Source organism: Papaver somniferum, chromosome 4 (genome assembly GCF_003573695.1).
Source record: "Papaver somniferum cultivar HN1 chromosome 4, ASM357369v1, whole genome shotgun sequence".
NCBI lineage: Eukaryota > Viridiplantae > Streptophyta > Magnoliopsida > Ranunculales > Papaveraceae > Papaver > Papaver somniferum.
This window is the reverse complement of record NC_039361.1, coordinates 151,302,416-151,374,504: the sequence shown is the minus strand read 5'-3', so window position 1 is coordinate 151,374,504 and position 72,089 is coordinate 151,302,416. Positions and strand designations below refer to the sequence as shown.

General features: G+C 37.0%; 2 protein-coding genes across 2 annotated transcripts; one reads left to right on the top strand and one right to left on the bottom strand.

Annotated features, from left to right (window-relative positions):
• Positions 1–17,128: 17,128 nt before the first annotated feature.
• On the top strand, positions 17,129–19,768 carry LOC113271580. Its single transcript, XM_026521478.1, has 2 exons — positions 17,129–17,476; positions 17,594–19,768. Exons 1-2 carry the CDS (start codon positions 17,159–17,161, stop codon positions 18,263–18,265), a joined length of 990 nt encoding a protein of 329 aa, XP_026377263.1. The 5' UTR covers positions 17,129–17,158; the 3' UTR covers positions 18,266–19,768.
• Positions 19,769–33,731: 13,963 nt separating this feature from the next.
• Positions 33,732–41,667, bottom strand: LOC113271578 (ADP-ribosylation factor GTPase-activating protein AGD3-like). The gene is made up of 19 exons (XM_026521476.1): positions 41,067–41,667; positions 40,302–40,378; positions 39,532–39,632; positions 39,368–39,438; positions 39,199–39,261; positions 38,869–38,913; positions 38,723–38,788; positions 38,563–38,610; positions 38,340–38,435; positions 38,212–38,253; positions 37,391–37,606; positions 37,136–37,267; positions 36,759–36,986; positions 36,585–36,668; positions 36,084–36,425; positions 35,854–35,999; positions 35,674–35,767; positions 34,832–35,328; positions 33,732–34,691 (listed from the first exon to the last, which is right to left on the bottom strand). The coding sequence occupies exons 1-19, from the start codon at positions 41,109–41,111 to the stop codon at positions 34,577–34,579; spliced, it is 2,508 nt and encodes an 835-aa protein (XP_026377261.1). The 5' UTR covers positions 41,112–41,667; the 3' UTR covers positions 33,732–34,576.
• Positions 41,668–72,089: the final 30,422 nt, after the last annotated feature.

Below are 72,089 nucleotides of genomic sequence, written 5' to 3'. Positions count from 1 at the left end.
GTGGGTTTTTGTTTGAGATTTTTCATATTTAATTATATGATCTATTATTTACCTATGTTCTTTGTATCCCGTCATAATTTACATGATTCAGCTGACTTAAGATTGATTTGGTCGAACCAGATAATGGATGTGAAGGTACTTGATTACAACTTCCGTATTAATCAAAGAACATAAATAAATAAGAAATCATATCATGGGTCGTATAAATTTTGATACGGAGGTTAAGGTACATGTTGGATGATTTTTGGTTATTTTTAATCTAGATGTTTGACTATAAGTTGAAATTTCAATAGTACTACAACTACTACATGAAAATGTCTATGTCCAATATTTGTATATGTCGACTTTTTGATTTTAGAGAATTGGGCTTTAGATCTTAGAAACTACTAGATCCTTAAGTTTTATTTTCCTTGGTGGAATACCGAGACATTGGGTACGTGTTCTTCATGTATAAATCAAGTTTTCTTGCCTTTTATCAATCATTTTCAGGTGTTGATTTGAAAATGGAGATGTTCACAAGTGGTTGAAAGAAGCTCAAGCTAACAACTTGGCGTTTTGGACAAGAGGAGAAAAACATATCTAATGATAATCGTAATCAGTACAACGTTTGTCTCGGTAAGGTTTGATTTGAGTAATAACCCTAATTTCTTAATGCACTTTTATTAATAAAATTTTACACAACCTTTGTATTTGTTTCGAGCTCCAAGATCTAGACTTTCAAACTTTGTTCATAGACTGTTTTTGTTTGGCAGGGATGAATTTAAGCTATATAATGACATGGTTTTTTCATGATTGGAGTCAAGCATCCCTCCACATCTACAAAACAAATTTGAAGAGTTCAAGATACAAAATATAGATTTTAGGGTAAGAAATTGCTCTTAATTTGTATTTCAGGTCACCATTTAAAAAAAATTACTTTCCTTTTATACAGAGGAGGCGTGAATGAGAAGCTAGGGAGCGTATGCACGCGTCACAACAAAATGGTTGACAGTTAATGGTTCAACATTTTGTGGAAGGCGAGCATGGTCTACATCAAAACAATGCAATCACTTATCAATAAAATCAATATGAACAAGAAATACAACTCCATTCGGCACAAACCATAAGAGTTCAACAGATGCACCAACTTTTTGGTTTTGTTTGGCCAGAGAGGAAACATTAAACAATCGAGGAGGCGCCGAACGATAAGCAGGAGATCGTGCAGAATCATCTTTATGAAGTTTACGCCAAAAAGGAAGGCGGGCAACTAATGTTTACGAATCATATATTTTCTTTTATGATGATACAATTCAAGGTATGTTTAGATGTACAAATGTCGTTTTCTCGTATGGTTTATTCTTTCGTTCAGTTTATGACTGTCATGCATTGAGCGCAATCTGTTACGATTTTTTTTTTAATCACTGACACATTTTAGTTAAGTCATGGCAACGAGAGAGGAGGATGTACTGCGGAGTATTCCACTCGACCTTCATTTTGCTAACAATAGTTAGTTGTTTGCTTGGTTTGGTACTGTTTCTCTGTGTGCTTTTTTCTGCTTTGCATTGTACCTTTATTATTGGCTACAAATATTGAATTTTTATTTTTTTTTCTTAGTAGACTTAATTGTGTTGTCTTATTAGAGTTCAAGCCGAAAATGAATTGAAATCCGAGGCGGAAGCCATGGGCATATTGGACACAAGAATTTGGTCACATTGCATTGGTACTGTTAGATTATATAAAAAAATATTAGATTATATTCATTTATTTATTTTAATAAAGAGAAGTTTCATTAACAACTAACAACTGTACAACAAGATATTATGCCGATTTACAATACCATTTAGGATTTTGTTCTTAAGAACCAAAATATTGGAGTTATCTGCAGCATAAGATTTTTGATTTTTTCTATTCCATCTAGCTAGTTTGTCCGCTTTTCCGTTGTACCTTCTATTTACATAGCTAATATCAACATGTTCAAAATTACCCAACAAAATCTGGATATCCTTTAAAATAGTTGTTGATTTCCAATCACATGTTGATGCCCTGTTGTTCAAAAAATTAACTGCATCCACACAATCTGCTTTGATCCTGAAATTTGTTATCTTTAGCTCCTTTCCCCATCTAACTGTCTGTTGTAGTGCTAATGCTTCTGCGGATGCTGGTCCTGTTGTTGTTCCTGATAAGAAATTGATGTCAGCCACTTTATTGTTTAACCAAAAAATAATTTCAATTCCAAAAGATCCATCTTGTTCATTATAAGAGGCATCCACATAGAATATATTATTTTTTTAAAGATTAGAATCCTCCCTGTATTTCTGCAGACTACATTTTGTTCTCATTTTTTTGGCGCCCGCTGTTTCAGAATAGAATCACACTGCTTCAGAAAATCGCTAATTTTTTTTATACAGTCTGAAGGATTAGGATCTACTTTTTTGAAATTTACATCATTTCTATATCTCCAAATTTTCCAACAGATAATGCTAAAAGCTCATTTGTAATCCCATACTGCCGTCGAAAACCAAGATTTAACCTAATTTAAGAAATTTCCATCATATGCTTGAATTTGTAAACCAAGAACAAACCATACAGCTCTTGTAAAATTACAAGAAGTGAACAAATGCGCAGAGGTTTCCAGTCGGTTCTCTTTACATAGTAAGCAAAAAGGCTCTGTGTGCTTAAGAACAACGTTCATTTTTTCTCTCATTGGTAGAACATCTGCTACCATCTTCCATGTAAAAATAGAAACCCTAGGAATCAATTTGATATGCCAAATTTTGTTCCAAAATTTATCATTAGCAATATGATCTTCTCTAGAAATGATCTTATAAGCTGATTTTGTTGAGAATTCAGCATTCATGTTTCCTAGCCATCTCAATTTATCTTGATTCTGTGTGTTTATATAAATCTCCTTAATTCTAGAGGCCACAGTCTCAGGAAAAACAGAGTCAATTAATTCCTTATTCCATTGTCCATCAGTATCAATCAAATCTGAAACATAAACCAAATCTTCATGCTGCCAGTTATTTAGTATATCTATTTTCGGAATCCAATTATCCTTAGCTATTTGAACATTTGTGCCACTGCCTATTTCCCAAATAATGTTCTCTTTTATAATTTCTATACCTTTCCTAATACTTGTCCAGATCCAAGAAGCATTATAGAAAGAGTATTTGTGGAAAGGGTGGTCTCGTGGAAAATATTTCCCCTTAAGTAGTCTAACCCAAAGATCATTTGGGTTATTTAAAAAAGGGTATTTACAAAAACAGTCACACTTTGCTATTTCGGTTCACAAAATGATCCCACTGTTACAAACTATTAGCAAAGTGGTCACTCGACATGTAACTGCGGAGTTATGTCACTTGTCAGACGTTTGTCGGGTTGTTAACTTACCTAAATACCCCTAAACCGTGGAAGTGGCACGTGTGTGGTCGAGTGGGATCGATTAAACCAATCTCGAAAAAATGTGGTATGTTGGATCAAAACAAACTAAAACTCTTGCACAAATACGATTGTACTGCTTCCTACCTCATTTCTTGCCTCTATTCCGTAGCTTCTTCTCTGAAGAAATGGAGAAGATGACGGCGATTCCATGGAGCAGTTACAGATCGATCTGTTTCTTCACATATTTCTTCAATATCTTTACCTCTTCATCTCGATCTACTAGAGTTGTGAAGAGAAATACGAGTTTACAGAGTTGTGTGAATCGTCAGTTATCGAACTGTGAAGATAATCAGTGTTAATTTTCGCCATCAATATGTTTACAAACATCACCAGGTAAATACCCTCCTCGTTATACTGCTTTTGTAGATTATCAACTCCATTCAGAAACCCTAATTTTCTAAATTTTATTTTTTTACTGATAAACCCTAAATTTCTGAAATTGGGGATTTGGGATTTTGTTCATAAAATACGTGTTAAGGTTTGATTAATATGTTAGTAAATGGTAATCATTGTCAGTTCAATTTTGTGCAGGAAGTATGTGAAGTACCCAACTAGGAATTTTAGGGTAGAATGGTTTTGGACAAATAAGGTTCAGTATTTTGATAATGTGGATGTTAATTCTGGTGGGTTGAAGGCATTTTGTGATAAAGTTCATGATTCTTTTAAGTTAGCACCAAATAAGAAGGTTGAAGTTATTTGGATTGGTAATGATAAACCAGAATATATGGTTAATGATTCACATTGGTATGAGATGTGGGACAAGGCTGTTGAGGAGGAAGGGTATGTAAATTTGTGGTGCAATGTCAGTGACAAGATTGTGCCTCCTGGTGATGGATGTGCTGAATCTTCTGGGATATCAAACAAGAGGGACTCAACACCATCCAAGGTTACAAGCAGTTCAATAACATGTATTAACTATGCTTGTTCACCAGTCAGACTTGATCCAGAGATGTTTGCCACACCTAAGAAGAAGTTAACATGCTTTACATCACCACATCAGGTCAGAAGGAGTCCAAGGATAATTAAGAGATCTGTTGATGCAGTTACTGGATGTAAAGGCAATAGCAAGAGGTTATTTGAGAATGTGGATGAGTATGTGAATGTTGATGATGATGATTATGGGAATGTTGTTTTAAGTGCTGAAACAATCCAAGCTGAAAGGGAGTATGAGAACATTCAACTACCTAATGATGCTGAAGATTTTTATCATCCCAATGATGATCCTAGTAGTCCAGTTTCTGATACTGATGAAATGGGCCTTGGTGTTTACTGTGACTTTGTCAACAATTACTTTGAGGACCACAACTGGGTTGACTCTGTACATCCAAAACAGTATATGGAAGCAGTCAATGAAGTACAGGAAAGTGGTGTGGAGCAGGAAGGTGAGCAGGAGGATCCTAAAGGAAAAACAATTGTTCATTACGATGCTGTGGGTAATGAGGAGTACAATAGTGGTGAGGACAGTTCAAGCTCTGAAGGTAATTATCTAACTTATTGGGTTTTATTTTGGTATTTTTTATTTTAATCATGGCATTAGTCTGTTTTGCTTCCATATGAAAGAACTGAAAAACCAAGTCCTTATGTGTATGTAGGTGTAACAGAAGTACAAGGACCCAATGAGTGTGGTAATGAGCCAACTCATCATAAACCTAATCCATGGTACAACCAGTTTGAGCAAATACATGGTCCAGATATTGATGCAGATGGCAATGGAGATTTGTTTCCTGATGCTGATGGGAATACATTACTCATGGTTAATGTTGACACAATGTTTGTGGGAAAGCAGTTTATGGACAAAGATGACTTCAAGAAGCACCTAAGGGGTTATGCCATTAAGAAGAGATTCCAGTACAAGCTTAAGCCTAATGACAATGATAGGATTAAAGTAATATGCAGGTTCAAAAAATCTCAAGACTGCAAGTTCTTTATCTGGGCAAGTGTTACCAGGGGTGAACCAACTTTTACTGTGAGGAGGTTCAACTTAAAGCATACATGTAACACTCAACTGAAGACCAGGAATAGAGCAGCTAATTCAGAATTTGTTGCTGAGTATTTGTATGACAAGATAAAGAGAGGAGATGCAATGCCACTGCCATATGCACTGAAAGATCAATTTTTTACTACTCACAACACCAATGTTTTTTTTTTCATATCATGTTGCTTGGAGAGCAAGAACTATGACTTTAGAAAGACTCAATGGGAGCTATGATGAATCTTATAAGCTGATTCCAGCCTTTTGTGACATGGTAAAAGCAACTAATCCTGGATCTGTTGCAAATTACTCTTTTGGAAGGTGAGTTTCAATCTAACTTTAATAAGTTAGTTTATTTGTTATAGTAACAATACTATAATTTGCTTATGTAATATGTATAACCACATAAAATACTATGCTAACTTATGTCTTATGATTATGTTTGTTTCAGTGAGGACAAATGTTTTGAGTCCATGATGATTGCATTTGCAGCACCAATTCAAGGATGGAAGGATGGTGGTAGACCATTCGTTGGTTTTGATGACTGCCACTTGACTGGAAAACATGGTGGATGTCTAATGGCAGCTACAGGTTTAGATGGACAGAATGAGATTGTTACTCTAGCCATAAAGGTGGTGAGGAATGAATGTGGTGAAAACTGGCACTTATTTATGAAAGAGCTGAAGCCACTTATTGAAGACCATCCAGCTGGGAAGATAACCTTTATCTCAGACAGACAAAAAGGTCTCCAAGAGTCATTGGATGAGGTTTTCAAAGAACATTTCAAAAGATACTGCATTCGGTGAGTCTTACAATATTTTATTATTTAAAGGAAACCTTGTTATTCTTTAAACATTTTATATTTAAGAACTCTAACTGAAATGATATTTTACAACCAGTAATATGTTCAAGAACTTTAAAACTCACTTCAAAGGATCAAAGCTGCACTACCTTGTATACAATGCTGCAAAATGCTACAAGGAGAGACCCTGGAAGGTAATATTTCTTCCTAATTCACTGTTGTCAGTTCTTTTTAGTCATGTTAATTATGGATTTGCATTTAATTAATCTTGTTTATGGTATGTGTAGGCCAATATGGATGATCTGATCAAGTTGTCACCAGCTGCTGCAGCTTACATGATGAAGGAAAAACCAGAACAATGGTCTAGGGCTTTCTTTGACCCATCTGCATGTTGTGAGCACCTTAACAACAATTTCTCAGAGTCCTTTAACAACTTGTCTAAACCCATGAGAGACAAGCCTATTTGTACCCTTGGAATGATGTATGGCCAGATAGTTATGGGTATTATGTACAAAATAAGAAATGTGAGTGAAAATTGGGAAGATGGTAAGTTGGTGCCAACTGCTCAAGACTTGATTGATGAGATGCAGAAATGCTGTGGAGCATTCAGGGTTAATGGAGCTATTATTGATAAGTTAGATGAAGTGACTTCAAAGACCAATGCTATATTTCAAGTTGATGTGGTTGAGAAGACTTGTTCCTGCTTTCAATGGCAACTTAGAGGCTTTGTATGTCAACATGCAGTGTGTGTGCTCATGGACATGAGAATCAATTGGGCAGAGTGAGATTTCTAACCTATTACACTTATTATTGCACTGGTTTAATGCATCTGTTTTAGTTGGTGTGAATTTATTTTTGGGTTGTTAGTTGTAATGGTTACCTATTTCTCACTTATTATTGCTCTGGTTATTTATGCAGTTGCAGCAAGTACTATCATGTGGAATCTTACAAGGCAATTTATGCACCTGAGATGGGGTTATTGATTGGAAGAGAAGAGTGGCCTGAGGTATGATGTTTCTTTTTTAACTTTTCACATTTTGTCCTTTTTCCCTTTGTCCTTTAATGTATTTTGATGTCATTTAACAATATTATTGTAGGGAATCTTCTGCTTTTTGGAAAACAGTATTTTAAGTTTAGGGTTTTCATTTTGTTTCATATATACTTTACTTATAGATACTTATCTTCCTTCTCATTTCATTTTGCATCCATTGGTAGAAATCTACCCACCCATAGATATGAGGAAACCAGGGAGGCCTTACAAGAAAAGAAAGAGAGCACATGATGAACCTCACAGCGAGAAGGTGGTCAGAACTTGTAAGAGATGCAAGATGCCTGGTCACAACAGGAGGACATGTGCTGGTACACCAGTTGGATCCAATCCAAAAACAAAAAGACAGAGAACCATGGTGGAAGGAGGAAGTCACAAGACTACTTACCCAGATCTTGCAGAGCTTAATACCAGTAGAAGGGAAAGTAAGAGGGGAAGAGCAAAAGGATATGCATCATCTTCTCAGCCTACCACTGCATCATCTTCTCAGCCTAGCACTGGATCATCTTCTCAGCCAACAACTGCATCATCTTCTCAGCCTACTGATGAGTGCTAAAAAGTGCATATTTCTATATATTTTTCTTGGCATTTAACTCATCTTTTGTGCATTAATTCTACATTTTATCCCATATTCTGTATTTTCCTTGTTTTCGAGAATAAATATTTTTATTAACTAATTCTGCATTTTTAGGTACCAAATAAAGTTTGGATGACTTGCGGAGCGGAAAAGAGCAGAAAAGTAGTGAAAAGCCGGGAGGAACTTCACAAGGAAGCCGCGAAGAATGTTGTGCACAAGACCAAAGGCTAGAAGTGGGCTTGAAGAGGAAGAATTGTTCTTAAAGAAGATATGGGCTTGGCATACCCAAGGCCCAAAACCCTCACCCAAATCCAATTCCTATATCCATACCCGTTTCCCTTTCTAGCCGTCAGATTGGATCATCTCAGAATCCTACGGTCGCTTCATCGTCGTGCATCAAAATCTGAAGATTCTGCTTCACACTACAGCACCTAACTCCATCTTGAGCCGTCAGTTTCATTGTATTTTTGCATCCAACGGTCGCTCAAGATCTGCCTCCATCTAGCCGTTAGATCCAACTCATCTCATATCATCCAACGATCCCGGTTTGCAAAACATCAAGACTCGATGGATCCGCTCAACACTCTAGAACCCTAACCTATTTACCCTAAACCAAACAATTCCTAAGAGAAACTCTATCGAGTTCTCTTCCTCCTTCCCCTCTTCTTCACAACGCCATACCACCACCATTTCCACCACCTGCTCCGCCACCAACTCTCTGTCACCACCTCAACCATCATCATAACCACCACGTCCATCAAAGTAACCTAATCCCATCATTTTCCCTTCTCCTTAGCCACCTATTTTCTCAATTTCTGCACGTTTTCTATCAGAAACCCTAGCGTGTAAAATTGGGAAATTAGGTCGAAATTGAGAAGCAATTGGAGGCGTGGGGAGCATGAGAATACGAATAATAAGCATGGGTAGACGATTGATTCGTCTCATCACAGTTGGTGAGTAAAAAAATCAAAACCCTAATTTTACTGTTAATTTGGGGATTTTTGGGATTGAGCTTGCATGTAAAAATTGAAGGCATGGGTTGCATCAGGAGAAGAATAAGAGGCATGGGTCGACGTATTAGGGCTGTTATCAGTAGGTTAGGTGAGTCAATTTCACTTTTTGGTGAAACCCTAATTCTCTGATATTTTGGGGATTTTTAGGTTTTTGCTTGCTTGTATAAATAGAAGGTGTTGGGTGTGAAATTGGCTCATGCTGGGTTAGCAGCCAGTGTCCAGAACTGTTATGTTCTGTTAATGTTTTTTTGAGTCTCTTCAATTTGTGCTGTTTCATGCACTGTTCCTGTTTAATCATGTATGTGTTCTGTTCAATTTGTTGTTCATGTTAAGCTGCTGTTAATGTGATGTTTGTTCCTTCATTGTTCATCTTTTGTTCATTATTTATGTTTTCCTGTTCTCTAATGTTCTTGTTATGTATGTTCTAAACCTCAAATGCTAGGACTAGATGAAACCATGAATCAATAAGATAGTCTTCATCATGTGCAGCTCATGTTCAGTGTTGCTAAGCCCTTAGACTAGTTGTGCTTTAATCAGACAATTAGCACTTTAGTAATTTTCTTAGTTGTGAGTAGAATATCCCTTAGGTTAATGGTGGATTCAACATCCTAGTGTTCTTTCATCACTCTTGTTTACTGTTTTGTGTGAATGTTAGGCTAAAGCTTTAGAGCATTGAGTTGATTGAGCAGTGGGGAGAAACTAGTGCTCACTAGTGACTGTGAGCAAGCTGGTTCTCTTCCCACTCTAGATGAATGCCTAAAGCCATTGCCTTGGCTTTGCTTTTTTTTTCCTTCCTTTTTTTTTTACTTCACTGTCTTCTTCACACCCCTGCCCTTGGCTTTGGCCTTGGTTCCATTGTTCTTGTTTAGTTTCATTGTTCTGTCACTGTTACCTTTGCTTCACTGCTTTTACTACTTGCTACTGCCTTGTTTTCTTCCCCTTGGCTTGCTGCCTTTTCCTTGCTGCTGCTGCTGCTTTCTTTCCCCTGCTGTGCAGTACTGCTGCTGCTGCTGCTTTCTTTTCCTTGCTGCTGCTGCAACCTGGTTTCCACTGCTGCTGCTGCAACTGAGCTTGGCTCACAACATAAGCCCAGTCCAGGTTAAAAGGCCAAGAGCCCATTGATTGTTCAAGGACCATAAGGCCAGTTAACTGCTTGGCCAAAGGCCCAATTCACTCTTGGAGCAGAGGCCCAGCCAATTAAACCACAAGCCTAGATCATTTCAGCACCTAGCCAACTGAGCCCAAGGCTCAGTTCATTTCAGGCTCAGCTCAGTTCATTTCAAGTACCAAGCCCACTTCACTGTTAGGGTGAAGTTGAGCCCAAAGCTTAATCAAAGCCCAAAGCTAAATCAAGGCCAAGTTACTCTGATTCCAAGTAAGCCCATAATTCATTGGTACCCATATCCCTTTTGGTATTCAAAAGTCATTGACCATTCAAAACCCAACAACAATTTAGGAGCCCAAAATAGCTAGAAAACTCCAAAACACACCCAGTCTCTGTGAATCGACCCGTACTTGCACGAGCTACAACTGACGACCGTGCACTTGCGGTATTACTGTAGGCCCGTTTTCATTTCGCTTCAATTTTCACGTTTTCATTAACAACAATTTCTCAGAGTCCTTTAAGAACTTGTCTAAACCCATGAGAGACAAGCCTATTTGTACCCTTGGAATGATGTATGGCCAGATAGTTATGGGTATTATGTACAAAATAAGAAATGTGAGTGAAAATTGGGAAGATGGTAAGTTGGTGCCAACTTCTCAAGACTTGATTGATGAGATGCAGAAATGCTGTGGAGCATTCAGGGTTAATGGAGCTATTATTGATAAGTTAGATGAAGTGACTTCAAAGACCAATGCTATATTTCAAGTTGATGTGGTTGAGAAGACTTGTTCCTGCTTTCAATGGCAACTTAGAGGCTTTGTATGTCAACATGCAGTGTGTGTGCTCATGGACATGAGAATCAATTGGGCAGAGTGAGATTTCTAACCTATTACACTTATTATTGCACTGGTTTAATGCATCTGTTTTAGTTGGTGTGAATTTATTTTTGGGTTGTTAGTTGTAATGGTTACCTATTTCTCATTTATTATTGCTCTGGTTATTTATGCAGTTGCAGCAAGTACTATCATGTGGAATCTTACAAGGCAATTTATGCACCTGAGATGGGGTTATTGATTGGAAGAGAAGAGTGGCCTGAGGTATGATGTTTCTTTTTTAACTTTTCACATTTTGTCCTTTTTCCCTTTGTCCTTTAATGTATTTTGATGTCATGTAACAATATTATTGTAGGGAATCTTCTGCTTTTTGGAAAACAGTATTTTAAGTTTAGGGTTTTCATTTTGTTTCATATATACTTTACTTATAGATACTTATCTTCCTTCTCATTTCATTTTGCATCCATTGGTAGAAATCTACCCACCCATAGATATGAGGAAACCAGGGAGGCCTTACAAGAAAAGAAAGAGAGCACATGATGAACCTCACAGTGAGAAGGTGGTCAGAACTTGTAAGAGATGCAAGATGCCTGGTCACAACAGGAGGACATGTGCTGGTACACCAGTTGGATCCAATCCAAAAACAAAAAAACAGAGAACCATGGTGGAAGGAGGAAGTCACAAGACTACTTACCCAGATCTTGCAGAGCTTAATACCAGTAGAAGGGCAAGTAAGAGGGGAAGATCAAAAGGATATGCATCATCTTCTCAGCCTACCACTGCATCATCTTCTCAGCCTAGCACTGGATCATCTTCTCAGCCAACAACTGCATCATCTTCTCAGCCTACCACTGCATCTTATGGATCTAGAGGTGGAAGGGGTTCAAGAGGTGGGAGAGGATCTAGGGGAGGTAGGTATGGTGGTATATCTGTACAACAAACATTGAGCCAGACCATTAGTGGTGTTGTTGGGTTGTCTCAGACTCTTTCTCAAACATTCACAGTCCCTAAACCAAAGACAAAGAAGGTCACCTTCTCTGCTACTCAATGATGCTGTGTTGGGTTTAGCTCAGTTTAACTACCTTGTTGTTTTCTTGCTTGTTTCAATGGATGTTTGAATGGATTTCACTGCATATGTTTGCAGTAACTTAACTTAAACATACTTATATTAATTATTAATGCGTAATATATGTAATTAAATTAATTTTATGTCTTTATTGATTGTTCATGGGTCATTGCCACCGATTACATTTTACATACTCAGATTGCCTATCTGCTTGCATAGTTCTGCCATTTTCAGGGTTGCAGCTTTGGTTTCATGGAAAAGAGCATCAGAAAGCCATTGAAACTCCAGACAGTTGGTACATTTGAGGTAAGTTATTCCAGAGTTATATTAATTATTACATATTTTTAATGTTACTGTGCCCTTACATTTCTTATTTTTGCAGGGTTGATTAGCCCATGGACAGTTGATTTTTGTATGGCTTTTGTCACCACAAGCAAAGCAGGAAAGTTGATTTTTGCATTGCTTTTCCAGGTGTTGTAGCATCTGCAAACCACTCAAAGTATGGGCATATGGAGCAGCTGAAGAACTTCTCACCAGGATGATCATCAGTTTGGGCTTTCAACATCTTCCTCAAACCATTGCAAGGTACCATTTTTGCATCTAGAATATATCCATGGACAGTCTATTGCCTCATGCATACCTTTTTCACACATAAAACAGTAGTTTTTGATGTTGCTGATCTTGTACTTGCTACTTGAAGTCTCCCCCGAACTGCTGCTGTAATATTCTTCGATCTTGCCACCACCCATTCTAAACATGTTAGTATATGAGGATTGTGAATGATAATGAATGAGTGTTAGTTCTGTCTGCAGGTGTGTGTGGTTTTATATTGAAGGGAAAGGCAGATCAAGCCGTTGGGAACGGTCACATTTTCAACCACATAGAAAATGCCATGTGTAACAGTGCCAGGTGATTGCCACGTCTTCAAGCTATCAGGTGGCGTGTCAGTGCCACGGATGCATAGATCTGCCACATAGACGTATGTTAACCATGGTTCAACTACCACGGTTACAAGAGACTTAGGGGTATATTAGGCAGATAGTTTACCGTTTTTTCAACTTCTGTGTGTCGGATGGAGAAATACCAGTTTGTAATCACTAATTTAAAATATGATCAATTTGTAAAACGATTAAGGACAATGTGACCATTTTGTAAAACACCCTTTAAAATATTAGATTATATAAAAAAATATTGTTTTAACCCATTTTATCCATATAATGCAACTCTTCCTGTTTCACCAGACACCAGACCTTGCCGGTTGGTTTTTAATGTTTAGTTCCCAGAACGCTACTTTATATTAACACTATCATTTTTAATTTGTTCTTATTCTTCCTTAAATTTCTGTTTTTGATAGACATTTATTAAACTCCACGTTGTACAACCTCATGTAATACCGTGCCGTTACGACACGGGTTATTTCTAGAACCGAAACAAAACAAGATTGCTAATAGGGGGTGCCAGATTAAGTGGGGGTGTACCGAAATCAAGATAAGACAAAATAGGTTTTTCATATAAGACAAAATAATTTTTGTCTTGGCTTGGTACACCCCCACTTAACCTGGCACCCCCCATTAGCAGCCTTGAAACAAAAACTCATCTCCATTTCTTCCCATTTTTGATGGTACTGACGCAGTAGAGTGGTTATTTGATGTGAAATCATGTTTTGAGTCTAATAACATTGCACCACATGGTAAAACTATAATAGCCGTTTCACATCTCGAACGGAATGCACTAAAATGGTACAAGTGGGAAACTCTTTATATGGAATCTTGGTATAATTTATTGTGTGGCATATTGTCTAAGTTTGGAGAGATGATTTACGACGAGTATCAAGCGGCTAAAGTAGCTAAATACGAGCAAATTGACGCAATTGATGATTGTAACACTATTTCATCACACATATTTGTCGAGGTTGTTAAAGATGTTTTTTCCACTAATACTACCGAAGCAACATGTGTCAGGTCGAAGATAGAAGAAAAACAAGTTGTAGATGTATCGAGATCAGGATGGAATGATAAGACCATGTACAGAGCCTATTTGTGCATATAAGGTGGACTTTTAAGGCAAAATCTCATTTAAGAAAGGTGGAATGATAAGACCACGTCTTATCGGCTATATCGATGTTGCTGATCCGATACGTCAGTTAAGCATATTTGTTCTTCTTGGGTCAAGTCTAGCAAAATTATGGAAGTCGCCTTAGCTAATGACTGCAGAACGTGAGAATATGGATTTTATGGAGAACTCGATAATTTTCTTGTTATTATTAGCTTGTGGATAGGCTACCAACTAACTATGTGTAAAATACTATTGTTCTTTTAATAAATGCCCCAGACAGCCTCTTATTAAGAGTTTATTATTAATTAAAATAAGTAATTTATTATTATTATGATTTCTCATGGGATTTGTTTTACGATTTGTTTTCTTATTTTACAAGTATTGTAACCTATAAATAGGTTTTTTTCCACTCTATAATAATAACAAGAAAATTATTAAGCAAATTACTACTTTTTGGTTTGTGGATTTCTTTGAATCATGACATTTGCTTGAGTTGCTCGATGTTGAATGAGAATCAGATTCCTTGTCATATTTTTACTTGGCATATTCAGGCAAAACGAGTGTCAGAAAGAGTCTTCAATGTTGCAATTCCTATGATTATGGTGTCATAAAGCTCTTGAAATTTCCACAATTCTTCACGTAACAATTTCCGCGGTGCACCAACATGAATAATATAGTATTAGTTGGTATAAATCCTCTTTCAAGAATTAGAAGCACAAAAACTGTAAATTTAAAGAAATGACGCCTGCAACGGCAAGTTTGAGAAAATTACCTCCTTGACCAGATTTATTTACATCATGTTTATTGGTTCAGGGAATCACCCAAAAAATTACTGCACTAGTTTCTTCTTTTTCCCGATATGGGACATGTCCTTCTTAATTTCATTTCTTTGTCCCTGTTCAGTCAACGTGTTTCGGCAAGTGTCGATAACTCCATATCGGTTGGATAAAAACTCGGAGAGCGGATAAACATGAGAAAAGTCACGCAAAAAGTCAACCTTAGTCAACCCTTAATTCCAGTGCTTCTATAATCGATTTTCATCATAAAATCTTCTTTGTATCAATTTTTGTTTTCTCTGTTCCTTAATTTCTTCTTTGATGTGTTAATCGATTAATTTCTGTCCTATATCTGTATAGTAGTTCTAGGCCGTCCTTTTCCTTTTAATTCATCCTAATCTGGTATTTTTGAATCTTCATGATGATTGTATAGTTGAAATCCATCTCTGTATTGCGTATTAAATCACGACCTTCTTTTTGTAACCCTTTCCATCGATTACCCTTTTCTTTTTGATGTTTATATACTATTAATCTTCATCCTCTGGTCATTTTGCCTTGTGTAAGGCCTTTCAATGTCTCAAATTACACGTTTGTTTAACATCTACTTACATGTATTGTCGTCATCACTTGTTTGCAGGTTGTCTCTTCAATGCTCTCAATGGATCTTCTCTATTGTCAGTGTTATTGCGATAAATGGTCCATGTTTTACTCAAATATTGGAGCAAGCTGCAGTGATGAGTGCTATAAATTGGTGGTGGCTTCATCGTAAGAATACAGGTTGTGTTCCTTTTCTCCCTGCAATCTCATTTACATTAAACATGGCATCATCTCGTCAAAACATGGAAGGAATGAATCGTTCTCTTAATGCTACTTCTGATCATCACTCTGACGATATTAGGCAAGTTATACAACACCCAAACCCTGATATAGAACAACAAGTTGAAGCCTGTGAGAAATCGATCATTGGTAAAGTGTTATCTGAGAAGAGAATGTCTCCTTATCAAGCAGAGGATGCAACTCATCTTATTTGGCCTGATCTTATAGGAAATTTTTATTTGAGATGTCCTGCTCCAAATATTTTTGTTATCAAATTTGATGAACGGGATGATCTGAACTTTGTCTTAGTCGGCACTCCCTGGTCTTTGGATGGTAAACTCTTTATCATTCATGCTTGGAACCCAACTATAAACTATCGAGAACTAGATTTTCAAAACCAAACCTTTTGGACTGCACTTAAAAATCTTCCTCTAGAATTTATGAATTCAGTGGTTCCACGGCAAATGGGTTCTCTTATTGGAAATGTGCTAAAAGTTGATCCTTGAGATGGCTTTCCTTCTGATGGGGGAGATGTCTATGTGTTTGTCAATGTTAACACTTCTCATCCAATGATAAGGGGAATAATGACAGAAAATGCTGCAGGAGTATCTCAATGGGTTGGTTTCTTTTATCGCAAACAGCCTCACAAAATATGTCATGAATGTTTCACTTTGGATCATACTAAACAAGATTGTGCTAGAAGAGCTAACAGAGTTAGAGAAATGAAATCTTTTCTTCACAACTACAGACATCTTCAAAATTGAGCTACTCCTCGTCTAAGCAGAAATCCAAGATTTCCTACTGGTTTAGTTGAAATACCTTCTCCTCGAGCTGCAAGACAAGCTAGAACTACTTATACAAGGCCTGAAGATGGTTTCTATGTTGCTGACTATTTCACAGCAGACTCGAATTCAGCAGCTACTATCTCTCGATCTAGATCTGCACGTCGGTTTAAAAGGAACAGGCCAGCTTTAGAGTCCGGAGAAGGTAGCTCTTCCTCCACTATGGCTAGGGCATCTACTGCTATGGAGGGATCTTCAATGATTGAGCTTCGAGCACCAGCTAGCTACAATGTCCAGATGATACAGAACAGAGCCAACAATCTCGCTAATTTTGATAGAGGACAACCATCTTATGCTCAGCAAGATGACCAGGTTACTTCCCACTCATATTCCTTTTTCGTTATCTCTTATTTTAACTTTTTGTCTATTAATCCATGTTTTTTTGTTAAGTTGCTTCGACTTGTTTTCCTGCATTTCATCATCTACTGCATCATCATGCATATTTTAGCCTGGAATTGTCAGGGTTTAGGAAATCCCACAACTAGAAACCATTTAAATCACACTATTAGAAATTATGATCCTGACATAATTTTTTTGTCAGAAACCAAAACCCATCCTCTAAAAACTAATAGTTACTTATGTCGTATGAATTATCCGAACTATTGGTCTGTTCCTCCAATTGGTCGAAAGGGCGGATTGGCTTTACTATGGAAAATTAATAGTTACTTATGTCGTATGAATTATCCGAACTATTGGTCTGACAAATTAATAGTTACTTATGTCGTATGAATTATCCGAACTATTGGTCTGTTCCTCCAATTGGTTGAAAGGGCGGATTGGCTTTACTATGGAAAGATGGTTTTTTGTTTAACATTCAAGATAATATTTCTTACATGTTTAATATTCTGGTCAAGTCCAACACTGAACAAGACTATTGGATGCTTACGTGTATGTATGGATCACCTTACACTGCTCTTCGACAAGCACAATGGGACTATCTTGCTCAGCAAAGTTGCAATGTCTGTATACCATGGGTTATAGTGGGGGATCTGAACATCACTTTACACACCTCAGAGAAGCAGTCATTTTCAACTCACACAGCTCCTTCACACTCTTCAATTGTTCAGGCTATTGATCAAATGGGTCTGATGGATGTACCTTTCTCTGGAAGTCCATTCACTTGGTGTAATAATCGACAACAATCTGCACAAGTAAGAGTTCGTCTAGACAGGGCATTAGCTACTCCTAATTGGTTGCTCAATTTTAAAAATGCCTTGGTTTATCATCTACTGCCTGTGGGGTCAGATCATTCACCGATATTATTGCAGACTGATTCAACAATTCCCCTACTACGAAGGCCTTTTCGGTGTTACGAGTTCTGGTTTAAATATCCTCAATGCAGAGAAATCATTGAATCCAGCTGGAACATTAATGTGCAAGGTTCTCATGCTTATAAACTTGCTACTAGCCTTAAATCCACAAAATTTGCTCTGATACAATGGGCAGTTGTAAGTTTTGGAGAAATCACAGCCAAGATAAATCATACTCAATCAAGATTGCAGACAGCTCTGGATTCTCACGAAGATCAGCACCATATTCAGGAGTTGAAGGAGCAATTGACTGAGTTATATGAGGTTTATAACAACATTCTCTTCCAGCAATCAAGAGAACATATTTTAAAGTCTGCATATCGAAACACCAAATATTTTCACTCAAAAGCAAATTATAGACGAAGACGTAATCATATTGATTCACTTCAAGATGAGGAAGGCAATTGGTGTTCAAGTCGGGAAGATATCACTAAACTTCTAACTCAACATTTTCAGTCAATATGTACTTCTTCTAATCCCCTATTGGATGCAGATTTATTATCACTTATCCCCAAATGTGTTACAGAAGAAGACAACTCAAATTTGACGGCTATTCCTTCTGCAGAAGAGGTCAAGGATATGGCCTTTCACATTAAACCTTGGGCGGCACCAAGACCGGATGGCTTTTAAGCCAGTTTTTATCAAAAAGCTTGGGATATTGTGGGTACTGCAGTCAGGAAAATGATACAATCCTTTTGCTATTCTGGTTATTTATTAAAACAATCGAACCATACTTTTCAAGTACTTATACCCAAATCTCAATCAGCTCATAAACCTACAGATTTTCGACCTATAAGCTTATGTAACATATCATATAAAATTATCTCAAAGCTCCTCACTAACCGATTAAAACCCATAATTACCAAAATAATTTCTCCCTGGCAAGCTGCCTTTGTACCTGGTAGAAATATTGCAGACAATACAATCATTGCGCATGAAGTTATTGCATACATGAAGCGCACAAAAAGGTGTTCGGGTGTTTTTAGAATCAAGCTAGATATGTCCAAAGCATTCGATCGTATGGAGTGGTCTTTCTTATTACAAGTTATGCAGAAAATGGATTTTTTTCCTCACTGGTGTCAGCTCATTCAACAATGTATAAGTACTGTATCTATTTCCCTCTTGGTGAATGGATCTCCTACTCCAACCTTCTTCCCAACTCGAGGACTGCGGCAAGGTGATTCCTTATCATCTTGCCTGTTCATTATATGCATGGAAGGATTTAGTCAATTAATACAACATGCAGAATCAGCAGGACTCATCAAAGGTGTGAAACCAACTATGCAAAGCCCAACAATTACTCACCTGTTTTTCGAAGATGACTGCCTCTTATTTAGCTTGGCTAAAGGTAACTATATTCAGAACTTAATGGATGTGGTTCACAAATTCAGCTTACTTTATGGCCAGCTAATCAACTACTCAAAATCAAGTGTATGTTTTAGCTCTAATCTATGTCCAACAGCTTGTGAGGATATTCTGCACATGCTTCATATGCAACAGATGACACTCAATGAAAAGTACCTAGGCATCAACTTATTCACTTCAAGAAACAAGATACAATGCTTTGTTGGTACCATTGACAAGATGCAATCTCGATTACCAGGCTGGCAAGGAAAGATTATTAATCAGGAGGGAAGGTCTACTCAAATACAAGCAGTTCTCAGCTCAATGGCCACCTTCCATATGAACTACTTTAGGATGCCTAAGAAAACAATTCAAGCTCTGAATCGAATACAGCGGCAATATTGGTGGAATAAGTCCACATCTAAAGGTATTTCTAAATCCTGGAACTTTATATCCTTGCCTAAAAGATTTGGTGGACTTGGATTTAAGAATCCTCAGCTATTTAATTTGGCAATGTTAACCAAATTGGCATGGAGACTAGTTGCATAACCAGATGCCCCATGGGCTCAAGTTCTAAGAGGTAGATATTATAAAGATAAAGATCTACTTTATGATGAATTACCCACTAGAGGTACTTGGATATGGCAGAGTCTTCTTCAGGGGCTACAAATTGTAAGAAAGTACTATATATGGATTGTTGGTGATGGTTGTTCTATTAATCCATGGAAACATAAGTGGTTATATAACTTTTCTATTGATCCAATTATATGAGATGTGGTCATTCTATTACCACTTTACAACATTTTATTGATAACCAGCAGTGGAACATGGATCAGCTTCAATAATTTTTCACGCAAGAGAAAATCAAGCACGTTCAGCAAATCAGGTTATTTCCCAACACTACTGATGTAGTTAAGTGGTCTCTCACCAAGTCTGGAAAATTCACTATAAGTTCCACTTATCACCAACTCATATTGCAACAACAACAATCACAACATTCCATTACACCATTTACTGAAACCTTTTGGCTTAAATTGTGGCATTTAAAACTACCATATAAACTGTTGATTTTCTTATGGAAGTTATGCCATAATATCCTCCCAGTATCTGCAGTGGTGTTCAAATATTCAAAAGATAAAAGTATGTTATGTCCTCTATGTGGTGAAACTACAAAAACTACGCTACACCTCTTCATCCAGTGTACATTTGCTCGAGCGGTTTGGTTTGCGATCTCAGAGTATATCCTTCATCATTTACTGTCTATCAGCAATATGCAAGAGTGGTTACAGTCGTGGACTAATGGGCAGAGTCTTATCTCCTTCAAACAGTCTTCACTGGTTCATTTGATTGTGGTCACTTTCTGGCAGATATGGAAAACTCGTTGTTCCTTTGTCTTTCAACACATTAAACCTAATCCCACTAGTACTGTACATTGCATATATTACTTCTACACCTCATATCATATCGACATTGCATTAGATCATGCTGTACATACTCCTAGGTCAACTTTTCAGCATTTGCATTGGTCGCCTCCTCCTGTAGGATGGTTATGCGTTTCTGTGGATGCTTCTATAGGTAACACTAATAATTCTTCTGGTTTGGGTCTGGTTATTCGCAATGATGCAGGAGAGTTTTTAGCTGCCAAAGCTATCTCAATCACAACTAGAGATATTGATCAAGCAGAAGCATTAGCAGTGTTAGAAGGTCTGCAGTGGGCTCAACAACTGAACTGTAATAAAGTTATTGTACAAACAGATAACAAAGGTGTGGATGAAGCTGTTTCCCTGTATAATAGTTGTCGCAAAGAAGATTCCAATCTCTTCACTCACATTAGAGCTATGGTATCTTCCTTTCCTTCGTGTGTGGTTGTTTTTGTACATAGGGTGTGTAATAAACCAGCAGATCAGCTGGCAAAGTTTGCTTGTAAGCATATGTATACAGGTGTGTGGTTTGAAAATCCTCCTAATTTAATTAGGAGGCAGCTTCTGCTTGACAGAAGCTAGCTTGTAACTGCTCTTATATCAAATAAAACTTCCTTTTCTTAAAAAAAAAAAAGAAAAAAGAAAATCGTTTCTTTTTCCTACAGATGGTACATATGACGTTTTTCGTTAGCCTCCAACCACTAAAAAGAACGTCTGCACCAAGGATGCTAAAGGAGATATCAGTTTGTTTAAGGGTGTATCAATATCTTATATTAATATAGATGTTTTGTCTTATATAAAATTTAAGTCCCCCAAATAAATTAGTATCCCCACGGTGTGTAAACATCTTATGAAGACCAAGTCCAAGTGTGTGGATAGGTCATAGGTGTAAAAGTTGCTACTAATATGTTACAACTGCTTTATATGCTTTGATAGGGAGCATCGCAAATACTTATCTCCAGATGCTGATAAGGGTGTCCGCAATCTTTACACGCTTTTTGCTGTTTTAGTTCACAGTGGTGAAGTACACCTTGGACACTACTATGCTTTTATAAGACCCATGGGCTCAGATCAATGGTTCGAGTTCAATGATAAACAGGTAAGAAGAGTAGGAGCACTACGTTGGGGTACCAGAATCTACAAATGCGTATATGCTTGTGTATATTCGTGATAGCGACAGAGATGAAATCCTTTGTGGTGTGGAGAAAGAGGACATTCCCGAGGAAGTGATTCTTAGAGTGAATAAAGAACAAGAAGAGAAGGAGAATAAGAAGAAGAAGATGTTGGAGTCTTGCAACAATAGAAGAAACGTCAGATGTATCAAACAATAAATATAAAGAACCGTATCAAACAACTCTACCACGAACAAATTGATGAGGGCAGAATCACAGGTTCAACAAGCTGGCCTTAACACATTAGTTCGCGGGTACACTCTAAAGTAATGCTAAACCCCAACGTGCGAAGATGTGTCCAGGATAAGACTGCCCGATATAACTTGTATTAGCACAATACAAGTTACCCACTCTTAAACTCAGCAACGTGGATGGAAGTAAAACGCCGCACGAAAATAAAAGCAAGAAGATGAAGAAAAGTAGACCTAGAGATGGTCGCTGCTTGTGTGTTTTGAAAAGAGATTTTCGAGTTGTATTTATTGGAAAATTAACTTGCAAATCAAGTTAGGTTTAGGTTTTTTTCTTATAAAACGAGTTTTGTTTCTTGTAAAACAATTAAACACAAAAAAGGAATTTTTTCCATAAATAAAACTCTTAAATAAATTATTTATCAAGTTAAAAACTTGCAAAAAATAATTTCAAGTAGACACGGACTTGGTGCTTGGTACACGCGCATGTGCATGGGTCGAAACGTGTATTTTTCTCCCCACCCGCTCCACCCACATTGTTCTAAAAATATCCATGAGAACATGGTAATATAGTGGAGCACCTCTTTAGTTTTCCACCTTGGACACTACTATGCTTTTATAAGACCCATGGGCTCATATCAATGGTTCGAGTTCAATGATAAACAGGTAAGAAGAGTACATATTGACAGGGTGAAGGAGCACTACGGTGGGGTACCAGAATCTGCAAATGCGTATATGCTTGTGTATATTCGTGATAGCGACAGAGATGAAATCCTTTGTGGTGTGGAGAAAGAGGACATTCCCGAGGAAGTGATTCTTAGAGTGAATAAAGAACAAGAAGAGAAGGAGAATAAGAAGAAGAAGATGTTGGAGTCTTGCAACAATAGAAGAAACGTCAGATGTATCAAACAATAAATATAAAGAACCGTATCAAACAACTCTACCACGAACAAATTGATGAGGGCAGAATCACAGGTTCAACAAGCTGGCCTTAACACATTAGTTCGCGGGTACACTCTAAAGTAATGCTAAACCCCAACGTGTGAAGATGTGTCCAGGATAAGACTGCCCGATATAACTTGTATTAGCACAATACAAGTTACCCACTCTTAAACTCAGCAACGGGGATGGAAGTAAAACTCCGCACGAAAATAAAAGCAAGAAGATAAAGAAAAGTAGACCTAGAGATGGTCGCTGCTTGTGTGTTTTGAAAAGAGATTTTCGAGTTGTATTTATAGGAAAATTAACTTGCAAATCAAGTTAGGTTTAGGTTTTTTTCTTATAAAACGAGTTTTGTTTCTTGTAAAACAATTAAACACAAAAAAGGAATTTTTTCCATAAATAAAACTCTTAAATAAATTCTTTATCAAGTTAAAAAAACTTGCAAAAAATAATTTCAAGTAGACACGGACTTGGTGCTTGGTACACGCGCATGGGCATGGGTCGAAACATGTATTTTTCGCCCCACCCGCTCCACCCACATTGTTCTAAAACATATCCATGAGAACATGGTAATATAGTGGAGCACCTCTTTAGTTTTCCACCTTGGACACTACTATGCTTTTATAAGACCCATGGGCTCAGATCAATGGTTCGAGTTCAATGATAAACAGGTAAGAAGAGTACATATCGACAGGGTGAAGGAGCACTACGGTGGGGTACCAGAATCTGCAAATGCGTATATGCTTGTGTATATTCGTGATAGCGACAGAGATGAAATCCTTTGTGGTGTGGAGAAAGAGGACATTCCCGAGGAAGTGATTCTTAGAGTGAATAAAGAACAAGAAGAGAAGGAGAATAAGAAGAAGAAGATGTTGGAGTCTTGCAACAATAGAAGAAACGTCAGATGTATCAAACAATAAATATAAAGAACCGTATCAAACAACTCTACCACGAACAAATTGATGAGGGCAGAATCACAGGTTCAACAAGCTGGCCTTAACACATTAGTTCGCGGGTACACTCTAAAGTAATGCTAAACCCCAACGTGCGAAGATGTGTCCAGGATAAGACTGCCCGATATAACTTGTATTAGCACAATACAAGTTACCCACTCTTAAACTCAGCAACGGGGATGGAAGTAAAACGCCGCACGAAAATAAAAGAAAGAAGATGAAGAAAAGTAGACCTAGAGATGGTCGCTGCTTGTGTGTTTTGAAAAGAGATTTTCGAGTTGTATTTATATGAAAATTAACTTGCAAATCAAGTTAGGTTTAGGTTTTTTTCTTATAAAACGAGTTTTGTTTCTTGTAAAACAATCAAACACAAAAAAGGAATTTTTTCCATAAATAAAACTCTTAAATAAATTATTTATCAAGTTAAAAACTTGCAAAAAATAATTTCAAGTAGACACAGACTTGGTGCTTGGTACACGCGCATGGGCATGGGTCGAAACATGTATTTTTCGCCCCACCCGCTCCACCCACATTGTTCTACAACATATCCATGAGAACATGGTAATATAGTGGAGCACCTCTTTAGTTTTCCACCTTGGACACTACTATGCTTTTATAAGACCCATGGGCTCATATCAATGGTTCGAGTTCAATGATAAACAGGTAAGAAGAGTACATATTGACAGGGTGAAGGAGCACTACGGTGGGGTACCAGAATCTGCAAATGCGTATATGCTTGTGTATATTCGTGATAGCGACAGAGATGAAATCCTTTGTGGTGTGGAGAAAGAGGACATTCCCGAGGAAGTGATTCTTAGAGTGAATAAAGAACAAGAAGAGAAGGAGAATAAGAAGAAGAAGATGTTGGAGTCTTGCAACAATAGAAGAAACGTCAGATGTATCAAACAATAAATATAAAGAACCGTATCAAACAACTCTACCACGAACAAATTGATGAGGGCAGAATCACAGGTTCAACAAGCTGGCCTTAACACATTAGTTCGCGGGTACACTCTAAAGTAATGCTAAACCCCAACGTGCGAAGATGTGTCCAGGATAAGACTGCCCGATATAACTTGTATTAGCACAATACAAGTTACCCACTCTTAAACTCAGCAACGTGGATGGAAGTAAAACGCCGCACGAAAATAAAAGCAAGAAGATGAAGAAAAGTAGACCTAGAGATGGTCGCTGCTTGTGTGTTTTGAAAAGAGATTTTCGAGTTGTATTTATTGGAAAATTAACTTGCAAATCAAGTTAGGTTTAGGTTTTTTTCTTATAAAACGAGTTTTGTTTCTTGTAAAACAATTAAACACAAAAAAGGAATTTTTTCCATAAATAAAACTCTTAAATAAATTATTTATCAAGTTAAAAACTTGCAAAAAATAATTTCAAGTAGACACGGACTTGGTGCTTGGTACACGCGCATGTGCATGGGTCGAAACGTGTGTCAAGGATAAGACTGCCCGATATAACTTGTATTAGAACAATACAAGTTACCCACTCTTAAACTCAGCAACGGGGATGGAAGTAAAACGCCGCACAAAAATAAAAGCAAGAAGATGAAGAAAAGTAGACCTAGAAATGGTCGCTGCTTGTGTGTTTTGAAAAGAGATTTTTGAGTTGTATTTATAGGAAAATTTACATGCAAATCAAGTTAGGTTTAGGTTTTTTCTTATAAAACGAGTTTTGTTTCTTGTAAAACAATTAAACACAAAAAAGGAATTTTTTCCATAAATAAAACTCTTAAATAAATTATTTATCAAGTTAAAAACTTGCAAAAAATAATTTCAAGTAGACACGGACTTGGTGCTTGGTCCACGCGCATGGGCATGGGTCGAAACATGTGTCCAGGATAAGACTGTCCGATATAACTTGTATTAGCACAATACAAGTTACCCACTCTTAAACTCAGCAACGGGTATGGAAGTAAAACGCCGCACGAAAATAAAAGCAAGAAGATGAAGAAAAGTAGACCTAGAGATGGTCGCTGCTTGTGTGTTTTGAAAAGAGATTTTCGAGTTGTATTTATAGGAAAATTAACTTGCAAATCAAGTTAGGTTTAGGTTTTTTTCTTATAAAACGAGTTTTGTTTCTTGTAAAACAATTAAACACAAAAAAGGAATTTTTTCCATAAATAAAACTCTTAAATAAATTATTTATCAAGTTAAAAAAACTTGCAAAAAATAATTTCAAGTAGACACGGACTTGGTGCTTGGTACACGCGCATGGGCATGGGTCGAAACATGTATTTTTCTCCCCACCCGCTCCACCCACATTGTTCTAAAACATATCCATGAGAACATGGTAATATAGTGGAGCACCTCTTTAGTTTTCCACCTTGGACACTACTATGCTTTTATAAGACCCATGGGCTCATATCAATGGTTCGAGTTCAATGATAAACAGGTAAGAAGAGTACATATTGACAGGGTGAAGGAGCACTACGGTGGGGTACCAGAATCTGCAAATGCGTATATGCTTGTGTATATTCGTGATAGCGACAGAGATGAAATCCTTTGTGGTGTGGAGAAAGAGGACATTCCCGAGGAAGTGATTCTTAGAGTGAATAAAGAACAAGAAGAGAAGGAGAATAAGAAGAAGAAGATGTTGGAGTCTTGCAACAATAGAAGAAACGTCAGATGTATCAAACAATAAATATAAAGAACCGTATCAAACAACTCTACCACGAACAAATTGATGAGGGCAGAATCACAGGTTCAACAAGCTGGCCTTAACACATTAGTTCGCGGGTACACTCTAAAGTAATGCTAAACCCCAACGTGTGAAGATGTGTCCAGGATAAGACTGCCCGATATAACTTGTATTAGCACAATACAAGTTACCCACTCTTAAACTCAGCAACGGGGATGGAAGTAAAACTCCGCACGAAAATAAAAGCAAGAAGATAAAGAAAAGTAGACCTAGAGATGGTCGCTGCTTGTGTGTTTTGAAAAGAGATTTTCGAGTTGTATTTATAGGAAAATTAACTTGCAAATCAAGTTAGGTTTAGGTTTTTTTCTTATAAAACGAGTTTTGTTTCTTGTAAAACAATTAAACACAAAAAAGGAATTTTTTCCATAAATAAAACTCTTAAATAAATTCTTTATCAAGTTAAAAAAACTTGCAAAAAATAATTTCAAGTAGACACGGACTTGGTGCTTGGTACACGCGCATGGGCATGGGTCGAAACATGTATTTTTCGCCCCACCCGCTCCACCCACATTGTTCTAAAACATATCCATGAGAACATGGTAATATAGTGGAGCACCTCTTTAGTTTTCCACCTTGGACACTACTATGCTTTTATAAGACCCATGGGCTCAGATCAATGGTTCGAGTTCAATGATAAACAGGTAAGAAGAGTACATATCGACAGGGTGAAGGAGCACTACGGTGGGGTACCAGAATCTGCAAATGCGTATATGCTTGTGTATATTCGTGATAGCGACAGAGATGAAATCCTTTGTGGTGTGGAGAAAGAGGACATTCCCGAGGAAGTGATTCTTAGAGTGAATAAAGAACAAGAAGAGAAGGAGAATAAGAAGAAGAAGATGTTGGATTCTTGCAACAATAGAAGAAACGTCAGATGTATCAAACAATAAATATAAAGAACCGTATCAAACAACTCTACCACGAACAAATTGATGAGGGCAGAATCACAGGTTCAACAAGCTGGCCTTAACACATTAGTTCGCGGGTACACTCTAAAGTAATGCTAAACCCCAACGTGCGAAGATGTGTCCAGGATAAGACTGCCCGATATAACTTGTATTAGCACAATACAAGTTACCCACTCTTAAACTCAGCAACGGGGATGGAAGTAAAACGCCGCACGAAAATAAAAGAAAGAAGATGAAGAAAAGTAGACCTAGAGATGGTCGCTGCTTGTGTGTTTTGAAAAGAGATTTTCGAGTTGTATTTATTGGAAAATTAACTTGCAAATCAAGTTAGGTTTAGGTTTTTTTCTTATAAAACGAGTTTTGTTTCTTGTAAAACAATTAAACACAAAAAAGGAATTTTTTCCATAAATAAAACTCTTAAATAAATTATTTATCAAGTTAAAAAAACTTGCAAAAAATAATTTCAAGTAGACACGGACTTGGTGCTTGGTACACGCGCATGGGCATGGGTCGAAACATGTATTTTTCTCCCCACCCGCTCCACCCACATTGTTCTAAAACATATCCATGAGAACATGGTAATATAGTGGAGCACCTCTTTAGTTTTCCACCTTGGACACTACTATGCTTTTATAAGACCCATGGGCTCATATCAATGGTTCGAGTTCAATGATAAACAGGTAAGAAGAGTACATATTGACAGGGTGAAGGAGCACTACGGTGGGGTACCAGAATCTGCAAATGCGTATATGCTTGTGTATATTCGTGATAGCGACAGAGATGAAATCCTTTGTGGTGTGGAGAAAGAGGACATTCCCGAGGAAGTGATTCTTAGAGTGAATAAAGAACAAGAAGAGAAGGAGAATAAGAAGAAGAAGATGTTGGAGTCTTGCAACAATAGAAGAAACGTCAGATGTATCAAACAATAAATATAAAGAACCGTATCAAACAACTCTACCACGAACAAATTGATGAGGGCAGAATCACAGGTTCAACAAGCTGGCCTTAACACATTAGTTCGCGGGTACACTCTAAAGTAATGCTAAACCCCAACGTGCGAAGATGTGTCCAGGATAAGACTGCCCGATATAACTTGTATTAGCACAATACAAGTTACCCACTCTTAAACTCAGCAACGGGGATGGAAGTAAAACGCCGCACGAAAATAAAAGAAAGAAGATGAAGAAAAGTAGACCTAGAGATGGTCGCTGCTTGTGTGTTTTGAAAAGAGATTTTCGAGTTGTATTTATATGAAAATTAACTTGCAAATCAAGTTAGGTTTAGGTTTTTTTCTTATAAAACGAGTTTTGTTTCTTGTAAAACAATCAAACACAAAAAAGGAATTTTTTCCATAAATAAAACTCTTAAATAAATTATTTATCAAGTTAAAAACTTGCAAAAAATAATTTCAAGTAGACACAGACTTGGTGCTTGGTACACGCGCATGGGCATGGGTCGAAACATGTATTTTTCGCCCCACCCGCTCCACCCACATTGTTCTACAACATATCCATGAGAACATGGTAATATAGTGGAGCACCTCTTTAGTTTTCCACCTTGGACACTACTATGCTTTTATAAGACCCATGGGCTCATATCAATGGTTCGAGTTCAATGATAAACAGGTAAGAAGAGTACATATCGACAGGGTGAAGGAGCACTACGGTGGGGTACCAGAATCTGCAAATGCGTATATGCTTGTGTATATTCGTGATAGCGACAGAGATGAAATCCTTTGTGGTGTGGAGAAAGAGGACATTCCCGAGGAAGTGATTCTTAGAGTGAATAAGGAACAAGAAGAGAAGGAGAATAAGAAGAATAAGATGTTGGAGTCTTGCAACAATAGAAGAAACGTCAGATGTATCAAACAATAAATATAAAGAAACGTATCAAACAACTCTACCACGAACAAATTGATGAGGGCAGAATCACAGGTTCAACAAGCTGGCCTTAACACATTAGTTCGCGGGTATACTCTAAAGTAATGCTAAACCCCAACGTGCGAAGATGTGTCCAGGATAAGACTGCCCGATATAACTTGTATTAGCACAATACAAGTTACCCACTCTTAAACTCAGCAACGGGGATGGAAGTAAAACGCCGCACGAATATAAAAGCAAGAAGATGAAGAAAAGTAGACCTAGAGATGGTCGCTGCTTGTGTATTTTGAAAAGAGATTTTTCGAGTTGTATTTGTAGGAAAATTAACTTGCAAATCAAGTTAGGTTTAGGTTTTTTTTCTTATAAAACGAGTTTTGTTTCTTGTAAAACAATTAAACACAAAAAAGGATTTTTTTCCATAAATAAAACTCTTAAATAAATTATTTATCAAGTTAAAAACTTGGAAAATATAATTTCAAGTAGACACGGACTTGGTGCTTGGTACACGCGCATGGGCATGGGTCGAAACATGTATTTTTCTCCCCACCCGCTCCACCCACATTGTTTTACAACATATCCATGAGAACATGGTAATATAGTGGAGCACCTCTTTAGTTTTCCACCTTGGACACTACTATGCTTTTATAAGACCCATGGGCTCAGATCAATGGTTCGAGTTCAATGATAAACAAGTAAGAATAGTACATATCGACAGGGTGAAGGAGCACTACGGTGGGGTACCAGAATCTGCAAATGCGTATATGCTTGTGTATATTCGTGATAGCGACAGAGATGAAATCCTTTATGGTGTGGAGAAAGAGGACATTCCCGAGGAAGTGATTCTTAGAGTGAATAAGGAACAAGAAGAGAAGGAGAATAAGAAGAAGAAGATGTTGGAGTCTTGCAACAATAGAAGAAACGTCAGATGTATCAAACAATAAATATAAAGAACCGTATCAAACAACTCTACCACGAACAAATTGATGAGGGCAGAATCACAGGTTCAACAAGCTGTCCTTAACACATTAGTTCGCACGTATACTCTAAAGTAATGTTAAACCCCAACTTGCGAAGATGTGTCCAGGATAAGACTGCCCGATATAACTTGTATTAGCACAATACAAGTTACCCTTTTTTAAACTCAGCAACGGGGATGGAAGTAAAACGCCGCACGAAAATAAAAGCAAGAAGATGAAGAAAAGTAGACCTAGAGATGGTCGTTGCTTGTGTGTTTTGAAAATAGATTTTCGAGTTGTATTTATAGGAAAATTAACTTGCAAATCAAGTTAGGTTTAGGTTTTTTTTCTTATAAAACGAGTTTTGTTTCTTGTAAAACAATTAAACACAAAAAAAGAATTTTTTCCATTAATAAAACTCTTAAATAAATTATTTATCAAGTTAAAAACTTGCAAAAAATAATTTCAAGTAGACACGGACTTGGTGCTTGGTACACGCGCATGGACATGGGTCGAAACATGTATTTTCGCCCCACCCACATTGTTTTACAACATATCCATGAGAAATGCTAATATAGTGGAGCACCTCTTTAGTTTTCCACAACTTAGGGACTAAAGGTTCCATTTCATTCACTCAAAAATGAGTGAGTATCCTTAGACCCTTAGGTCATGAGATCAAACCACACCAAGACCAAAAAATCATTTATTAAATAACTCATTTTCTCCAACAATCCCCCACATGAATGAAATCTCGGTAAAAAACGAAAAATCAGAGTACGGAAAATACCATTTAGGCATAGATGTACATGAGGTCTTTAACCTTGCTTAGAGAGAAGTTACCGGAACTACTAGCTAGACAGTGAACTATTTCTTGAACTGCTAGCGTTTGGTGTAATTCTAGCTGGAATTGTCAGATCTTCTGTCAGAACTCGTAGAACAGCTATGGAGTTATCACCCGAATATTACGACGGCGATTTCATTTCATTGTAATGAATATGGAAAATCCAGCTACATTTATCAAGGATGGAAGTGTGATACCAGACAGACAAGGTTTTGAACCACCCAAAGATCCTAAATTTTTCTGTAGCTACAGTCGACGCAAGCGGGATAGGTTCATCCTTTGATTTTACTGTTGGTTTCGCTATAAGAGACAAAGATGGTCTTAATCCTAAGGTTGGTCTCCCCGGTGCAAGATTTCCAGACCATAAAGAAGGGGAAAGGTCTGATCAGATGGATTTTTGCGAAGATGTAGAGTGGGAAGATGAATTGGATTCTTGGAAGAACCCGCTTACAACTTTTATATACGGAGCTGACAGCCGCGGACATCTTATTATGGGCGGTTGATCCTGAAGATTTTCCATGTTTAATTGTTAGATGTGATAATAAGAAGGCCATTGAGGTCCTTGAAAGGATCATTGGGGATGACACATTCGAAGTGATTCTGCATGCAAGGCGCAGAACTAATGACAGAGAACAACTTCTAGACCTGATGGCCTCTATTAGAAAAAACATGGAGAAGTATCGTCGCCCAAGTACTTTTTGAGTGGATAGTCCGTGAGGCAAACTATGTTGCTGACAGACTGTCACATATTGCCCGTTCTCTAGCTCCTCGGGTCGTACTGTTTCCTGTAGCTTTAAAAGATTGGACACTGGATCAATTCTTGCTTAGAGCTGTAGCAATAGGGTTCTGTTTTTCAGTAAGCCACCTGGGATTTGCTTTCGTTGTCGAAAACCCGGTCATATAATCCTATTCTGTCCATACAATGAGCAGGTAACTTTGAAAGTCTGTTTGTGTGTTAACTTTTGTCTGCACTTAAACTGTTGTGTATTATGGACATATTTCCGTTACCGATTTGTTTCACATGCTCTTGAGATTCAAATTTGACATGGTGGCCGCCCTGCCGTTGGAAGAGGCGAGAGAGGTCATGGTGGCTCCATTGTCGGGCTTCTTCAAGATGATGTTGATCCCGTGGTGTCTGTTAAGAAGGTGGAGAAGGCACCACTGGAATCATATGCAGAGATTGGTGGACTAGATGCTCGAGCTGTGAAAATTAAAGAAGCAGTTGAACTTCCAATCGCTCATCTTTGTGCTGGTAACAGGTGAGACAATTAGAGCTTGCTTCAGCAAGTGATATCCTTTTGCATATATTTCTTAGAAGGTCTACCAGGTAGAAGCTGTTGATAATAATTTGTTTTAGTACAACTACTCATGGAAGAAATCTTCATATACTTGTTGCAGAGGTCATGGTGGCCATGGTGCCGACGGAATAGCTGGTGCTACTCCGGTGCAATCTGCATTAAATCCTACAGCAACGGCATACCAACCACTAAATCCTACAGCCATGCCATATGAGTCATCTGTTTACTACTACCCTGCTCCACCAGCCACCTATCCTCCCATGCGAAATGGCTACCCTCCGCAGGCATACCACCCTGCACTCGATCCTCAACAACCACCTCCACCACATGCTTCCCTTTATCCTCCCCCACGACAGGCATAACCACCTGCACGCTATCCTCAACAGGGTTATCCACCACCACAGGCCGCCCCTTATTATCCACCATATCCTTGGCGGCACAGATATTGATATGCAGTGCTTTCTCCGGTGGTTTTGATCACTGTATATTGTTTTTGATGCTTCCTCCTCTACCATAAATTTTGTAGAGTTGGGTGTAATAAGAGGTGTATTTTTGTCTGCTTATAGATGGATTGTGAGATTCCAACAGGTATTATTAACATCATTCATCTTGGCAAAGATTTCTTCCTTTTAAAATTTAATGTTTAATGAGAAGCATGCCTTATTAGATGGTCCATGGTTCATTTCTGGGCATACAGTCACCAGAATTTAAACCATCTCAAGCTGATTTTGTGCATACTGTTGTCTGGATAAGGTTGCTTGAATTACCAGTTTGATAAAGAAATTCATGGTTGGTAGGAGTAATAAAATTAAACACGGATATTGTTACTACAGCAAGTATGACAAGAGGTTGGTTCGCTCGTATTCGTGTGCAGATTTTTCTTAAGAAACCTCTTATTCCTAAGACTAAGATTGTGAACATCACTCAAGTGATCGAGTATGAAGGTCTTACTTCAATTTGTTTTGAATGTGGACGAGCTAATCATCGTGCTCAAACTTGTCCATCTACCCAACATCCACTTGAACATGTCCCCAAGGACATGGAGAATTTACATTGTCAATCGAATACTGAATCTCATGATCAAACCATGCAAACTATGGTCCTTGGATGCTTGTGACAAAGAAAGCTGACTGGACTTTTCCTCCAGGCGGTAACCAAAGCTTCATCTAAAATGGGACAGGGAGTAAAAAATACCACCCATAATGTCAAGATTGCTAAAAGGAGTACCGATTTATTTGGGAGTACCAAATTTCGTATAAGACAAAAAATCATTTGCCTTTGGAATGGTACACCCCCAAGCAAGTCGTTGCCTCTATTAGAAGCCATTCATACTGTGATGCTAAAGATGCACCTACTACATTCATGATCACCAGAAATGCGAAACACCAATGGACCATTCCATGGGATTTTCACTTGCAATTATGCTCTAGGCATGGTAAGAAAGAAACACAGATAACAAGCTTTTTCTACAATGCAGATGAGGCAAACAACAACACATTACAAAAAAAAGCATTCTGAACATTTACAAATCCCCCCATCTAATAATGGATTAAGGGGGAAAAAGTGTTGGTAACTTCAGCAAAAGAAGTTCTACATATAAAAGGTTACAAAACTTTATATACAACATAGAAGAAGACAACTTCCTACCACCACCTCCACGGTCCATACCCCAAAAAACCAATGTTCCAGGTATGGCAAATCTCCCCAGATTCCAAACTAAGAACAAATAAGAAGTCGTACAGAATTATCCACTTAGGGATAGTAAGGAAAGCTTTTCTATCCTATCATGAGTGCTGAGCTAATCTTAATAGTGTAACAAAGGCTGCGCCATACTAAAAGGTCAACGATCAACTACAACCAAACTAAAGCACAAACCAAACCACCAAACAAATCCATGCGCTTGTAAAACCGCCAAAACCGTTGCTCCAAAGAAAGATAACAGCAAGAACAACAACAACAAACAGATAGATAAGAGACAACGACAGTTTACATGTCAGAAACCCCCAACAAAGAGAATCCAGCTCTTGATCTCTTCAGATAACTTCGGATGATTATTCTTCAACTTTCAGGGTCAGTTGAGCAATGTGTTACTCATAGGCCAAAAACTCCCTGAACCTGCACACCTGGCCGTTCAATTCCTCCTTTTAAGCCGCTACCCTTCTCAGAGCGACCCTTGGTGAACGTTTCCCTTCAGTGGGAAAGTTACCCCTCATATCTTATATTATACATATGATGAACTGTGTACAGAAACATACCTTTCAGGACATAATTAGGACTGCCTAAATTTGTATGTCATTGGCTTTTAGATTCATACACGGCAATGCTATCTGTTGGTCTCAGCTAAGAGCGCAAGAACCTCTTCATCATTAAACGATGTTTCCGCTGCAAGTTGTAATGAGGTTTTACCATCCATGTCCATGGCTTGAGGGTCGGCACCTCTGAAACCATATTCAGAATCCATTAGGTCAAAATGGCCAGGTTACTACAAGTGAGATAGGAAATTATGCGTAGATCTTTTTTCGCGTTTCGCTTTCTATACATAGCAACTTAAAAAGGGGACAGAGCCACAAAATATTACCTTGAAACTAGCAGCTTCGCATATGCAACTCTGCCTCTGAGGATGCTTTGGTGGAGTGGCGTTCGACCTCTTGAATCAGAAGCATTTATATTGGCTCCGTACTGTAAAAGAAGCTCTATCATGCCTATGTCACCGGTTTGGCATGCAAGGTGGAGCAAGGAGCAGCCCTCAAGAGGTTCTTCTGCATCCTTATAGTCACTCGACCTTTCAGAGTTCATAGAGCTGGCTCTAGAGGTTTTTTGTGCAGCATCAAATTCGAGGCTTTCAGAGTTGCGTGTAAGGCTTGGCTGCTCTTGCAATTTCATTACTTTAGCAAGAGTTAAAGACGTGCTAAATGACGCTTGGCCGTGCACCATGTTAACATCTGCATCAGAGTTAACAATTTGGCGGTACACAGCTTTCTTGTCATTTGTGCGAACACTGTCCCACATATTATAAGCGGTCGAAAGAAGATGCTGGTCCTCTTTTGGCTTGCGAACAAAAAGCTTATCTGCATACTGTGAAACAGAAGACAATAAATTTACTTTTAGGTCCCTGAGCTAAACAAGACCACGTATATTTCGAGTAGACTTCATGTAAAAGAGGATTTCATCTAAAAGACGAAACCCATAACGAATGACAAATGACAAATAAGATTGAAATAGCCACAATGTTTGTATGGCATATCAAAGAAATAGTGTTCCCAAGCTATATTTCCGGGTAGGAAAAGGAGCCTTTCATGATAAGTGTTTAACTAAAGGCAAATAATCTGGACATATATATGATTTAGTAAGCCACAAAACATCAACTTTAGGCTCCAATCTAGATACAGCGAAAATAGATAAACTGGTTTTGAGCAATACCTTTGCATTTATAAACTTCTCTTTTTTTGAAATAGGATCAGAATGATTAGGTTTACTAACTGGAAGTAGCTGGAGCTTTTCAGATTTACTAGTTCTGCATAACAAGAGGAAACCCTATGAACATACATATGACAATGAATCTGAAAACTGAACATACTTTATGTATTATGAGTAGTTTACCTCATTGAGATGTCAGCACCAGCAAAAGTACTTCCTGTGTGCAATAATTCCTCCCAGACTGAGTTAGCAAAGGTGTTGCCCAGAGACTGAAATAAGGTTATAACTGAAGGTTCCCAGACTTTCACGTCAAGTGTCAGTGACCTCACCTACAAGTCATGATGCATCCTATTATCTTGCAAATTTAAAGTTAAGCCTACTACAGAGAAAGATTGATCACAATTTTATATTACCTTTGATATGTGTACACCAAGATTACGATGAACACCTGAACATTCTATGCAAACAAGAACACCAAGGTTTAATGATGCCCAATCTGGCTCAGGAGCACCACAATCAGCACATTTATCATTTCCAATAACTTTTCTCAGCACATCTATCGGTTTCTCTTTTTCAGTTTTGCCACTAGAACGATGTAGAAGTGAACTTCTTGATGAGCGCTCACGATGGCCGGTGGTATTCCTCTCAGACGTGTATTCCTCCATAGCTGTTTGATCAAAATCAGAGGTCTCTACAGAACTAGTTTCACTAGTAGAGTGATGATGACCACTGCCCATTGGACTTGACAAGAGACCCTGAAATGCAAAACAGTATGGTAAGACAATCAGTTAAAAGAATCGAGAATAGGGTGTCAGATACAAACTAAACCTATATACTGAAGTATAACCATATTGCATTACAGAGAATTCACTTGACATGTAAAGGTACAAGTATTCATAGAATTTAGTATTTACTCGCTCAGGTTGAGAACTCAGCAAAGAAGCAATAACACCAGTTATCTTTTCAATCCAGTCCATCTGATCCATTGCGCTCTCAGCCTGGACATATAAAGAAAAACACCAAAGCACTTTAGAAACTATTATTAAAATTGACGTCAGATGAAACCATGAATACATTTCTGAGCTAACCTGCAAAGTGTAGTTCTTTGATGGTGAAATAATCCTGAAGCAGAATCTCAGATCTGACTGGTCAGCATCAACTTTAATTGTGGATGTAAGCAGGTTCACAGTGTGATGAGCAGCTGATTTTTCATCGTGAACACCACCATGATAATGATTAGAAAGCCAACGACTCAGCAGTCCGGAACCAAGTTCAGAGGGATTATTTCTCTGGCTGGAAAGTTGGCCAGAGGATCCCTAAAATAAAACAGACGGCCTTTTAAATGACAGAAAATCAAGAGTGGATTTTTATAGAAACGACAAATGAGTGCAGCGTGCTAAAGCACTTCATACAACATAATATATATTTATTTTTAATATGATTTTCTTTCACATAAACGACTTACAGATGGTCTGCTCACTTGCTTCCTGTAATAGTACAGCATTCCTCGACTATCAAGAACAAAAAACCTTCTCTTCCAGTCACCTCTCAAATTTGAGGAACGCTTTGAAAGGTAACCTTGCCGAATGGTTTGAACCTGGCATAAGCATTTCATAGAGGTAAAGACATGAGACATATGTAGCTTCTGAAAGCAAATTTATGTAGCAAAACTGAAACTAGCTATAAGAGTTCTAGTAGTCAAAAAGTTTTACGAAGATACCTTCCCCTTTGCGGCATTTTGCATAACTGCTTCTATCATCTTATGTGAACTTCTACCAATGGATTGCACACCATGCCCATTAGGAGAACTATTTATGCCATTCGCGGACCACCTACTTTCTCGATCTACCTGTCTTTTGTATTCCTGCATCCTTTCAGAAAGAGCTGCCTGCTCATAGTTGGACCTTTCTCTTGATTGTTGTGCATAAGTTAAGACCTTCAGAAATTTAAGTCCAGGTGTCACTTTTTTTTTTAAAACATAAACAAATAGTTTAAGTGAAAAGACAAGCCCACTCGCTCTAATAGATGCACACAAACTAATTCCAGGAAGTTCAGGAACTTCAAGGGTTCTCATATATGAAAAGGTAAACATCTTTATGATATAACAAGGCGGTTCTGGGTTTGCTATCAAGGTTTGGAAATAAAATTTCTCTCTAGCAAATTCCCATCTATCCATTCCCTCCGGCATCAAATGGATGAGGTTGTCACAGTGAACACTGGAGTCAATAAAAGCACCGATAAAAGTTTATAACTACATAAATGATATAACGGAGGAATATGTCCCAAGGGAACACTCAAAATGGGCATACATCAAAGGTATGACACCCTCCAAAAATAAGGAAGTTTGAGTTAGTTAGGTGTGAAGTTTATAATCATCAGTGCATTGACTAATATCATTCCCAGTTTTTTTTTTTTTTGGGTATAACATTTCCCAGTTATGTATCTAAGAAGTTACATGCTGAAAGTCAAACTCGCAAGGCAACTAAGCAAGGGAAATGACCACAGCTTTTTACGAAGCAATAGCCTGCTAAGGAAACAAACCTGGTTGATATATGGCTCCATCTGATGCAATAGCTCATAACCCTGCAGCCAAATCAACGATATAAAGTCAGTAGCGGCATACAAGGACAGATGCAAACAATAAACTAAAAGTTCCCTGTCAAACCAACCTGTTTGAAATAACGAAGATGAGCATCCATGGTCCCACTAACAGACTCCAAAAATTCAAACCTCTTTTTAGCTTCCACGTTAGAAAGAGCAGTGACCTGGACAAAGAAAAAACTTCCAACATTAATGGGCAATACTACCACTATCATAGAACCATAATATGAACCTGACACCTCAAAAAAGATGGTTTCAAATAGACAAAATGGTCTTGAGTGTTTTAAATACCAAATTGAAGCGTGCTTGTTCAAAGGTAGATCTTGCATTGTGGAGTTCCTGAAATTTGTTTGAACTTAGATTAGAATGTAGTTAAGATTATACTACTATCTATAATTAAACAAGGGGGTGAAATTTCTTCATTCTTAGAGAAATCAGAGTCATGCAATACCTCCTCTACTACAGTAGCTACATCCGTCCTTGTGCCTTTCCTCAGAGACAAAAACTTCTCGCGAGCCTGTCAAACAGAACGGCCATTGCTTTCATGGAATTCTTTAAAATGAAATCTGGTGAATAATCTTAGCAAACAATAAATACCTGATCATAGAGAAGGCTAGCCTTATCAAAACGCTTCCGTGCTTCCTGCAGCAAGTAAATGTTGATTGTTACTGTACAAACTTCAGTATAGCAGAAGATTACAAACAAAACAAGGGCATCAGAGAGTGAATGCGTATGTAGTACTAAAAGTACTCAGATTCACCCAGCTTTGGGTGACCATTTTATTCACTAATACTAATTAAGACTTATGGCCACCAGTGCGAAAATTGCTGTCCTAAGTGGATGCTGGGAGCATGAAGCGTTCGTGTATGGTGTACTCAATTGGTCATGTAATTCCATATAATGAACAGTCAACAGTGTAAAAGTTACCTTCACATCACGCAAGTCAATATTCACATAGTGCAGCAACCTGTCGTTCAAGATGTGCTCGACCTGAAATGATGGGTGAAAATTGTCAACGAGAAAGATCCAGAGAACAGACATCACAACCGATCTCTCTTTCATTATTTCTGGGTAAAAGGACAAAAATAAAACATACCTGCGATCTTAGAACTTCCTTGTATGTCCCAATTTCCCTCAAAGCAATTGTAAATTTGGTCATGACAGGGCCTAAGGGAAAATAAATTAATCAGTATGAGCAGCACATTTCTTATATCACTCGCAGTTGCGGGTAATACAAAATTGTCTTAGCAGGAGCGGTACCTCCAAAAGCAACACTAATAGGATCATTATGCCCTCCACCAAATGTTTCGAGGGCACTCGCAAAAGCAATGTCTCCATCATAAGCCTCCCCAAGCCCTTCTCTGCAAACAGAAGAAATATAAAGTATGAAATCCTTCTAATATATAAAAATAACACAGAACTACCAACTTTCTGCTTTGAGTTCTAAAGATTACACTAAACTTTCAGCAATATGGAAGTAAGAGAAAGAAAACATCAGAATATTGTTACCAGTGTCTGACATAATTGACACTTTGTGGTCACGCGTGACACATCTAGTCTAGTGTTTTGTATTTCATTCTTTTGGCTAAGCAAGCAATCGATACACAGTAATGATATGACAAAAGAAGGTTTTATACATGGACATTTTTTCAGGACAACATCTCTTAATTATGTCGCAAAACCCAGCCATTCCAAGTACTGTAGAAATCTATGAGACATATTTATAGGGTTCTATGGCGAACCGGTAGCAATCTGGACTTCCAATATCAGCCTTCAAATGCAAGTAAACCCAATTTAAAAGGTTATAGACTCGGTCCTGAGTGACAAGTGACAACCTCACAGAACTATTATAAAATAAAACAGTGACGATCGTGATTTCGAATTGCATTATTATGGGGATATAACATAGGAAGTGGCAAGCTGACAGCCTAATGGATCCATTTCATGTTATATCACGTAGAGCTTATAGGAAGAAGAATAAGATAGAGTATAGAAAGTCGATCTGATAGAAACTCAATATGAGTACATACGTGTACTTTCGACATCCTTTGTGGAACCGCAGACTTCTCTCCCTCAGTGATTCGGCAGTTTCCTCTAGCGACTCAAGCTGTTTCATACGGGAAGAAAGAAAAAGTCAATCAGAAGATTATCGAATTTGAAGGAAAGCATATATCATATATTTTGACAATGTTAACAAAGTGTTAAATCAAAAAGAAGAACATGGGAGAGAAAGCAGATTTCTGACCACGACAACCCAATTATAAGTAACACAACATCACAAGCATTCGAAACTGAGAAAAGAAATACAAGGCAAATCTATGAACTAGACGCACACAGACAGTTGTACATTGTTAGTATTCTTACATCACTACCACCTCCTATGATTCATTCCCTCCCTCGGATTGTGCAAATCTTACTTAAGACTTCATTTCATGAGGTTATTTACTGCTGGTTTTTTCAGAAGCCAAAGACGACTTTAACATTCCCTAAATACCTTAATTCTTCTATCAATAGACAATGACATCCACGGATCACACTAAAAAAACAGCTCTAGACATAGCGAAACACCGAAACCTCATGTACATCAAACAATCAATGAATTTCACTGTCAACAAAAATGTTTATCATTTGCGAAACAGAAACTAAGAATTCAGTCAAACATCGTTCAAACCATTCCATTGATCAAAACTTCCTGTTTTTGTTTTTGATGAAAATGTCAACATTTTTGAACCATTTGGAAGCAGAAACCCATAAAATTAAGCTTCCTTGTTACAATCTAACATAAATAAATGTACCTGTTTCCGAAACATCGGAGAATCGTCGAGCTTTGTGAAATGCATGATGATGGTGATGAATAGTAATATTTGTACACGATATTTTCTTCTTCTCTACACCAAATCCTCATCAACATAACCCACAAATTCCAAACCTAATTCAACCCTACACAACCATTCTTCATGATCCAACCCTCAAAATCCCCTTCAAAAACCTCAGAAACCACCAAAAATCTCACCTTTTTATATATGAAAAACACTGAAATCTCTTATATTACCCAAGCATTGTTTCCTTTTGTAGCTAATTTTCCATTCATTTCAGGTCATTCATTGAAAAGCACAAATTTTCCTCTGAAAATCTCCTCCAACAACACCAACACCACCAATAAATAACCTTCCTTTTTCAAGTTCTTCTTCTTCTAGTACTTCTGGAAAGCTAATAAAAACCCAACAGAGAAATCAAGAGTGATAATTAATATACTAATTCTGAAATTTTTACAGGTCTGTAAGCATTAAAATTTCTTCTTCTTCTTCAAATTTAGGGTCCTCCAAAGGAAAAGCAAAAAAACAGAAAAGGGGAAAGAAAGAAGAAAAGAAAGGAAAAAATGAGAACTTTTTTTAATTTTTCTTTTTTTTTTGGGAATATTTTTGTGAATAATAATTCGGGTTTATTTATTAACCGGATTTCAAGGGCAATTTGTTGTGTTTTGTTTTTCTTAAATATCGGATGTCTTTCTTTGTGTGTGTTAATTAATTGCAGGAGAGAAGAGAACTAAACTTAAACCCCAAACACGCCCCCCCGCCCAATGTTGTTGTTTGTACTTTGTAAAGTTAAAAATTAAAAAGAGATGCTCCTCGTAGATGAACTTTTAACAGGACCACAACACATGTGGGTCCCACTAGTTATAAATGTACCACTTTGACCCGTACTGAATGACACTAGTACCCCTCCAGTGGAAAACAGACATTGTTAGGTCAATTTCCTCTTATGCGTCAAGAAAAAAAAAAAAAAAAAACTGTTATTGGGGCGTCACATTCCATTAGCGGGAGTCACCTAATAAGACAAAAAGGGTCATCCATAAGTAACATCAACACAAAACCCCTTATCTCGAATAATTTTGTAATGACCAAACAACCCTTATTTAGCTAATTTTAATTTAGTTTAATTATTATCTAATCTAATTAGATTAAGATAATGAATTTTGATATATACTTGTGAATTCTAAACTAGAGAGGAGAAAAAAGAAAAAATTTGGAGTTTCAAAACCTAGATTTGTTGATTCACTCAACCAAAATGGATGAAACAAGGTACCAATTGGAGGTGGGTGAATCTTTGTATGATAGAGAAAACAAGTTTTACATTCCTCATGATAGAGACCAAGAGATGGATGATTTGTTAGATGGTAGAGAGGGTTTAACACAAAGTGATGATGAATCCCCACCAATTGAAGAAATAAATCAACAAATTGAAGAACCAATGGTTGAAAATCAACAGGTACACCTCTAAACTATCTCCCATTGGTTCAATTTCGCTCAAAACTAGCTTAAGTACGTAAAAAGATTGAGATTTTTAGACTTTTAATGGAAAATTACAGTTGGGTTGAGCTTCCTTCCCAACCGTAATTGTGTTTTATGCTTGGGTTTGGAAGAACTCCAAACCGTAACTGATTTCCAATAGGACAAAACCTGAATTACGTATGGGTTCCCCAACCCAACCGTAAATATGTTTTGCATAGGTATTTATTACCAGTTTTACGTCTAGGTTAGATTTTCTTCGCTTCCAACCGTAACTGAATACGTCTAGGTTAGAGGTTGAAATTTCCAACCGTAAATTTTCCTATGCCTTAAACGTATAGGTCCGTGTACCTTCTAACCTGGACGTAATGTTGGTTTTCCTTCTTTTTTTGACTAATGTTGTGATATTTTGGTTCATAGATCGTGGTTCCACCTAGCCCAATGCCTTCACAACCTAATGCAAACGAAATTCTAACTGAAGATTCATCCCATCACTATTTGAATGACTTGGTAAGTGTTTTTTTCTTTTCTTGAAACTAATGGAAAGATATGTTTCTCATTCACAATGTTTTTGTTTTTTTACTAACTTTGAGTTTTTGGAACATGTAGACATGGAAAGATAAAGAAGATGCAAAGAAATGGGTTAGAGAACGTGCAAGTTAATTATGTGTGTTATAGTTTGCAATGGATCAACCAATGATCACCACTTTCAAATGGTTTGCGAGTGTAGTGTAACTAGCAAAAGTCATGTGAAAAAAGGTACCGAATCTAAAGGAAAGACGAAGAGGAAGAACATTACTTTCACCAAGAAGACTAATTGCCCGTTCAAGCTTCAATTCAAGCACAATAAGAATAATGAAAATGATTTTTGGTATTTGGAGAAAGTTGTATGCGGTCGTCATAACCACCTAATACCGAAGACCTTGCTAAGCCATCCTTATGCGGCGCGGCTTAATGATGAAGAAAAAATGATTGTAAGTTCCATGACTAAAAACCGCATGATACCCATTGATATACTCGGCCATATAAAGCTCCTAAACCCGTCGAATGTTTCTACTTCGGCAACCATCTAAAACGCCAAAAAAAAATTGAAAAATTAACAATGGGAAAATAGGAATCAAATGCAACAATTAAGGAATTTGGGGGAGAAGTATAATTACTCAGTTTTCCATAACGAAGACGAGGATGAACAAATAAAGAATCTAATATTGGTTCATCCCGAGTTTATACAATTGATGCGGTGCTCCAATCAAGTACTTTTAATGGATTGCACGTACAAGACCAACAAGTATGAGATTCCGGTGTTGAACATTGTTGGACAAACTTCCACCAACTCTCCGTTTAGTGTCGTTTTTTGCTTCTTGGAAAATGAGCTTGAAGAGAGTTATGTGTGGGCACTACAACAAGAGAAGTTATTCTACGTGGAGGGATATACTCCAAAGGTAATTTTCACCGACAAGGAACAATCATTTTTGAATGCAATAGCGAGGGTTTTCCCGGATACTCATCACCTTCTTTGCACATTCCACCTATGGAATAACATTGAGACTAAATGTAAGACAATAATTCGTCCAACAAAGAAAAGTGAAATGGCGAGAATAAATAAACTACCGGTAGATAAACAAGAAGAATCCAAAGAAAAATTCAAGAAGGATGACAAGTTGGCGGAACTAAGATGGGCTAGTTTCCAAGAGGATTGGGATGCCATGGCACACTCTCTCACCGTGGAAGATTATGAAGAACGATCTCGTATGTTATTGGGTAGTTTGAGAAGTTATCCAAGTATGGTGAAGTATTTGGTGGACAATTGGTTGGATACGCATAAAGAGAAGTTTGTATCCGCATTCACGAACCAATATAGACACTTCGACAACCAAGCTACAAGTACGGTGGAATCGTCTCACAACTGGTTGAAGAAGAAACTTCATAGTGGTGATGGTGGATTTGTCACGGTATTCCAAGCAATGAACACCTATTTCCTCTGTGATCTCGATATAGTTATGAAGCATTTTGAAAAAAAGACGATTTAGTAAACACACTAAATGGAAAGACAACCCTTGGCTTGAGGATATTTCTTTTAGAGTGTCGCATCGTGCAATTGATATGATCTTGAAAGAAGTGATACAATTTGAGTTGGGTAACTTTGACAGAGAAAAGTGTGTTTGTCCTAATATGACAAGTTTGGGCCTCCCATGTCGGCATGTCATAGCCAATTAAAAGGAAAGAGTTATTCCGCTACAAGATGTTGATCCCTTTTGGAAACAATTAACATTCGATGAAACAATAGTTGACCAAGATTTTGGAGGAACGTTTACCGATACCGACATTGGAAAAGCGCTAGCCGCGAAATATGATACATTAACACGGGGGCAAAGACAAATATGGTTGAGCAACTTGCGTAAATTCGTATTCCCACAAACTAGGTACGATATGAAGGAACCACCTAAGAAGAAGAGAAAGGGGAGGCCTTCTACCAAAAAAAAAAGGAGTGTAGGAAGAAAATCGTCAAGGGAATTATTGGAAGAATCAAAGAAAAGAGATCCTTCGGGTTTTGAGTTATTGCGAAAAGACTATGAAGCGGATGATGAAATGGAGGAGGAGGATGTTCAAGGTAGAAACAAACAAAGAAGATGTCAAATGGAAAAAGGAGAACCAAGTCATTCAAATGTACAAGAAATTGAGCCTCCCACTCAACAAAGTTTAACAAGTAAGGTTGATTTTAAAGGAAAAGGTCCTGTCTTTCGTTCCAAACAACTAGAAAAAAGCGAAGTTGTTAAACGAAAAGGTTCAAAAGAATGCGGAGCAAAAGATGGGGGAGTTAAAGGAAAGAGTTCCAAAGAATGCGAAACAAAAATTGGAGAAGTTAAAGAAAAAGTTTCCAAAGCATGCGGAACAAAAGATGGGGAAGTTAAAGGAAAAGGTTCCAAATCATGTGCAACAAAAGATGAGGAAGTTAAAGGAAAAGGTTGCGAAGTTCCCTCCCAAGGAATCAGAAGAAAAAGACTTGGCGGTGTTAAACAATTAGCAAGAAATATAGGAAAAAGTCCAATGGTTGGAATATTCCGACAAGTGAAAGGATGGGAACGGTTCGCATTCCAAACGGAACTTACAAACCACCCCCTAGAGATGAGGAGGGTCGATATTCCCGGAATTATTATATCATCTATGAAAATTACCTTCTTTTTTTCCCCGACTTTGTTCGTGACTATATTAAGGCCACGGATGAGGTAGATGGAGATGCGAATTGTGGTTACCATGTTTTCGTTGATCAACTTGGACCCTTTGAAGACGCGAAAGACTGGGGTTGTGAAGAAGTTGACTATGTAAGGAAAAAATGTTTGATTGAACTACGTGGGCACCGAGATAATTACATACCAATGATGAGATTTGAAGAAGACGAGTCCGAGATGGTGTTAAACGAAAGGTTTGTCGCATGGGAAAAGCGTATACTCGGAAATAAATGTTTGACAAGCGAGTATTGGATGTCCATGCCAATAATTAAACGACCAACTACTCGCCAATGCATTCAATTGCGTTGTCCATTATATCTCAAATGCATTGAGTTTCACATTTGCACCGACAAGGATACCATTTGACGAAGAATCGGATAAAACAAGAAGAGTGGTGATTGGTTACGTCCACGGAAACCATTTAATCGGACTCCAAATGAGTGAAGGATGCCCATTACCTTCATTATTCGATTGTAACGAATGGTCCAAGTCTTGGTGTAATAGATTTGAGGAAAGTTTTGAATTTTGGAAGGCACTACAAATGTCGAGGAGTAATGTCTCATTTGCATAGATGAGCGATGATGAGGATGACTAAACGTTCGTGAAGGGTGGTGAAAATATTTTGAATGACTCACTAGGAATAAAAGATTTTGTCTAGAAGTGATAATAGGGTCATATGTACTTTGGTATTTTTAAATGAAGTATTTTGTCTAGGTTTGACAATATTATATGTATTTTGAATGACTTACTAGGAATATGAATGAAGTATTTTGTTGAATTGGTTTTCTATTTTTTCTTGATAAAATTTTGGAACACAAGAATACTTACGGCTAGGTTCGTGTCCCAAATAATCTATCCGTAACTACATATTTTGCAATATTTATCTTAAAAGCACATTAACCACATGACATTACATCAAAATTTCATTACAAAAGGACTAATAATCGGGTCTACGAGTGCGATAGAAGTCCTTCAAGATGTTGAAATGAGGTAAGTATTGGAAATTTGACCTTTTTCACCTTCTCCATTCTTGAATAGCACACTCTAAAACTTCAGAATCAGTTTCACCTCTAAGTCGTATTTGACCAATAATACGAACTAATTCCATAAATTCTTTAACTTGATCCCTTATCTTTCCGTACCGACAATACAACTTAATTCCATCACGTTTATAAGGGTTTCCGGCTTCAGATAAAAAGTTTTCATAAATGGTTCTCCAAAAACTTGTAGTCACAAGACCATCTTGACGTCGTTTTTCTCCTCTTTTTGAATAGCATAGTACATAGTTGTGGCAAAGACATAAATCTTCATCCAACGTAAAACCAGATTCAGCCATAATCTAGTGTATTTGTTTCTATACTAGAGTAAGAGTTTAGGTGAAGATGGTTGTGAAGATTTAATGTCTAAATAAGAAAAAATAAGATGTTTGGGAATGTATGTTCAACTTATATATAAAATCAAGATGTCTAACGGCTCTATTTTCAAAAACCAGGTAGTACAAGTTCCCAACGGCTCTATTTTCAAAAATCAGGTAGTACAAGTTCCCAACGGCTCTATTTTTAAACCAAATAGGGATAAAAAATAACAACACTCACTTTAAAAACAACTTACGTCTAGGTTTTAGAGAATACGAACCTAGAAGTAATCATAAGAGCTAAGCAAAGAATGTTATTATGATGGTTACGTCTAGGTTGGAGAGAAAGGAAACCTGGACGTAACTCTGAGAAATAGTTTCTGTCAGGTTTACGTCTGGGTTTTCTGAACCCCAAACCTAGACTTAAACCTGCAAAACTCCCCAAAGTCGTTGTTGTCAGTCTTACGTCTGGGTTGTGCATACCCTCAACCTGGACATAAATGTTCCTGAGTACTATTTTTTTTTGCATTTCACTTTAAAATTAGCAGCACAAAATCCAATTTTTAGACTTATTCATTCATTCTAGCTAATACTAAGCTAAATTTGTGCATTCACTCAAACATAAAGATTCGTAAATAAAATTCCTGTTCTGTAGATTCAGAACTACTAGGTGATGGCTGACGTTGACTAGTACCCACATCTCTCGACGAATGCATACTCTTCTTCGTGCCCCTCTCTAAGTCCTCTAGTGAAGCATTCTTATTTGGATCCGGCAAGTCTTTGATTTGATATTGTAACATCTTTACTTGTGCACTTGGGAGGGCCTCACTTTTTTGGACGCATGGAGTCGATGTTTGTGCCAATTGAAGGCATTTCTTTTTCTATTTAACATATCAAAATGAAACTTATTAGTACAAACAAATATAGCATTATGAAACATATTAGTATAAATGTGAAATGGCGTCATGAAAAATAACAACTTTACTAACCATCTTCAAATATAGCACCTTCCAATCCGCATCAAATACACTTCTCTTTTCGGCTTCACGCTTCTTCTTTTCTTGAGCCTTTTGGATATATGTTGCCGCTTCCGGATCATTATTGATCACATGAGGATGACCAAAATGGTAATACCAATCCAAATAACCTTCTACGGATTCCTTTGTGCCTAGAGCATGAATGAGCTCCTTCATGCGGACTTGGTATCGTTCATCAGTGCGGTTTTTCCAAATATCAACATTTGCCTCTGGGTTATAGTTGAGCACGACATTGGAAGTTTTTACGGAGAAAGCATTAGCACACAATTTGAACGATTCTTAAGTGACTATTTCTTGCACATAACCATATTGGCAGAGAACTCGACGTGGATTGTCCATTACGTACCCATGAGGATGAAACAAAGGCCCGTCGTAGGATTCCAAACTTGAAAAAATACGATGATCAATCTTTTCTCCAAATTTATATTTCTTTATATCTATGTAAGGATCAAATTCACATCTTCAACAGTGACAACATCCATTTTCAACTTTAAAGCAGTTATCTTCTCTTCTTTGTGCTTTACTTGGGTACCAGTGAATACAAACTTTTTTCCTGTAGGACGAACAATCTCATCGTCTGACCAAAAATGTAGAAGATCTCATGGTCGGAAAGTGGTCATATACCCATGCCTAACAAATTATATATAACCATAAAAATTATATACATAAAACCAATAAAAAATGATAAATATAACAAAACTGAAACTATATAAATTACCTGTAAAAGACCAACATTCCCAGCAAGTTCAGTGGCTCCAACCCTCGAAGCTTTTCGAAAACTATCAAGTAAAAAAGCGATGGTGGCAGTGCCCCAAGCATACTCTTTGGTCTCCTGGAAATCTTTTAACCATTGTAGATAGTGGACATTTACTCGATTCCCCGAGTTATCAGGAAATAATATGGTACCAAGGGAATGCAATAGGTATGCGGTGGCTGTACGACGAGCTCTTGTTTCATCCATCACCTCATGACGTTCTTCTACAACCTTTTTTGTTCCTCCAAACATATCTTTCAGATTCTTCAACAATATATTTTTGACAGGTATAAATGGACCTTCTCTTGCTTCATCTGGTTTATCTCCACCATCCCACTTAAACTGTTTCTCCGTCTCAGCTCGCTCCCATCCAAACGTGTCTTTAATAAGGACATAAAGGTATTCCCAACTCACATTGTTGTCAAAACCTTCATATACATATTTTCCTTCAACGTTTAAGTCCAAGATTTGCTTCACATCATCCGGCGTTATTGTCATCTCGCCGAATGGAAGATTAAAAGTATCGGTTTCTAACCAATATCGCTCTCTAAAGGCACATGCAATAATAGAATCAATCTCATGTTGATGGTTGAGAATTCCATTACCTAGCCCTGTATCCAATACAAGATCACGAACCTCTTTACATTCTTCACTTAACGGCCAATAACCACCCTTTTTATGTTTCAGTTTCTTTATCGCAATTTCATGATCCTACAAAGAATGTATGAACAACAAATTTGTTAAATTTCTACATTATACCAAATAATATCAAGTTGAACAAAATCATGCAAAATAAGAGAAGGTTTGAGATTATTACCCTGTTTTCGCAAACCTTAGCAGCCCATGAATGTGGATAACCAAATAGGACCGCGGATTTATCGGGCGCCTCACCCCAAAGTGCACCGTTCTTCTTCTTAGGCAACGAATTACAACCTTTAAGAATATGCTTGCCTTTTGGTGAAGGTACCTTCCTCGGATTCTTTTCCTTCACTTGAGGTTGAGTTGTAGCTTCAGGTGAAGCAACAACAACTTGTTTCCCTTTTCCTTGAACAACAACTTCTTCATCTTCTTGTTGATTTGGTGTATCTCTAATCACGAGTGTACCTCCTGATATCACCGGTAGTTGAAATTGATCCCCTTCATTTTCTAGATCTTGGAAAACATTATCTTCAATTTCAGAACATGTTGAGCTACTTCCTTGAATCATATCCTTCTTATTGTTAGCATCCTTGGGGAGACCTCTATAATCGACCCCACAATGAATTTCATGGCGAGGTGTATGATTATCTTTTGGTGTTAAGTTATTTCCTCTATTCTTTTTAGGCTTTGCTCTATCACGATTCCTGCAAGTAACAAGAAATAGATCTTATACATTCAGTATTGATGAATTAGTAACACATGCCAATCTATTAAAAAAAAATGTTCAGGCTTAATTACGTCTAGGTAATCCTAGAGAAAAATATAATCGAACCCAGACGTAAAACAATACGCTTGGAAAGTTCAATCATCCAACCTAGGCGTAAGACTATATATCTGGGAAATTCAGTAACCCAACCTAGGCGTAAAAGAAATACGCCTGGAAAATTTGGTGCCGGACCTAGGCGTAAACCTAAATTTCAATTCCTTTAAAACATCCAGAAACTTTTACGCCTGGAAATCTTACTTAGCGAACCTGGACGTAGGAGGTTACGCCTAGAAAATTTACTTAGAATACCTAGACGTAGATGATTACGTCTGGTAAACTTGCATCAGAAACCTAGTCGTAATCCAATTTGAAACTTCTTCTCCAAAACATCCAAGAAGAATTACATCCAGGTTGATCTTATAGAAACTCAAACCGTAAAACTGAAATTACGTCTAGGTTTATAAAAGGAAAATTTAGTAAACTAACCTAGACGTAATACAACATTGGACGGTTTGATTCAAAGAAAACCTAGACGTAAGACTACATGCAAATCCCATTTTACGGTTGAATTGAATTCAACCTAGACGTAAGTTCTTTAATTTCAAAGTTTACGTCTAAAACCTAGACCCAAACCCAGCCGTAACACGAGCAATTGAATAACTGAAACCTAATTTTGCTTCAATTTGATTCAATCTAACATGTTTTAAGCACAAAACGAGTAAGAATAGATGGGTTTGTCGACTAATACCTTACATACACCATGGATTGTTGTTGAGGAGTTCGAAATTCCGAAAAATCAGTTGCTTTAATCGGTGGCTGTTGAGGATGAAGTTGTTGGTCAGGGGGTTGATTGAGATTTCGATTACCATCACTGCAATCAGTTTGTTTCTTCCTCATCTTTCATACAGATTTCAATCCTACGAGGTTCAATTTTTCGGATCGCTGATTAATCAAAAACGATGAAATGAATTGATGTGAAAATTTACCGTGAAGAAGAAGAAGAGCAAGAGTCAAAAGGTTGAAAGTGTGAAGATTAGATTAGGTTTCTATTCTGTTTTTGTTTTAATTTTAATTGAAGGGTAATTTGGATAAATTGCTATTGAATCAAAAGTATCCCTTAACCAGATTTTTGATCACCAGATATCCAAGTGAAGCCCCTCTAATGGAGTGTGACGCCCCAATAACAACCTTCAAAAAAAATCTATTTGTTATACCAGGTGGCATGGCAAATTGGACGTGCCACTATGGGAAAATAGCTGAGCGACAGTGTTGTTGGCGAGTGAAATCGTTAATAGCGCTAGCGATAACGACTCCATCGCTGAACATAAAGCTAATATCGTTGGACGGTATGTCTAGCGTCAACGGCTAGTTCTTTGTCGCCTATAAATAGATGATTTTTAAATTTAAAATTTACAACAAAATTTTACTAAAACTTTTTCTTTATTTCTCAATCTTTAAGAATTTTCAAATTTTCTCAAATGGCTGAATTTCAAACCCAATTTGATTCGGCAACGCAACTTGATTTTTTTTGGAGTAGTACATGAAGGTGTTGTTAAGAATGTGATAGTTATAAAGAGTTAGGTAAAGAGTAAAGAAGTTTTTAATTGGATATTAACCAACTCAAACCTGCAGCTAAGAAAAGGCAAAGAAGAGTTCAAGGCAAGGAAAATCAATTTAAAGCAAAATTGAAGGCAAGGAAGAAGATAAACAAAGAAAACTCATCTCACGAGCACATTGATTGGAAGTTATGTGAAAGAAATAAGATAAACAAGATGAAGAACATTGTCCCAGATTTTTATTTTTAAGGTTTATATTTTAAATTATTATTATCTAGTTTTATGTATGGTAAAATGACTACTAATGATCAATTCGAAGTTTAAACAAAAAAAACATACTTGTTTATGAATCCGAAAACTTGACTTGTATTGTTGACAATTAAGATTACATTATATTCTTAATTCAATCTTACAGTTTAATTAGACTTACATTTTAATTTTAACTAATATAGTAAAAAAAATATTAAAACTTCTACTTAGGCTTAAGTTGACAATTAACAAAATTAAAACATAAATATTGGATTATATTGAGGCATCACTCTTAAAATCTCAAAAAAACTTCCATACTGGAAGTTTTTTTCCTGTGATGCAGCGTCATTCCACCCGACACCTTTTTTCAGTGTCCATCACGGTTTCGCGCACACCCGAACCCCTTCATGTTTCACCCGCTTGCATTACTAAAGCGACATACTTAATAATTTCCTCATTGATCACATTGAAGCAATGAATCAACGTGTTCGCGTCGCGGTTGTAGAGGTTCATTGTTTCTTCTTGAAATTTCACAAATATGTTTTCCTAAGATGTCATGGCCTGGGGTGTAGCACCAAAGATAAGACATTGACTTAAAAAAACATAATTCCTGCAAATACATTCATCTTCTGCAATAGCAAATTTTGGACTTCGTCTTCTTATTTGATTTTGCACATTGGCTTGGTTGACAATTCTTTGATTTTCGACAGCATGTTGGTTTTCTATGAACTCATCTATGTTCATATTTTCAGCCATGCTCATTGAAAAATTGAAAGAATGATGAAGAGTATGGAAGATGTGTGAGTTTGAGAAATTCCAGAGAGATTTAAAAATTCTAGTATAAGTTGAAATGAATTTGAAGTTGAGTATTTATAGGGGTGGGAATTCCTGACCGTTAGATGAAAAATAACTAAGCGATGTAGTTGATGGTGGATTTTTGACGAAGGTTAGATTTGTAAAATCGCATCGAGAATTATGTATCTTTAACCACATCAGAAGCATAAAAGATTTTATGTCTTCACTTTCTGCAAGAGAAGTGAATTCCAGTTATATGATCTCCTCAAAACAATGATACATGACGGCAATATCAGGGCCTCTTGCTCAAGAACCCTAAATATTCCATGTACCTCATGCTGAGCAACTCAGTATTTCTTTTCAATATTCGAAATACATCTGAAAGATATTTGGTAATCATTTATAGAATAATATTCAGAGTAAAAACGATGTTGCTATCTCTTGTCTGAATCAATTAATCACTTTTAGACATGTTGTCTGCTAGTACAAGGCGATTAATTAAAACGCTTCTAGACATATTTTCTGTTTGTACAATGCGTTAATCTAGTGCTAATTCATCTAGATAAATTCCTAGAAATATTCATAGCGAATATGACGACTAGATATCTCATATCTCGACTCTCTAGATATAGTTAATGTTGTTATATAGATTGCCTGCTAGCGTAAAGCATTTAACTAATTTTTTCTAGTGCTAAATTCTCTGGATGAATTCCTAGAAGAAATACTCTAATACACCTCAATATTCATCTGCTTCAATCCATGGCTTTTCCCAGCTGAATCCCATGGATTAGTAATAAATTATTCACCTTCGGGCATAAGAGGCACTCTTGAGTAAAAGGGACGAGTGTATTAAGTAGTACTGATCAAAGAAACATCCAAAATATGGAACAATTAGGATATGGAAGTTGGATAAAATGAGGAAAAGGAGGAGAGAAAAAAATTAAAAAAAAGAAAGAAAATCGTGGGTAGGGCCCACATTGCTGGCTGGCTAGCCATGTGCCGGCCTTGTCCGGTCCCCCACTCCCTTTTCCTTTTTATTTTATTATTATTTGGGTTTCCTCTTTGAATTAGGGACTTCCTCTTTTGATCAAAACTTCTAACTTTTATATCTTTTCAAATTTTTCTCCATGAACCATATGGTTTGCAAAGCAAGTGGTCCTGCAACCATTATGACTTTCTACCATTTTTTTTTTTAATATTTTGAGATATTGCTCTTTCAAGCAAAATTAAAAGTTTCAGTCAAACTCAAATTCTTCCTAAAAGAGGCCAATAATGCTCGACGGACCACTAGAAAATACCAAAATTCTCAGGAATAGTCCGCGGATGACATGAAAACACGTGCATTCCACTATGCACGGCCATGGTCGGCTCCTTGGATTCCAAAAGCCGGTCCCACCTCCATTACTGATTAATGACCTAATTAATCTTCTAGAGTCCATATTTGGTTCAGACTCTCTCCAACAACTTGGAATTTGATCCATTCCCCGTCAATTCATGACCATTAAGAGTCGGTTATACACCTCTTGGTCAGTCCTTATCTCTTTATCATAATTAGGTTTTACTACCATTATTTTAATTATGATTAAACACTAATTGATCATCTTTTCACCAGTTGCTCTGCAACTGACATTGGTGAATACTCAACCGAGTACCTGGGCACTACATGGTTGATCCATCACCACCATGGACGGTCCCTCTCATCCATGGTTGGTTCTTATTCCATCATTGTTAGATCATCCATCGATCAAAATTAGGGTTTTGATCCAAATGCTATTTAGAGCATAATTCTGAACATGTTCGCATATTTTATATTGATCCAACAATCAATATTTAAATTAATAATTTAATATTTGGTCCAATTACCAATATTTTATTAATTAAACTATCAATTGCTCTGCAAAGCAATGTTGATTCAACTATCAATATTTGAATATTGATCCAGTTGTCAGTATTTCATCAATCCATCAACCAACACTCAGTTGGTTCGTTAACCATTATTTTAATATTATAATCTCTCCTTGTCATTGACTGGCTCATTACATGTGAATCTAGATGAACCTTCTATAATCATTCAACAATGGTCATCTTCAATTACTTCCTGTCAAATGCTTGACGCATCAACACAATGATTTATGATTGATTCGGCAATATCATTAAACCTATGTTTATCAACCCAAGTCATTCAACTATCATTGTTGCTTCAGCTAGCACAATGATATGTTACAATCATCGGTGACCCATTGACTCAACGTACATGCAAACACTTCATGCTTCATCCATCATAACCTTGACCTAAAAATTATGTTTAATTCATCAGTTAAGACTCATAGTCTAACTAGATCAACAGTTGACCACATAGATATATCTGTAAAGCATACTTTCACATGAGACATCAATTCATGTCACATGGTGGGATATCCACTAGGGTTTTGGTATGGCGGCCTACAACACGTGAAATGTGCAATACATCCAAGATGAGAAATGTGAGTACATTGTGCTGGAAGTTGAAGGAGTAAATGGAATAGTGGATGGTCAATCAGCCAAATCTCCCATGCAAAGCGGAACTGGTTCACACAATTTCCCAACTTCCCCGTTCTTATACTTCCTTCAACCGTCACCACTTACAGGAAATTGGTGTGTTGCAATAAATGGGTTCCTTAACCTACTAGACACAACTTAGTAAGAAATGATTCATCTCATCAGACATCAGTTATCTAACAACCATATCAAACATATAAGATTTCTCTCATCTTATACATAGAAATCATCTTCAAAGCAATTCAACACATCACACATCAATTGATCAATCTCCATTGATCTCCACACATTCTCAGATTCCTTCCCTACTGATCGATCCTTATCCTTCCTTGTGACCGAATTGAACCTGGAACGACCAATATCTTGGTTAAGGCCAGAGTCCTACAGAATAGTCTATTGAACTTAAAGTACCGTCATGCAGTATATTTGTTTAAAGGTTTAGACGATTTGCTTCAACAAGCATTTGCTTCACGAGCACTTGCCTACTCCACCACTTTTACCAAAAAAATAGTGAATCGTTTTTACCTGCAAAGAGATGTGCACAGCAGCGAGCAGTGGAAAGACTAGCGCTGGCACTATTCTGACCTTCGAGCATTGTTAAGACCATCGAGCGATGGAGTCCCCATCGGTCGCTAGAGTCTCCATCGCGTATGCCTAAATGTTTTATTTTCCACTTAGCACATATGTTTGCCACTTTTCCATACCCATAGTGGGTGCAAAAGTGGCAAACCACTTGATATGGTATATGCATAATAATAGGCTTTAGGTCGGTTACCATGGGGCATAATTAAAAAATTCATTTGGAACGCGAGTTCGTCTGGCAAACTAGCATTGGAAATTGAAGTGAGTGGCGGTATACTTTCTATCGACAGGTCAAGTGGCTAACGACAACGATAGATCTTTGATCCGTGTCGTTATAGAGTAAGTCGCTCGATGAAGACCTCATCTCCAACTGCTCTTTCTATATCACCTAGAAATACTCGTATTTCAAGCTTGATTTTTCTACCAAAATTTTTAAACAAAGAATTGTATCTCAAAAGAATTCAAATGGCAGAATTTAGAACTCAAGTTGATTTTTCTGGAACGGTACTTGAAGTTGATGTTAACAAAATATGTGAGTAGTTATAAAGAAATAGGTAAAAAGCAAAGAAGTCTTCAAGTTTTGGATATTAACCAAGTCAAACCTGCAGCAAAAACCAAAACAAAGAGAAAAAATTTGAAAGTTAACCAAACTAGTCAGAAAAACAAAGGAAAATCTCTTCAAGAGCGCATCGAATGAAAGTTTCTTCAAGTGAAGAAAACCAGGAGGTCAAAAATTATCGGAAAAGTCTTTATTTAAGTTTTTATTGTCCACATTTATATCTTGTCAAATGTCATTGTATTATTAATGAATTCAAAATTTATATCTTATAAAATGGCTCGGTTGATAATAGTTCGAAAATTTGACTTAAAACAAGAAGTATTGCTGAAAATACACTTATATTTTTAATTCGTCGATACTTAATTAAAACTTATACCTAACTAGACTTAATTATATTTAAAAAAAAACTTACATTTATACTAAAATTGGGAATTAAGAATTAAAACTTTACTTAAACAACGAAACTGGATTACCTTTAGGAAACATTTTTAAAATCTCGTAACAACTTTTATATTGGAATTTTTTTTCGTTTATATGGACTCAGTCTGCCCGACATCTTTTTTACTGTGATTTACGAAATAAAATTCATTAAAGATCACAGATAAATCTTAAAATTTATTTTTAAAATTTAGAATCTATATAATTGTTTACTATCTCAATATCATTTTCACCGCTCCATCGGCTTCAACTGGCTTGCATTAACGCAACAATGTACAAACTTACTTGGTGATTGATTTGAATGAATCAACCAGTCAACATATAATGGTTAACCAACATATTTGCGTTCATCTGCAGCAATGTAAATTTTACACATCTTTGATTTTCGGCCATGTTAAAACTAGAATTTGTATTGCGAAAAATTAAAAGAGTTTTGAGAGGTGTTAAACACTAATTTAAAACGAATTATAAGAAGTTTGGAATAGGTGCGAGTTTAAGTGGGTTTGCAATTGATTATTTATAGGGGTAGATTTGTGATTGTTGGATGATGAACCACTGAGCGATAAACATAACATCGAGCGACAAATTCATAACCGTTGACTTTGTAATGACCTTCGAACGACATCATGACCACCGAGTGATGTAGTTTTTGTCGCTCGGTACAGACTATATGATACCTGCCTAAGTGATTTATTTGCCACTTACCAAGTTATGTTTTCCACTTCGCTGTTAGAGCACCGCTCAGTCGAAGATCGCAAGTTTTGGTATCCTAAACTTGTTGTCAATGTTAGATATACAAAGTTATATTTTTATTTTTAGTCTACTAAAGTCAAGTCTCACACTAGGATTAAAGTATGGTATTTAAGTAACAAACAACACTGAATAACCCTCGAAGATTGAAAATTGAGGAACAAATGAAGACATTTGCGAGAACATTATCAACAAAGAGGTGTGTGAAGACTAACTTATCATATTTACTAATGGCATATACCATTTTATATTATGAGACTATGTCATATGATTTTAGTATATTTAATATTGCAAAGAAGAAATTTTGTGTTTAACCTTGTCTTGGTTAAACTCTAGAAATGTAATTCAAGCAATGGATGCTCATAGATCCTTAGTGATAGACACATTTATGTGTCTAATATGTCTCATTTGTATGTATTGTTAGTGCTCGATTTTGTATTTATTGTGTTATTTTATGTCTTTGTAGAAAATTTTAGAGAAATAAGTCCTTGCGGCGAAATGGGCTCGAAAAGTAGTGTTTTACACCCAGGACAAAGTACTAAAGGCACCGAAGAAATGCACCGGAAGCACCCCAGAAATGCACCGGAGGAACCCAGAAAAATGTTGGAAACACCCCAGAAAAATTACTAAAGACACCCCAAGGGACATGTGTTATTCGGACTCTAGCAGCGGATAAGGGGCGACCACTGGATAAGGGGTGTCCTTCTTCTCAAATTCAAATTTCAGTTTTGGCGGGAATTTTTTTCTTCTTCCATGGCAGATTTCAATCGGATATTTGGAGGGGTTAGAGGTAGACTAAACCTCTGATTCTGGTTGGGTAGACGTGATATGGATATGGGAAGCTATTTTGGTTGTTGGAATCGATCCAGTTGGGCTTGATTCTCGGTTTAAAGAAATCAGGGAATACGTGGTTGAGGAAAGATACTCGGGATTGTGTCGATGCTGTATGGAAGATGGAATGCGTTTCCAACGTCTTGACACATTCCTTGATGATCTGGGAGCATGTTTGGAGCGTGTAAACACTGGTTGACAACGTGAGTAGGCAATAAAGGAAAGAAAACAATCCGAGAATATTTTCTCTTTACTGCCGAGTCATGGGAAATATTTTGAAGTTATGGAGAGATTCGAGGGCCCTGTTGAGTATAAATAAGTTTCTCCAGGTACAAGGAAGGGGTGTCGAGAGTTTGGGGTCAAGAGAAGGTCCAGAGAAGCAGAAATGAAGAGTTGATGAAACTCTGTTTCTGCTGCTGCTGATGATGAAGAACACCAAGAACACGAAGAACAGACTCGCAGGGACAGTGGTTTATCAACAGTGCCTAAGACGCACAGCCATGGGTCGCAGTGCAGTCTAAACATCAGCAGCACTTGTGTTTTATCGTTCATTCTGGGACGCTTTTTGTGCGTCGCAGATTACAGTTTTACACCATTTTCTCCTTTTCTCTCCATTGTAAACACCATTTGAGCTATAAAAATATATTTTGAGCGTGATTTCATCATGAGGAGCTAAAACCCAACACTAGGACGACGGAGGAGGATGAATTTCATCCTTGGGATAATTTATTTTATTCTTTTTTATGACTTTTGCATTAATCTAAAATTGAAATATGATTTGAATTAATTGGTTGTTATTTAATTTGATGATGTATGCTTAGCTTAGTTGTTTTGATACATCATGCTTAGGACTTACAATCAATGTTTTAAGAATCTATCTTGGCAAAATCAGAGTCTATGTTAATTTTATTGAGTTTTATTTGTCAAAGAATATATGAATGAACCTTGTGTAGTGAATTCAGCCAAATCCTTAGTCCCAATACCTCTCACCCATTGTTAATATTTTTGTATATATATATTTTTTTTTAATCTAAAAATTCCATTTCCTTCACAAGTCTGAAACGAATCCTATTTACGACAACCCCATCAAAAATCTTAATCACTTAGCAATCTTAGTTAGAACAATATTTAGTTCACAAACTATTTTTATTTCAAGTTGACCATTTGGAAAATGCCCAAGAAACAATGTACATTGTCTATGGCTGTTGGGAATGTTTCAAATTTAATTATGAGAGAATTGAACTTCTCAGATCAAAGTAACTGAACTGAATTTCGCGAGCTTTAGAGGTTCGCAAATACGGTTTGCATACGCTTTGGATATGAGTTCGGGAACAGGAAAGTTTGCAAATCCGGTTTGCGTACACATAGGATTTGAATTTGGAGAGCTGTAGAAGTTTGCAAACTAGGTTTTCATACCCTTTACATCTGGGTCCGGGAACGGGGGAAGGTTTGCAAACCCAGTTTGCATACCCCTAAGCCTGATTTTGCGAATTTCCAGTGGTTTGAAAACCTATTTACCAACCTATATATCGAGTTCTAATTTAGCTGAAGCTCACGAACTATTATACATGACTGTGTTCGCTTTTTCTGTAACTCTCATAGACACTTCTAAGACAACTTTATTTGAAAAATCACTTTGGGCTTGTGGATTATTATTTAGTCTTGAGTGTTGTTGGACATGCTACTACTTGTAAGTTGAAAGACTGACTTGGTCGTTATGGACAATCGTTATGCACGGTTCCAGATCCGGACCATAGTAAATATTCTTTTGTGTAATTTCAAGGCGTACTTTTCATATGCTTACATGAATTCTTAATAAGAATTTCATCTAAAATGAGAAAATGTTTGCTTGAATCTCGAGCAAACATAAATTGAGTTCAAATCTATCTGTAGTCTTAAAAACCTATAACTAAAGAGACTCTTGCGAAATGATTTCTTAATCCATGACATTCTTGTGTCCTAGTTGCAAAGATAGAGTCGTCATTTATAACATATGGTTCTTTGTGAACCAAATTAGGTTGTGACTTTGAAGACTTCACTTAGGGATTCGTGAACCTCGGTCAAACTATTTTTTTTTTGCTAGGAAAATGATATATCATTGGAAAAAAAAGGATTACAAATTTACAAGGATTGGTAGAGGAAGTGAGGTTGATCAACTCCCCATGTACCAGTTACATTCAACCTTCTGCTATACTTAGCAGCTTTGTCTGCTAAGGATTTGGAATCTCTACTAACGTATTTAAACTTAGAAAAAAGAAAGATTACTAGCTAAAGTAAAAAACTCATCAAGAATTGAACTCGCAGCTAATCTGGATTCCTGCTTTATTTAAGTAAGAAATGGCATTTTAGATCACTTCCAATGCACGTGTAGTTCAACTGTCTGCTACTAGTCTACTGTAAGGCTTCAAAGATAGCTAGACTCTATCCTTCTTTTACACTGCCAGTAAATCCATGTTTATTCTGCACCCTTCGTAAGTACCCGTCAGATTATAACAGACAATTCCAATACCATTTTGGTTAGGTTTGAAGTCAAAAGAGGCATCACAATAATATAATACACAACATTCATCAGGAAGGTTTAAACTTGAAGTATTTTCGTCATAAATAGTCTGAATGATGGTAGTATTAGATTATAGAGATGAAAGTTTCATTGCAAAGATCAATGGCCCATATGGAAATAATATAATTATTGAGACACTTATCCTGAAATTTTTTACACCATCTTTCCTTCCATATGCACCAGGTAGTGCTGAACAAAGCACATTGCTCTTCAATACGAACTACATTGCGTAACCATTTTAGAATCCAGTCCCTTGTACAAATGTTTGAATCTGCATCTTGAAGGGCTAGATGACCATATGTTGTAGCAGACCAAACATTTTTGGCAAACTTACAGTTGAGAATCATATGCTGAACAGACTCATGAAAATTATCATCACACATTATACACGTGGTTCCATGATTGGGGTTGAATCTATAAAGATTGCACTTAGCGGGGAGGATGTTTTGGACACATTTCCAAATAAAAAACTTAATCTTAGGGAGAGCATATGCAAACCATAATTGTTTATATGCATGGAACAAATCACTCGTGTTTGTATTACCAACAAACGCAGCAGATAATATATTATAAGCAGACTATCTTTTTACCTGTTAGTTCTTGTATATCAAGATATTGTTATATTGTTGTAATGGTTCAGACGGGGACAGGCTTTTTAAATATTGCTCCTGTATGGACGTTGATAGACGCATTTATGTGTCTAATATAGCTCAATTGTATATAGTGTTAGTGCTCAATTTTGTACTTATTTGGTTATTTTATTTATTTGTAGGTGTTTTTAGAAGAATAAAGATTTGCAGCGAAATTGGCTGAAAATGCGGCGGTTGGACCTCCGTTGATAGAGTGCCGGAAGCGCCCCAGAAGTGTACCGGAAGTACCCCAGAAATACCCCGGAGGAACCCCGAAAAAAGTACTAAAGGGAGAACAGCACATGATAGGGGGAGGTCACTTCCTTCCCAAAAATTCAAAAAGAAAATTTGGCGGGAAATGTTTCTCTTCACGGGCAGATTTAGGGTTAGAGTTTTGATCGAGTTTTTTGGAGACTAAAGGGCTGATATTGATTGGGTTTACTCCTTAGGCCTAAATAGGCCTGGTGAAGTCTTTGGATTCCACCCAAATTGGCTGGAATGGCCGGAAATTGGAATCAAAGTCAAATAAGGAAACACGGCTTCATGGGTTCGAATTTGGAAATTCAGAGAGATTAAAGGCAAGAAATTCGTTCCAAAGATACATATTCTAACTAAGGAAGAGTTTTGTATAATCGGGAGAGCTCAGAAACGCGTAAAACAAATTTGGGAAGGAATTATTGCCGTGACTGCCAAGGAAGGAAAGAGGAGATTTCGATGCGATTTGGGAGAGATTCGATGACCCTTTTGTGTATAAAAAGGTTTCTTAGGGTCCAAAGAAGGCTGTCGAACAGTTTGGGGCCGAGAAGAGCACCACAGGAGGCGTAAATCAGAGTTTCAGAATTTCTCCTGCTGCTGTTCCGCCATTGAAGAAGCTTGAAGAACACGAAGAACGGACTGCCGAGGACAGACTTATTTCCAGAAGCGTCAACAGCAGAAGTCAGGCGTCGTAGTTCAGCAGCAGAGGTTTATTATCGTTCTTTTCTGGACGCCTTCTGTGGGTCGCAGAATTACTGTTTTCATTCTTTTCACTCTTTTAATCAACTTTTTGAGCTATAAACATGTATTTTGAGCAAGTGATTAATATGAGGAGCTAAACCCCAACACTGGGATGATGGAGGAAGCCATTTTTCATGCATGTGGTAATTTTATTTAATTCTTTTATGACTATTTGCACTATTATTAATCGTTTCATGATTTTTATTAATTAGTTGTGATGTCGTTTGATGGTGTATGCTTAGACGTAAGAGCTTTTGATGCACCATGCTTGTGATTTACAATTGATGTTTTACAAAATCTATCTTTGGCAAATAAAAGAGTCAATATTTATAAGCTATAACTGTTAGAATTGATAGTTGAACCGCATGAGTATAAGAATTGGTGGAATCCTGAGTCCCAGTCTCTTGATCATTGTGACACATATTTTGTACATATTTTTGGTTTTTAAATCTTTACAAGTCCGAGCAACGAATCTTTACTTACCTCTTGAAAAATATTACAACAAAATGGCGCCGCCGACGCGGACTTGTATATAGATTGATTTTTTTTTTTTAGGTTTATTATTATTATTTTTTATTTGTTCCTTTTTACTTTGTCTTTTTGTCTTTGATTTACAGGTTCGAAGTGGAGCACTAAGGACTTGGAGAGGAAAAAGCTTAAAGCGAAAAGCGAAAAGAGAAGAAAAAAGGACAATTTTAGGATTTAGTTTTTAATTTTTAATTTTTTTAGAGTGTGTGAGGAAAACTGTAAAAAAATTTTTATTTGGACTTTGGACTGGACTCTTGGACTTTATTATTATTAATTTTTTTTTTAACCCTACGGAAGGGTATTATTAATAAAAAAAAAAAAAAAAATTATTATATAAACTGTGTGCAGGGAAGGACGACGATTACTATATCGTCTCGGCCCCTCGGGTTCGCACACGGCATAGGAGTCGTGGCCCGAGTCGACGACAACGGTTCATCGCCCGTCTGGTACGGGAGGTAAGTCCAATCGAAACACCCGCGAATCTCCTGCAAGCGGGTTACTGTCTGCCTTAAGGTGATAATTGTTTGAGGACGAACCGGACTGTTTTTAAATTCCTAGTAAAGGGCAAGGCCTGGCCAATACAAGATAAGGGTTCGGATTTCATCACCGCTCCCTTCTTGCCCGCCTTAGGAAAACGAAACCTAACGCGAACCCAAGCTTTAAAATTTGGAATAGAACTAGACCGATAGGGTAACGAGCTTAATAGGAAACTCGTTCGAAAAATATTGGTTGCTCTTTAAGGACACTCCAAAGTTCATGATGGTTTCTGTGAGTTGAATGCGTGACTGCGCCGCCTTGTGATAGCGGTGAGGCCTTGGGTATCAAAGCTCCACTGAGCTTCCCTCGCCTCAATTCAACTTACTTTGACTCGGATTGATTCCAGAGGGGTTTGCTCAAATTGCAACGAATTCCCTTTCGAAAGATAGAAGCTGGTCTAGAAACAATCTAAGTGGAGCCATCATGCTTTTTGTTTGCTAGAAATCTTTAGGTTTGTTTTGGTGGAGTCGAGTTGGCCTTGTTTGTGATTGTGTAGAATTCCCTTGCAATTAAGAATGTCGAGCTGGTATGATAGAAGCCAATACAATGAATATCGACCTGAATTTGAATATGGACATCATCAGTTTTATGATCATGGTGGGAATAGTAGTTGGGAACGCCAACCTTTTCAAGGTTATGGTTCATACCATGGTGAGCCCAATTACTATCCACACATGCATCAGTTTTACGAGCAAGAAGATTATAGTACTAGTTCTTCGTCTCTAGAGGATACAATCAAACTATTGAAAAGTAGTCCTTTTTATGATCCTTCTGATAATTCCTCTTTACTAGAGTCAACACGTAAATTAGCTGAGTCAACACGTAAGTTAGCAGAAATGAATAACTTAGTTTTTGACGAAAGAGAACTTTCTATAGAGGAATCCCTCAAGTTGATGGCTGAGACGAACGAAAGACTTGCTCGAAATAATCTAAATTTCCAAAATAGTGTTTCTAATTTTACCCTTGATATCAATAGTGAATTTTTGCCTAATTTAGAGGACGAGGTTAGAATAAAAGACACTACTTATTTAGATAAGGTTCAATCATTTTCGCACTATGATGATGAGGAGGATAGCAGTAATGAAGAATCTGAAATATGTAGGCATAGTGATCAGGAATCTAGTAATCCAATTGAGCTTTATAGTGATTATATTATTTCTACTTCAAATCCAAATAATTTTTATGATTATTCACCTATTCAAGAGGACGAGGATTTGATTAGGAATACCACCGTTTTAGACGATGTAGTATTTCCTTTTGATTACGAAGCCGATAGTGGTTTAGAGGAACGAGTTTATTCTGAAAATGCTGTTTTAGAGTCTAGCGACTCAGAAACAATAATCTTAGACGAAGAACATAGACTCGTGGAGATGAGTAAAGATGCACTACCTGATAAAAACTTAGAAGAATCAATTGACCACTTCCAAGAATCTGATGATCTAGAAATTAGGGAGATTGTGACCAGTCTATCTAGAGACGCCGAAAACTCTAAGTTTGGGGGTGAGTATCATTCTCCATGTGCTTTAACTCTTAGTAAGGTCCCTCACTTGGGACTTGACATCAATGCCTCAACCATCTTACAAGATTATCTTCATACACGTTTTCCCGAACCTAATGATGTCCAGGAAGAAGTTCAGTTGTTAGAAACCCATCCTCTGGTTGATGTGGTTAGCCCAGGCAATAATACCAAGATTGACTTTGTTTTCCCACCAAATAGTTTTCTTCCAACTGTGGGAACGTTTATATTCCAAATGTGCCGAATATTAAGTTGTGAGACTAGACCTAAATGCTTTAGGAAATTAGAGTCGACACATTTGCTTAAGGATGACCACTACTCTCATTGTGGTCAATTATGTAAGTCATATCTGATTGACTTAGAGGATCCACAATTATTTAGGTTACTACTTCGTGATTCTAAGTTCGTATTTGAGTTTTTCCAGACTCTAGGACCTAGTAATTTAGAACCAATCTATGAGGAAATGCATCCAAGAAAAATATTTTATTTAGACCCTTTCATAGAACCTGAACCTGAACCACAATTAGATATAAATATCTTAATCAGGAAACTAGATAAGGGCATGTTATTCTTGTTCACTTTCTTGGGCTATTGTAGTTTCCTTTGGTCAGCTCTTTTTCGTTTTGAAGACCCGCAGTTATTTCGACTGTTACTTTATGGTTCGAGTTGACTAATCCTTTTCTAAGTCTGGCTGAAGACTCTAACTTAGCACTTTTTGGAGGTACCCAATCTCATGCAACACGGTAATATCCTTCCTTAACTCTTTGCTTCAAATAGTAACTGTTTCTCCTTGTTCATGCTTTTAGTTTCATCTTTAGAACATTGAGGACAATGTTAGATTTAAGTTGGGGGTATGGGAGAAACTTTTTAGTTGCAATAAATAAACTCCAGAGCCTAGAAATTATGCGTATTTAGGATAGCACTAACCAATCTAAGTGGATGGAAACATTTTTGTTTTAGGAGTTGAGGAACCAATCTGACTAGATGGAAACATCTATAGAGTCTATTCATAAAAGCACAGAGCTCAGGTGTTAGAAATAACATGATAGTTTCGCCATATCTTGTCGAGTCCTTTTCACTTTCTATTTTTAGTTTTCTTTTGTTTCAAGTGATTTGGTGGGGCACACGATTCAAGTTGTTACCTTTGCTAGGGTGAAATAGAGTGACTGAGTTACCTTTTCCAAAAAAAAAAAAAAAAAAAAAAAGACCGGACCAGTTAGACCAATCGGAATAAGTATTAACACTTGGATAGCAATATGCGTGTGTTCTCCCTGTTTCCGTCGCCTAAGCAAGCGTGGAATGCAGGACCCGTGGGAACTATCGTGTAATCTGCTGACAAGAAGCATGCGCTTGGATCAAAAGATCTATTCATGCCGTTAAGTTAAAAAAAAAAAAATGGTTATTGTTATGTGTAGTCAACTGCTGGTTCCCTTGTATTTGCCAGTTTGTTGATCTAGATTTAAGTATTGACCACTGGTTCCCTTGTATATGCCAGTGTGTTAATATTAGTCAGACCGGTATCTCAGTCATTTAGGTTAGGTTCTTGGCAGAGGCCTTCAGACAGATATGGGAAACACCGTTCACTTTTCAACCATCTACATTTTTCTTTTTCCATCATCTTAATCTTTCATATTAGTGTGATTAGTCTGACTCCGAGTATGATGTCCATCGTGAAACTATCTTAGTAGAGCTCTGTCACTTATATGAATTTTAGTATGCTTGAGTGCAAACTCGTGTACAGCAATTGGAATTTCGCATCAGGGTTCTTCCTCTTAGAGTCAATAATTGTATGCCAACCAAGGAGGTTCTTTAGTGCTTTCCAAGGTTCTGCGTAGATAGCTAGGGACTGGAGTAAAGGTTTTGTGGGTATATCTCTGGTAAGCCCTCCCGAGACTATAACTCGGCCACTAGGGCCACCTAGGGGTTTAAAGGCTTATTGCATACGCTAAATGCAATCGACGATGCCTGCGACAGTGAGTTAGGATTTTATTTTGTAGTTTTATTTTGCTCGAGGACTAGCAAATAATAAGTTTGGGGTATTTGATAGACGCATTTATGTGTCTAATATAGCTCAATTGTATATAGTGTTAGTGCTCAATTTTGTACTTATTTGGTTATTTTATTTATTTGTAGGTGTTTTTAGAAGAATAAAGATTTGCAGCGAAATTGGCTGAAAATGCGGCGGTTGGACCTCCGTTGATAGAGTGCCGGAAGCGCCCCAGAAGTGTACCGGAAGTACCCCAGAAATACCCCGGAGGAACCCCGAAAAAAGTACTAAAGGGAGAACAGCACATGATAGGGGGAGGTCACTTCCTTCCCAAAAATTCAAAAAGAAAATTTGGCGGGAAATGTTTCTCTTCACGGGCAGATTTAGGGTTAGAGTTTTGATCGAGTTTTTTGGAGACTAAAGGGCTGATATTGATTGGGTTTACTCCTTAGGCCTAAATAGGCCTGGTGAAGTCTTTGGATTCCACCCAAATTGGCTGGAATGGCCGGAAATTGGAATCAAAGTCAAATAAGGAAACACGGCTTCATGGGTTCGAATTTGGAAATTCAGAGAGATTAAAGGCAAGAAATTCGTTCCAAAGATACATATTCTAACTAAGGAAGAGTTTTGTATAATCGGGAGAGCTCAGAAACGCGTAAAACAAATTTGGGAAGGAATTATTGCCGTGACTGCCAAGGAAGGAAAGAGGAGATTTCGATGCGATTTGGGAGAGATTCGATGACCCTTTTGTGTATAAATAGGTTTCTTAGGGTCCAAAGAAGGCTGTCGAACAGTTTTGGGCCGAGAAGAGCACCACAGGAGGCGTAAATCAGAGTTTCAGAATTTCTCCTGCTGCTGTTCCGCCATTGAAGAAGCTTGAAGAACACGAAGAACGGACTGCCGAGGACAGACTTATTTCCAGAAGCGTCAACAGCAGAAGTCAGACGTCGTAGTTCAGCAGCAGAGGTTTATTATCGTTCTTTTCTGGACGCCTTCTGTTGGTCGCAGAATTACTGTTTTCATTCTTTTCACTCTTTTAATCAACTTTTTTAGCTATAAACATGTATTTTGAGCAAGTGATTAATATGAGGAGCTAAACCCCAACACTGGGATGATGGAGGAAGCCATTTTTCATGCATGTGGTAATTTTATTTAATTCTTTTATGACTATTTGCACTATTATTAATCGTTTCATGATTTTTATTAATTAGTTGTGATGTCGTTTGATGGTGTATGCTTAGACGTAAGAGCTTTTGATGCACCATGCTTGTGATTTACAATTGATGTTTTACAAAATCTATCTTTGGCAAATAAAAGAGTCAATATTTATAAGCTATAACTGTTAGAATTGATAGTTGAACCGCATGAGTATAAGAATTGGTGGAATCCTGAGTCCCAGTCTCTTGATCATTGTGACACATATTTTGTACATATTTTTGGTTTTTAAATCTTTACAAGTCCGAGCAACGAATCTTTACTTACCTCTTGAAAAATATTACAACAGACGTGCCATTTCATATTGCCGAACTAAGGAACTCTCTACCGTTAGGGGTTAAAAGAAACTTCGTAATGACCCGTAAGTCATTTTGGTGTACATGACAACAAAAGAATATCAACCATTAGTCATAGCGGGAATATCAACGATAAGTCATACGGGAAATACGATTGGATCATCAGAAATCAATTGTTTCTCCCGTATGACTTGTCACTCATACTACCTCTATGACTTATCTCTCAATTGTTTTAGTGATCTAGGCATCCCTACTAACAGATTGTAAGTGTTCGTTTCCGTGAGGCATGCTGGAATTTGTCTACTGCAAACAGATTTCCAAACCTATATTGGAACATATCAAAAAGGAAATCAAATAGGCTTGTATGTTACAGGCACATAGGTATCAAAATTCTTTAGAAGGAACGAAACAAATCTTCGGCTGTAAATGACTTCAGCTAAGAAAATCAATTGCGTAGAATCTTGCAAGGTTCAGAAGACGTAAAGAACAAGACTACAGTTGAATTGCTTGGACAGTTAATTCGGTCTCAACTATATCCTGACCCTAAGTATTACAATAGGATAGTGTCTGTAGCGGTTTAATACAATGTGGTGTTAAAAGATGGACGAGGTCTCATTAATAAAATTATGGTGTCTGGTGTTTTTCCTTTTCCGCATTATATTGTTTATCTTTGTAATGGGAATGACACAAGTAGTATTTAATCAGTATAAATAGTTCAAGTCCTTATTATTTGAGATCAAAACAAGACTTGTTCTTGTTGATTCATATCTTGAAAGATATATTACAAGCTTCATAATTGTAAGAATTCGGATCCTCATGATTCAAATACGACTAGATTGATCTTGGATATTGACTTATGAGATCGTCCAAGAACTCTTCTACATAATTAGGTATGGTTTGTATATATAAATGGTGGAAGAGAAAGAGAAAATTTTTATATACAATTTTATTAAAGGGTCTTTGCTAGATTTCCGTACATGCCTTATCCATCACCCCGAGTAAGCGGCTAGATGAGTAGGATGCATATGGATCCCCGAGTTTGTATTTGTAACTCTGTTTAAGTAAAATGAAAACAAAAGTGTAAGTGAAATGAAAACAAAAGTAATGTTGATATTATTTAATCACTGCTTTGTATTATCCTAAATAATTATAAGATAAATATCCTTATATGTTTAACTAAACCCTATCCATCTTACTACTAACAACGTGTAAAACTAAAACTTCCAAAGATGAACAATACAAAGTAAATATACTATTGGGTATAAATTACCAAATTCATCTTCATATGTTGCGCAATTCTAAAAGTACTCTTAACCTTATAAGAGCGGGTCTCCAGTGAATTTTTAGACATGCACCCTCACCCGATCAAATATTTAATGGATTTTCAAGATTTGACTCACGTCTAATCCACCTATGAGTGGGTTGGGCATCCTCTCACCAAATTGCGGGTGAATTGGGTTGGATTGGCGGGTTAGACCACCTATGATCACACCTGCTTAAAATGTAAAATGGTTAGATCCTGCATATATGGAAATAAGTCGACATTAGTTTTGGAAATATTTGCTTTTCACGGTCCCACCAGAATTGTTGCAAAGAAAAAAAAAACCTTAACTTAGTTGTATTAGCAAACATTGCTCAAGGGAAAAGAATAGAATTCATTTTCGAGGACAATGGGGTATATTTCTACTTATATGATTCATACAAGCTGCTGCCGGATGTGAAGTTAAACACTTTAATCTCGATATGATAAAATACTGGTAGGCATCGAAATCATTAGTCATTTTAAAGGTTAAGGTGGATACAAATTTATATTATCCGCTAAATTACATTTATATCTTAAATTACCTTTTTAGTGCATGTGTTTTGTTGGTATTTGTATGGATTTGTTTTTGTTGCCTATTCATGCAATGCCTAATCTTTCGGGTAACAATATATCTCATTTTAGTGGTCGTTTTTGTGTTTCATGGGTTTTAAGATCACTTGAGATGTTTTTCAACGAAGAAACTTCATCATTATAAGATCCGACGACGGAATCTTTATCGGAACCTTAATCATCTATTTATCTGACGACAGAATCTTCATGAATGATGTTTTTGACGAAGAAATTTCCATCACAAATTTTAAGAAATTTGAGAAAATCACTCAAACTTTAGGAGCACATCTTTAAGAAAAACAAACAAAATAGTTGGAATACATTTCCAAGAAAAATCATTCTTCCCCCGACTTGGTCGGTTCTTAATCATACTTATATTTATTCTACACGTTAATCTTTCTCTTTCTCTTGACGGATTTCTCGGTATACTTGTACAGTATATCTATTTATATATATATTTTTTTAATTTTAAACTCAATGTAATCTTGAATTTCCATTAATCAAAAGGTTCTTTGTATAAAATAAATAAATAAAGGTAACGTTATAAGCAGGTATATTCCGATACAGAGATAGGGACGAATTCAGAAATATCAAATGAGATTGAATCAAAGAAATATTAAACTTATGGCTTTACGAAGTTCATTTCTGTTTTAGATCTAGTTATAGTTCTATATATACATTTTCTATAGTTTTCTAATGGTAACTAAAATGCATTTAATTTTGTTAATTTTTGAATAAAAAATTAATCCACAATTGAAGACACGTGAAATTAAGCAAATGAAGTGATTATTCAGCAAGATTTTTGATAACTTTTAATATAATTAATCTTTATAATTAGTATTAGACCCATCGTAGTGGGTAGTATATGGAAACGAATAGTCTCAAGGCTAGCTGCATCTTCCATTTGTAAAGAGATGGCTATTTATTTGGGAGATTACCAATTCGATGTGGGATTGCACAAAGGAAACCAATCAGACATGTCAATGTTGCTATTCGATTTATCTAACGCATTTAACCTCGTTGACAGATCAACCATCCTCAAATAAGTGAGAATTCAATGTCCGGATATTTTCAAATGAGTGGAATTTTGTTACATCAGACCTACGAGACTGTATTACAATAATGTCACCTTGTTATCATCTCAAGGCGTACAACAGGGAGACCCCCTTGGACCTTTACTCTTCGCATTGGCTTTGCATCCATTGGTTCGGAATATAGCTTCTCAGTGTGCCCTTGACCTGCACGCTTGGTTCCTGGACGATGGTATGGTAATAGATGACACGCTGGAAGTATCCAAAGACCTACAAATTATAC

Coding starts and splice junctions, on each gene's coding strand:
- LOC113271580 (XM_026521478.1), top strand. CDS start 17,159: ATGTTTAATATTCTGGTCAAGTCCAACACTGAACAAGACTATTGGATG. Junction 17,477..17,593: donor ATCGACAACAATCTGCACAA/GTAAGAGTTCGT, acceptor ATATTATTGCAG/ACTGATTCAACAATTCCCCT.
- LOC113271578 (XM_026521476.1), bottom strand. CDS start 41,111: ATGCATTTCACAAAGCTCGACGATTCTCCGATGTTTCGGAAACAG. Junction 38,789..38,868: donor CTAGCCTTCTCTATGATCAG/GTATTTATTGTT, acceptor TCTGTTTGACAG/GCTCGCGAGAAGTTTTTGTC. Junction 38,611..38,722: donor TAGCTACTGTAGTAGAGGAG/GTATTGCATGAC, acceptor AACAAATTTCAG/GAACTCCACAATGCAAGATC.